Here is a 72089-nt window from a genome sequence, read left to right as displayed (position 1 = left end):
GAATTCCCCACGTTCCAGACGTTGATGTATCCCCCTATGCCTAAAAATGTATGAGTCATGGGTACTGCCTGGAAACTTAGCTACAATGTCAGTGATGACATAATGGGCGTCACAAACAACCTGAATATTGAGTGAGTGGGTACACTTTCTGTTGCGGAAAATGTGTTCTAGATTAGCAGGGGGGCATATTTGAATGTGTGTCCCATCTACACACCCTATGACATGGGGAAAGTGGGCAATGCGGTAAAAGTCCAGCTTGGTGCTGTTCATTTCTGCCTCATTCCTTGGTAAGTATATGAAGTGGGACATGTGCGTGACTAAGGCATCTAGGAAGGCCCTGAGGAACCTTGACACTGCACTTTGGGATACCCCACCTGCCACAGCAATGACCCCCTGATAGCTCCCTGAGGCCAAGAGGTGCAGTGAGCATAGCACTTGCACATGCGTAGGGATGGCGCAGCCACGCAGAGTTTGGTGCTCTAGCTGTGGTTTGAGTAAATCTATTAATTCTAGTATGGCTGCGCTGCTAAGGCGGTATTTGTCATAGATCTCATCCTCAGTTTGCTAAAAAAGAGTCTGCCTTGTTCTATATATCTTCTCCTGTCTGTGGCCCCTCCTCCTCCTCTGCTGGGCTGCGTGGACTCTCCTTCTCACTGCTATCAGGTATATCTCCGCCATCTTGTGTAACCCAGATGCCTTCTGGGTCTCCTTTTATACTTTGGTAATGGTTACCACCTGCTCTGAGTTAGTGGTAAATGGGACATGCAAAATGGCCTTTTTGCGACTAGTTGCAATTTGCGAGTTGCAATTGCATAAGGTTTGCGACTCGCAAATTGCGACTTGGTATTTGCGGGTCGCAAAATGGGGTCGCAACGGATGCGACTCACAAACGGGTCCCATCGCTTTTTGCGAGTCGGAAATGGGCTTTTTGCATCCCATTTCCGATTTTGCACTGTCGCAAATTGCGATTCTGCCCGTTTGCGAGTCGCAAACCTTTGCTACATCTGGCCCTACATTCTTTTATTGTGTTATGGAACTACAATAACAATTTACTTTGAGCACACACAGGTGGAGCACACGTCTGTGTTAGTGGGTAGAGTGGTAGTTGCTCCAAGTGGACCTGTGAATATAGCGGGCACACTTGCCCAAGCGTGCATCACTTTTGCTCTGGGCTCTATGGGCAGCAAGGACTGAGGGACATCTATCTATCTGTCTATCTATATATGTATATATATATATATATATATATATATATATATATATATATATATATATATATATATATATATATATACACACACATATATCTATATATATATATAGATATATATCTCTATATATAGATACCTATATATATAGATATATATCTATATATCTATCTATCTATATAGGTGTATATACCTAAATCTATATCTATCTATCTATCTATCTATCTATCTATCTATCTATCTATCTATCTATCTATCTATCTATCTATCTATCTATCTCTCTATCTATCTATCTATCTATCTATCTATCTATCTATCTATCTATCTATCTATATATAAATATATATATATCATGTCAAGTCCCTGCTGCCAACTGACTGCTACCACCAATCGAGGTCGGTGCTCTGTTACGGGCGCAGGACCCGTAAATATCCACAATCTATCCTCTCAATCCTTTCTTGGAAGGAAAAGCCGGCACTCCAGATTTCTTCGGTCCAATACATTTATTCCTCTCTCAACACACGCTGTATTGTTCAGGGCTGACGCATTTCAACCGTATCGGTCTTATTCATAGCCCATAATTCCATGGTGCCCTATTCACGCCCTACCGCCTCTAAATACGAGATCAGAAGATATCCAATCCATGATTGATTAATCTCTCAATGCCAAGTGGCTTTTCACTTCTTACAAACATGATTTCATAATTTCTTTTATTATGAATTAGTCTCAAATCTCCTTCAAATTTTTATCAACTGCATCCATAAACAAAAATAATAAAAAATACATAATAAATAAATGTACATTTCAATAATCCTAAATATATAGTACCAGAGCGATATGGAATATAATCAAACAACAATACTTATATACCCAATTGGTCACATAAAGAACTCGTGTTGTGAATCACCATTAATCCATCATCCATATTGCACCCTTTATGACAACAAAATAGTTCTATGAACCTTTTCGCTCTCAACCAACATCTACAAAATGCTCTTCATTCTGGTTTAATCCCCACGGTTATCTGCTGATCAATCTGATTATATATTCTGATTCCATCCTCCTGAGAATGCATTCCCCATCGCCTCCTCTTGGTGACGGCAACATCCTGTCAATTTAGACATGCCATCAATTTTTCCATCATGTACCTGTCTACAATGATGTGCTACTGGATAATTTCCATCATTATTCTTGATGTCACACCAATGTTCCAGAATACACTTTTTTACTGGAAAGATTGTGCTACCCACATACCATAGTTTACATGGACACAAAATCACATATACCGTAAAGTCTGAATTACAATTGACAAATTTGTCAATCTTAATCTCTTCCCCTGTGGGTAAATTATGGGGGTCATTCCGACCCCGGCGGTCAAGGACCGCCGGGGCCAGGGTCGGCGGGAGCACCGCCAACAGGCTGGCGGTGCCCCGCAGGGCATTCTGACCGCGGCGGTTTGGCCGCGGTCAGAACAGGAAAACCGGCGGTGTCCCGCTGGTTTTCCGCTGCCCTGGGAATCCCCCATGGCGGCGCAGCTTGCTGCGCCGCCATGGGGGATTCCGACCCCCTCACCGCCATCCTGTTCCTGGCGGTTCCGACCGCCAGGAACAGGATGGCGGTGAGGGGTGTCGTGGGGCCCCTGGGGGCCGCTGCAGTGCGCTTTGCAGACACTGAAATACGCGACGGGTGGCACTGCACCCGTCGCACATCCTCCACTCCGCCGGCTCCATTCGGAGCCGGCATCCTCATGGAGGGGTGTTTCCCACTGGGCTGGCGGGCGGCCTTTTGGCGGTCGCCCGCCAGCCCAGTGGGAAACCCAGAATACCCGCGGCGGTCTTTTGACCGCGCAGCGGTATTCTGGCGGTTCCCTCCAGGCGGGCGGCTCCCACCGCCCGCCGGGGTCAGAATGACCCCCTATATGTTTTATGATTACCACTGTGTTTACAGGCCTTACAATTCATACATCTATAGAAACCTTTCTGTTTACCAAAAACATATTCTCCTTCTTATTGGTGTAACTATGTACCTAAATACCCCGTAATGAACTACTTTTTCTTTATGTAATTCTAGGATATGAGCTCACCAAGGGCCCTATCACTTTGTCTACTTTTTATTAAATGCCAATATTTTTTCATAATCCTCATCACTTCAAATGAGTCTGAATTGAAAGTGCTAATGCATCACACTATATTATCTTCACATTCCTGTTTCTTTGGGACCAAAAGACTATCTAGTTGTACCCTAGCAACTTTGTTACAGGCTTCTTTGATGACTTTCATAGGATATCCCCTGGATCTAAATCTTGCTACCATATTTCTCTGTTCTTTTAAAAAAAGGTGGCTTGTACTACAGTTCCTTTTCACTCTAAGTAGCTTACCATAAGGGATACTCGACTTTAATTTTGGTGGATGATGACTTTTCGCATGTAAGATGCTATTACCAGCTGTACTCTTCCTAAAAGAGTCTCTAAAACATCCTACAATTCCGTAACCCATTTATCAAATTTATGTGTTAAATTTAAATTAAGATAATTTCTTGGTAACCACTCTAAAAATCTCGTAATATATTCTCAGGACCATTCCAAATAACAAATAAATCATCAATGTATCTTGTCCAAAGAATTACATATTTCATCCATCCTTCATGCTCTTCCAACATCACATATTGGGTCTCTCACCAACCCATAAAAAGACATGCAAAACTTGGAGCAAAGCAACTTCCCATCGCCGTCCCCACAGTTTGTCTAAACCATTTATCTTTATATAAGAAATAATTATTTTCCAAACAGAATTTTAACATCTTCAAAAGCATTTTAGAATGCTCATACAAACTCAGTGGATTATCTTGAAAGAAATACTCACAAGCTTTAATACCTAATTCATGTTTGATACTCGTATATAAGGACACTACATCAATAGATACCATGATATAACTAGTTTTCCAAGGGATATCCTGAATTTTTGTACTTCTATGAGTTCCTCATTCTGCAGCACACATAGAAGTGCCAAATCACTATTGTAGATTATTTATGTGCAGAAAGGGACACCTTGATGCACGTAAGCAATCTATCCCTCCATGCACACACCCTCGCACTATGGTTTAAGGATACCTGCATTGGCGCAGGAAGCTTATTTCAGTGCTGTTGTAGGAAGAAAAACACTGGAGTGTGCCGTATTCCTGCAAATATGGTGCATCCCTGCGTTTCAAAGGTGGCGCATCGCTGCTATTTTTGGTGCAGCACCACGCCGCGCCACTTTGTTGTAAATCTGGGCCTATATGTTGTGATGTCCAGACAGACTCTAGTGCTTTGCTCAAGAGCTCTTTTTCTGCAAAGAGACAGTGGATGGCCTTAGATGTGTAATCCAGTGCCCAGGTTGTACTGTAAGATTTCACTCTTAATAGCTCTGCATTGCTTTTCAAGAACCGCTGGTTGAGCATACCTTGAGCCCTCTGGACACACTCTCCTGTAATCAAGAGGGAATCAAGTGCTTCAAAGAGGTGGTTCGAAGAGGTGCTTTGTGTCTACAACCGTCTCACTCTGTTTTGAGAGGTCTATTCCCCAGTGCATGGTATCTCCTCTGCGCCACAACATCTCTCTGCCCTGCAGTATCTCATGTCTGCCCTATTGAGGCTTCTCTCCTCCCCACACAATGGTTCAATAGCATCTGCCCAACTTAAGCACTGGACAGAGCAGGCACATTTTGTCATTTCTGACACTGGCACCCCACGGCCTTAGCTTGTGGAATTTCCCATGAGCTATTGTTCTCACTATCAGCCCTTAATAGAAAACCCAGCCTGCACCCTTTTGATGTTGAGTAGAGAGCAATCCACATTGAGCAAAACAAAGGCTGCAAAGACGGCAGATTAAATAGTATTTGAAGGGCTCACAGGCTTCATTTGAATACAAGCTTACAAGCCTCTTTAAGTGCTACTGTTAATGAAAGTATCACTCCAGACTCTGGTCAGGCTGGGGAGGCATTGAGCCTGTGAGAATGCCCAGGCTATGTCAGCTAAAGATTGGGAAATACTAACAAAGCCAGTCAAAATCCAGCACTGCCCACTGTAACTTTCAATACGTACCCCTACTGTGCTACCAGGGCAATGAGGGCAGGTCTTAGCTATGCAAGGGGTTTATGCTCCTGCGACAGAAATCCGCACATTTCATTAATTCTTCATACAGACTGTCTTTACTCTTTACAAGTTCAAAATTGCCCTGGTGTGCAAATATGAGCCACTTAGTTTTTTTTTTATCTATGTGTTTCGCTAATGGAGGCCTCTTTTATTATGTTAACCAGGAATATTTTCTGTCTCAATATGACCCTGCCACAGACCAGGGTCATGAAAGAGGGACAAGTTTAAAGTCAGATGTGTTCATTACTAGGAAACTACTGGTGCAATAAGTCCAGTTTTCTGCTGAAATATAGGGCAGATTTAAGAAAAGTTACACTGTACCTAGTGCAGCACCACTTTTCTTGTGCCTCTTAGCACCCCCAAACACCACCATGTGTGTGTCGTATTTAGAATAGGGTGCACTATGGCGCTAGTCAAGGGCACTAGTGTCATAAATTTGTTACACTAGTCTGGCGGTTTGCCGGATTAGCTTAATTGTTTTTTATGCTAATCCTGCAAAGTACCCAGAGGCCCATTGAAAACAATGGGAGCCTCTCTTTGACACCTGCTCTTAGCAGGCATTACCAATGCTGATAAAAATGACACAAAGAAATCTGTTAGATTTCTTTGCGCCATTTTTTCACCTCCCCCCAGCGCTGGAACGCCCCCCCCCTGCATACATTATGCCTAGTTCAGGCATAATGTGGCACAATGGGTTACAAAGTGCTTGCGTTGTGCCACTTTGTAAATATAGCATGGTATTTCTTGGACTTCCAACACCCCATTAGCGTAAAAAAAGCAGCTAACAGCTCCCGCCAAGCAAAAGCAAGCATAACTCCGCTTTTACCAAACAGAGCTGCCAAAATGCTCCAGCTTGCTGGAAGGGGAGTTTTCATTTCTTTCCCTGCCGACAGACATGCAAGTGAGTGCAGGGGGGGGGGTGCCAGCTGGGACCACGGGGTCCTTGAGGCTCTCCCAGTGGTCCTGTCACTTTCTTTCCCATAATGGGATGGAAGAGAAAGAGAGAGATCATTGTTATTACAATGATCTCTCTACACAATGACTTCAAAGCATCATATTGGCATAATGTTTGGTAGGAATGTTATAATTATGTGTTTATGCACAGCAGAAGAGAGTCACCTCTGGCCTACTAGTAAAGCTTATGGACCGCCACTCAGTATGTTGAAGGTTCAAATCCTGGTATCTCATAGCAGTGTGTCTGTTAATTTACTCTTGTTTTCAATGTTAAACACTCCTAGTGATGGAATACGTATTTCTTGTCCCCATTACCATCTTTGGAATGAATGTCATAGAGAAGTATGGGCCCTGCTTAGTAATGAGTCACCTGTGGCCTAGAGGTTAAGTTCTGAGCCCATCACACTAAATATTGAAGGTTCCAGTCTAGCTGTGTCATTTGTCATTTCCCAGCTTTAAATTCTTTTCAATTTCAAATATTTCAGGTGCAAACAGAAATGTGACCTCACTCTTTGTGCATGTCATATACATTTTTTTTCAATTTCTCAGAACATTTCTCATTCTAAGTGGCATGAGGTTGGGTGGTTATAGGGGCCAAACATTCGGGGGGTGCACCACTCCAAGGCACCGAATAGGACACATAGGCAGAAAGAGTCCAATACTGTTATATTAATAATGGTACAAAACTTCTGTCGGTTTCTTTCCGAAGACTTTTATTGACGTAGAGAACCTGTTACGACATGAAGTACATGAAAAAGACACAGCCAACGCGTTTTGCCCTTCACCATAGGGCTTCTTCAGGGCTGCAAAGTAACATACAACCATAAAAAGAATAATATGGTAACACAAAAAAACACAAAAAAACAACATATTAACATACAAAATGTTTCTTTGCATACATGTAACAAATTAAAACAATATAGCTTAACGGAAAATAGTATGAAAATACATCAATAATACAGTAAGAAGTGCGTGAATAATATGTTCTTCTAAACCAATATAAAGTCATGTGTGGTCAAGATAACCGGCAAGGAGAAAAAGTCAATTTGAAAGGTCAGAAAAAGATAGAGAATCCAAAAGTGCAACATGGAAGAAGCATGAAAAAGATGACGTGAAAAGAACGTGAGGGAGCAAATTCCTCATAAAGGAGACGTGCACATGAAATATTAAAATGTCGACAGAGAATCCCTCTACCAAAGTTTCGAAAATCCCATTCGTGATCAAAGAATAGTGTAGGCAGGTAAAATTAAGTCAACAAACGTACCAGAGTAGTGTCCGGTTGGAACAAAAGCTATTTACAGTGTTCAAATGCACAAAAGTGTATAATGAGCCTGATAAGAAACGGAAATTTATTAAACACCAATGTGTGTAGCCAACGACACTAGCTACCAATCCTATTTAAGGAAACAAAAATACTGGGAATATTGAAAAATATCCTCCCATATAGCAAATTAAATTATAAAAAAGGAAAGGGGTTCAGAAACAAATCCTAATAATGAGTATTCGAATGGTTAATCAAGGGACTAACATAAAATATGTGCCCCGCAGTACTGATTGATCAAGATGCACCACAAAGAGAACAGGGGCCTTTGGCAAGGCCCTGGTTCAACCTCCACTGCTCACAGCCAAAGGCCGTGCCATGGTGATGGTTGTATTAACGCATAGGGATTAAAATTACTTTACGTTAAAAAAAAATGGAAATTCACCGAAAAAACTAAGGGTTAGCGGGTCCTTACAGTTAGGTTCAGAATTTACTTGCACAAAACCATAGAATTTCAGCAGTTATAGTTAGATTTATTTCAAGTAACTATGACTCGCGACCTACGCTAATTAACGCATGCCTCGCCATGCACTGCTAATTACCCCAGATATTACAGCACTCATGAAAGTGTTTATGACATCATCAAAAATATCAGTGAAACATTAGCAGTCAAATATTGAAGCTAAAACAGTGAATGGCAGGAGCACGAGTTATAGTTACCTTAGGGCGCAACTTATATTTACTTGAAATAGCTCTAACTACAAGTGCAGAATTTCTATGGTTTTGTGTGAGTAAATTCAGAACCTAACTATAATGTCCCTGCAACCTTTGGTTTTTATATATATATATATATATATATATATATATAGAAAGTAGAGAAAGAGTTGGACTTCGTAGGGGTAAGGTATGTACTATTCCAATTCCAGTCAGAGCAACAGTAAAGAAAATGTGGGACTTCAGAAGAATTACATTTACTATCCCCACTCCAGTCCTTGCAACAGTCTGGAAAGCATTGCATTTTGGAGGGGTTGAAGTTAATATTTCCACACCCGTCTGTGCAACAATATGTAAGCATTGGACTTCAGAGGGGTTAAATTTGCTATTCCCACTTCAGTCTGTGCAACAGTAGGGACAGTGTTGGACTTCGGAGGGGTTACAATTACTCTTCTCTCTCCAGTATATGCAGTGAAAGCATTGGACTTCAGAGGGATAACATGTACCATTCCTACTTTAGTTTGTCCAACATTAGTGAAAGCGTTGGACTTCAGAGGGGTAAAATGTACTCTTTCCTCTTTAGTCTGTGCAACAGTAGGGAAAGTTTTGAACTTTGGAGGTGGAAAACTTACTATTCCCACTCCACTGTGTGCAACAGTAGGTAAAGTGTTGGACTTCGGAAGAGTCAAATTTACTATTCCTGCTTCAGTCTGTAAAACAGTAGGGAAAGTGTTGAACTTCAGGGGATTAAATTTACTACTCCCACTCCAGTCTGTGCAGCAGTAGGGGAAGTAGTTTACTTCAAACGCATAACTTATTTGAATAACCCAAGAAATATAACACTGTTAATAGGAATATTATTAATTAACCCAAAAAATATATACTTTTTTTTTTTTTACAATTTACATGATTATTAAACAATGTAATAATTAATTATGAAATACATATAATATAATTTAGTTACTATTTAATTACCTTTTCACACCAGACCCACATAAATCTGGCAACCCACACTTCAAATATAACTAAAATAAATAAGTATAACATAACCAATATTCAAGTAATTAATTATTAATAAATGTATAATTCACTGTTAATTAATTATTGCTTTAAAAACTTCCTATGCCCCTACAAAGCCAGTATCCCACACCTAATATATATCTTAAAAATATATTTATTGCTCAATTTTTATAATTGATAATCAATTACATAAATATTAATACATTAATAATTACTTGGAAATTAATTATTGCTTACTTAAATTCCCACTCTATACCTCTAACTAAACAGCCTACACCTGATATATAACTAAAAATATAATTACTACACAATTTTCATAATTAATAGGCAATTAAATAATTATTAATAGATTAATAATTAATTATGTATACTTAATTTACTACCAACTCTAGACCACTACAAATCTAGCAACCCACTACAACACTATAAATTATTATAAAAAATAAATTAAAATATATAAAGCACATAAAATTACAAACCATATGTAAAATATTATTAACAATTATACAAACAATGATAACACATGCAATTAATACATGAACTAAAACACATAAAGACAATTAAAAAAAATATGTTTTTGCAACTCTATTTTTAAAACAATTTTAACAACAAAATGACTTACCTAAAACATTGATATTCTTGACAATAATATTTCTGCATCACAATATTTTTGTATCACAACAATTTTTTTCTGATATGTATGCAACTCGTTTTAGAAAACTGGATATTTTGTCCAAATACCTCCACTGTTTCACAGACTATTCAACAAGTGTGAGTAGATGATGTAGTATCCCCTGAAAGAGTCCTCTTTCACTATCACAGGATTGAAATTGGATATGGTGTTGGTAAGTACAAACACTTTTTGGGCATTTTGCCCATATTAAACCTTCTTTTTCATAAGTAATATGTATGCTTCTAATGATTAGAAATATGTTTTAAAATGATACATGTGACATTGTAGACCACATATTCATTAAACTTAGAATGGGTTTTCAAGAAATATGTGTGCATATGTGTAAAACAAATTTGTAATATATATTAAAGGTGGTCCTGTTCTTTAATGACTCAGAGATCACCAGTTTTAGTGGTTCATGCAGTCTTGGTAAGTGTCATATCATCAAATATGAAAATGCTTTAAAACTACTTTGATCACATTTATATAGTGGAATTTAATCACATGTGGCATTTACTTAATACATTTTAAATTTGTGCATAACCATAGCTGTTGAAACTCAACACATGTTTCCAGTTTCAATTAAAATGAGGCCCACATTTTTCTAAGCTTTCCACAGGCTGTGCTTCAAAAGCATGATGCCAATGCAAAATACAAAACAATAGTGTCATTTAAATGTGATGCCAGTTCTTGTTTTTCCTTAGAATTTTCCTCAAAGATAATAACATTAGCACAATCTGATAATTTGCGCTGATTTATGTCACAGGAGTGTTTCATTGTTGGTACAGGGGTGCTGTTCACTTGCAACCACATATGAGTTTTAGTTTCAAGAGCTATCAACTAAGGAGTAGAAAGTGTTATTTTTAAAAAGACATTGCCTATGTGAGTCTAGGTGAGGAAAGGATAAATGATTGCCGTGAAAAATTTGGGGGCATATTTAAGAAAAGTAGCACTGCATATAGTGCAGCGCCATTTTTCTTGCCCCCCTTAGCACTCTCCTAATGCCACCATGAGTGCTCTGTAGTTAAAATAAGGCTCACCATGGTGGTAGTTAGGGCTTAGTGTCTGAAATTTTGATGCCAGTCTGGCGCCTTGCAGGATTAGCGTACAAAATTCTGACGCTAATCCTGCAAAGCACCCAGAGGCCCATAGTAAGCAATGGAAGCCTCCTTTTAATGCCTGCTCTGAGCAGGCATTAAAAGTGTTAAAATAAATGGGGCAAGGAAATCTACTAGATTTCCTTGCCCCATTTATTTGGCCCCCTTAGTAGGAGGAACACCCCCTTTCCATGCCTGGCGCAGGCTTAATATAGCACAAAGGGTTACAAAGTGGCACAATGCATGCATTGTGCCACTTTGTAAATATGGCACAGTGTTTATGGCCTTCTAACACCACATTAAATGACACTAATGTGGCATTGGAATGGTGCTAAGGACTCTTAAATATGCCCCTTAGAGTGTTGCATATTTTACAACTTTTATTGCACATACAAACATTATGAAAACCAAGAGCATATTTGTGGTACAGGAAGTGTCCCATTAGTCTAATTTTACATAGCATATACAAACAAGTGTCATTGTGTTATGTAAATGATTCGTTTTCTACTTGAAGTGGACTGTTCATGTTCCCAAAATATGCTTGAAAGTAAGTAAAACTTGGTATATGCTGTCCAAGTAAGGACAAAAGCAAATACATTTATAATAATATAAACCTTACACATATTAATTGATATGGATTTAGTTCATAATTCCTTGGGTGCATGAGAAAACCAATTTGTGAAACAGCGAATGCACCCTTGAATCACTGTAACTTTCCTTTATTTTGATTGTCATTCAGATATCCTGATTTGGCTGGAATAATTGATACCACTGCAACAGTTTGTGGTAGTTTACCTTTGATTAATTTGCAAAGCACACCATACACCAATATCAAACATGGGCCTTGATGTAAATAAAATATAAGAATTGATAAGGAAGTGTTAACTATGTGCATCAATACTGAAGAAATAAAATCATGATCCCACAGATCAATCCTCATGTTCTAAACACACAACCTGTGATTTGCCAATTGGCAATTTTGGCAATCAGATATTTTGTCATATTAAATAAAGTTTTATCTAAATGAGGAAAGTGGTTACCAAAATTGGTCATTTTGTTGAAAACCCATTGTATCTAAATTAGGAAAGTGGTTACCAAAATTGGTCATTTTGTTGAAAACACTGATGTATTTAAGGTCAGAGTCGCAGGCGTCACTTCCAAATATTGATTTGGTATGTTATGTATACTCACAGAAATCCACACACTAAACAAGGTAGTTGGACCTACACCTCAAAGGCCAATGCCTACACCATTGGCAAGTGCCCATCTTTGGAACCACTTTCTCTTTAAGAATGCAAACATAAGATTTGAGGTGAGTAGGCAGTACTCTGGGGAACACTGTATATGTAGCAACAGGTTTTAACAAGTGGAGATATTGACTCATATTTGCACTGTAGTACAGTTTTTCTCCAAATGAAAAAGAGAGTGTTAAAACAAACTCTGACATGAATGGTGACCTGATCACAACAGCAGGCCAGCATCCCTGTGATTGCCAACAATCATAGTGTGTTACTATTTTGAACATACCCTATGAATGTACATTCCATGCCCTCAAAAGGAGAGTGCAGATGTTATCAAAACCTTACAATTATGCCCTTAGTTCATCTGCCACATGTTACCATCACTTTTCAAAACTCACATTCAGATGCCACTGACTCATTCAAACTGTAGAGCATCTGTTTACAGTTGTGTGTAACCAAATATGAAATTAATTGGGTGATTTTCTGATTTTAAAGAGTTTGACAATGCAATGCGGTAAGAGCTAGAATGTATAACATGTCTATAGGACACCTTAAAGGCATTGATGTGTTCCTTTTCCAATACACTGAAGCAGACATTTAACAGTTGAATTTAAAGGATATTAGGTACTAAAGTGCATAACTCCTGCTGACTTATTATGCAAGTCATGAACAATGGTCTAGTTGCGCTTATGAGAGAAGACAGACTCATCTTTCCACAATTAAATGAACATATACAGTATAAAGACATTATTTTTCTTTTTAGTAGAATCTAGTTTCTAGTTTAGGGAAAGGTCACAGTTCAAAGAGACACCATGGTTACATACAGAGGCTGTAGAGGACATGCCAGTACCCCATTGATTTCCGGAAAAGATAAATATATTTGAAAGTTTCAATGCACTCTCAACTTAAACTTTTAGGTTGTCTGTGCCTTACAAAAATACTGAACATGAATTAAATTTGTGGCAGCCTAGAATATTTAAGTTTATTAATTGCAACATGATTGCCCTTATCCACATGGAGGAGGATAATATAGGCAAACCCAACATCATATTATATTGGAAAAAAGCGGTGCAAACATACACTCACATAAATGTTTAAAATTATGAGTAATTGCTTAAGTCTGTGTAACCCCAATATGCTGTTTTATGGGACTCTCAGATGTACGATATGATAGATACTTTGTTCGGTATGAAAATTATCTACCATACAAATAAATTAGCAACACAATACAATACACTCTCAAAAATCATTATCAAAATCCCATCTTTAACATTATTAAATCGCTAACTGATTTTTTTCTTAGTTCATCCGCCTCCCTCTTAGCCCCCAAAATTTTTGAGAATTTCTTCTTAGCCCAGCGTTTATCAGAGTTGGTTAGACTCTCTGGAGCCTCATACATATCCGGCCACCCCAGTCCAGAAGATACTTTTCTAATATACATTAGCCAGGGAATATCCTTTGCACGCTCACTTGCCATGCAATCCTTCAAAATCTCTGTATTGAAGGCGGCACACTCGTTAGACCAGATAGAGATCCATTACATAAGGGGAGAAATCTTAATGGTATCTTCTATGAAGTGTAGGGCTAACTCGGCATGCAAACAGAAGCTGGAAACATTTTGACCAACTCCTAACAACCTCCTGCAGAAGTGATTTTACTCTATGATAGGGGCTCTGTTTTCGGTATGCCCCCACAGTGACGCCCCATACAGCAAGACTGGGAGACACTTTCGCCTATATATTTCAAGCAGGGCCTTAGCAGGTGTATTACCCACCCTGGCAGCAAACTCGAAAGTGGCACCTACTGTTGCATTAAAAAGTGCCCCTCTCCTGGAAATACAAGATTTCCAGGAACCCTTGTCATCGAAATTAACCCCTAAGTAGGGGAATTCCTGAACCTTACTGATTGTTTTCTCATTGATCTTCAGCCCCCACACCCTACTGAGTGGTTTCCCATACACCATATAGTGCGATTTATTGCAATTTATCTCTAAATCAGGGGCTGACATAAAAATTTCCTAAGCTCTGACCGCCTCTAGAAGGCCATTCATAGAGCGAGCCATAAGTACTGCATCATCTGCATAAATCAATACTGGGACGTTCTTACCATTAATTTTAGGAGCATCCTTACAGCGTTCCACCAAAAACTCAAACAGCCCATTTGTGTACAGAAGAAAAAGGGTAGGAGCAAAGACACATCCCTGGCACACACCCCTACCGAGCTCAAATGCATCCGAGCATTCCCCATTTATCCCCACCCTCACATTTGCATATGTTCCTAGGTAGAGGTACCGAAGAAACTCCACAATTGAAGGGTCCATTCCCAGCTGGGTAAGCTTCTCCCACAGGTTAGACCGATTGACCTTATGAAAGGCACATCTAAGATCCATAAATGCTAGACATGGACTGCCTTTTCTAGCTTGAGTATATTTCTCAAACACCATCAGCAAATTTAGGCACTGTTCCTGGGTACCAAGCTCTTCCCTAAAACCATATTGTGCCCGGCTCAGAATTGTATTTTTAGCCATCCAAGCCTCAATACGCCTTAAAATAATCCAGCCTAAAAGTTTGGCCAAAGAATCAAGAAGGAAAAATTGGACGATACGACTTGGGATCATTCCGATCCCCCTTTTTATACACGAGAATGATACACGCCGATCTCCAGGTATCTGGTATGCACACACTCACTGTGGCATTAAGGACATTTAGCAAAATGGGCACCCATATCTGGGGCAAGATGTAATAAGATCCATTGGCATTGTGTCTGGGCCAGGAGCTTTATTACTAGCACTATCATCGAACGCCTCCTTAACCTCATGGAGTGAGAACCTGATAGCTAAATTAGGGTGACCTTCATATTTTCTCCCCTCCATTACCTCCTACAGAACTCCCCTGAAAAATACTACAAAAACAGCTGACCCAAGCCTCAGGGGCGATTTTGCAGCCCAGGCCCTCAGATGTTTCTAATTCAATAAAACCCATACTAACAACCTTCCAAAACAGGCCAGGGTTTTTACACTCTACTGCACATTCCAGTCTCTCCCAGGCTAGCTCCTTAAGCTTTAGCTTCCTTACCCTCAGGTCAGATTTATACTGAGCCCTTGCTTCTCTAACATGGGCCTTATCTCTAGGGTGCTCTTTTAAGGCCTTCTTTAGAAATTTCTTAGCCTCATAACAGGGCTACTTAATGCAACCACCCTTATACTTACTGGGAGACTGAGCGGCTACATTAAGACAATCTTTAAAAGCTGTATTCACTCTGAGCATAGCATCCATAACTTCCCATGGACTGGGGGTTTCTGCCAGAAGTGTACCCGTGATCAGATTTAGGTTATCACCCACCACCCTTCACTAAAATACTTCCCACCCACCTCCCCATACCTAACAAAATTCTTTAGAGATGGAGAAACAAAAATATAGTCAATTGTTGTACCTAACCTTCTACCTACAAAAGTTGGAACCTGATAAGTACCCATAGCTTCGATATTGCAGAAGTTCATAAGGCCCAGACTACGTTAGCCCTTAATCAAATTTCTGCACCTAGGGTCCTGTGATCCATTGGCTATATATACCTCCTGATCCACCTCAAAAGGATTCACCACTGTACTATACCGCCCTATCTTCGCATTAAAATCTCCTGCCACAACAGCACAGAATTCCACACCAACATCCTCCATTCTGCACCTCAGTGTCTAGAGAACTGAAAAAAGGACACTAATTTGACACCCAGAGTCCCAAACAGAGTTGTAAAAGTTTACCAAAAGGACCTTACATTTGTTAGGAAAAACTACCCACACAATCAATATACCCTAATGGTTACAATTGATTTGAAATGCTCTTGCTGTTTTAGAAAATCAGATCAAAGTAACTAAACACCCTTTTGGGTGGCCTCCTTGAGGCCGAATAGCCGGGATTGCAAACCTATGATAACTATCCCAGGCAGCTTGCCCAACCGACCAGGTTTCTTTCAGTAGAATAAAATCATACTAAGCCAGGCACCTAGTCCTTTCATGGTCTAATAACTTAGCATTGTACAAGCTACATTCCAAGAAATAAGACCACATTCTGTAGACTTTCCACCCTCGACCTCCATGGTCATAGTAGCATTTGAGGGATCTGCTATAACCTCAGTGTATTTCTATACATAGGGCCAATCCACCCCCTCCAAATCCAGGGTGCCAGTGATATCATTCCTCATACTGAATCTCTGTGAAGCACCTTGTCCTTGATGTAGATTCCTAATATTCCCAAACAAGATCTCACCAGACTCAGCAGGCTATCACTATGATCATAGTAAAAACTCAAATGGACCATGCCAATTTTGCCCTTTCTCTGGGAAGCAAAACTTTGTGTAGAAAGGAGTCACTGGGCCAGACCAGGATACCTACAACTTTTAATAATACAATCCCCATTTCCCCCTTTTGCTCGTGGCCCAGACAAATCAATTCTTCTAACAAAGAGGATATCACTAAGGTCCTTACAAGCAAAGTAACAATTTTTACTCAGCCAATGGCCAGTTGTATTTTTTAGTTGTTCCGTAGATTCACTAAAACCCGGAGCAAGAACCAGGACATAAGTCACAATTTTTACTCAGCCAATGGCCAGTTGTATTTTTTAGTTATTCCGTAGATTCACTATTACCCGGAGCAAGAGCCAGGACATCTATCAGCACAACCACATGGGGGGCACACGCCAGAGGGAGCTCCAAACAAACAAGTGGGGGACTTTTTTCCAAAAGCAAATCTTATTCTCCACCACTTTGTAACCGCTCCCTCCCAAATACCACAGGCCCACATCCTGATGACTTTCCACCTCGTAGCCTATTTTTTCCTCATGCACCTCTTGGCAAATCGGCTGAGGCAATCGAATGTGGGACAGCCTCCACAGAGATACAATGAGCCCCTGAATTTACAAAATTTGCATCTTGTCATATGGCTCCATCCGGTTTCTTGGGGTAGCCCTAGCAAGGAAACACCCCCTCAGGTAGTTGAATTTGGTGTCTAGCGTCCGGACCACCCTCAACCATAACTGAGCTAGGCCTCTCCTGCCCACATATCTGGGAATCTGCTTTCTCAAGCACCAGCAGTGTCTCCAAGACTGGGGCCAGACTAGCCTCGACCATCTCCTTAAACTTAAACAGTAAGCTATTTGCATCCCAACCCGGGGACTGTTTGAGATCAGTACCATCCATCAAGCCCATAGGATTCAAAATTGCTGACGTAGACAGTTTAATTCTGCTCCCAGCTTTCCTCAGTGCCTTTTTCTTTTTCAGGAGTGGACTGCTACTCTCCAAGGGGGAAGCTGGGGGGGACCTCATCAAAAACCTCTTGCTTATCCTTAAGTTCCCAGTAAACCATTTGCCACCCTCTCCACAGGGAGCACATTTTCAGACACAACTTCTTGCACTTTCCAAGAGGGTCCCGTCTGATCGTCCAGCAGCCCCAGAGCCTCATTTTCAATGGGGATTTGGCGCCAGTCACTCATCTCCAGAGAAAGCCTCCTTTCCGCCAAATCAATCTCTTTAGTGACCACCCCAACAGCTCGGGCAAGAAAAGAGTCCAGAGTTGCATTTGTGTTTCCTTCCCTCCTCCAGTCTGGTCCATACTTTGAAGGGTCCCTCTCCTGCCCTTCCTCACAGTATATCAAGAGAGACTTATCTGAGAGGCAGCCAGTCGGCTACAGCCACAGTTAAACAGTTGGATACTAAATAAGATACTGATGATTTACTGGAGAGGCAGGCATCAAACAGTTAAACTTTGGGGCAGATGTCTATTGGAGGGCAAGATTTTGTTAGAGACACTCACCCGCCGAGTATGATTAAAGATGGGTGGCCCAGCCTCTTTTGTTCGATGACGAGCGAAGGATGGGCCTGCGCCCGTCCCTCGCTGCGATGCAGCACACAGCGCTTAATAGTGCTCTTAAAATGAGACTTCTTCCTCGCCTCTCTGCTCCTTTCTGGGACTCGGAGTCCCTATTCCCAGATCTCTGGCGTCTCTGGCATCCCATGAGGTGATGCAGCACACATCGCTTAATAGCGCTTGTCAAATGAGGCTCCTCCCCTGCCACGCCGCTCCTTTCTGGAACTCGGAGTCCCTATTCCCAGATCTCTGGCGTCTCTGGCGTCCCGCGTGGTGATGCAGCGCATATCGCTTAATAGCGCTCGTCAAATGAGGCTCCTCCCCCTGCCTCTCTTCTCCTTTCTGGGACTCAGAGTCCCTATTCCCAGATCTCTGGTGTCTCTAGCATCTCTGGCGTCCCGCATGACGATGCAGCACACATCGCTTAATAGTGCTCGTCAAATGAGGCTCCTCCCCTGCTTCTCTGCTCCTTTCTGGGACTCGGAGTCCCTATTCCCAGATCTCTGGCGTCTCTGGCATTTATGGTGAATTTGTGATGTGATGTGGAATATATATGACTATAAATATTTTTGTGACATGTAATCAGAAACCCAATATTTATTTCTATTTATATATTTCTGGAACTTTCACACGTGTTCATGGAAAACTGCATCAGAGTGCCCTAACAGGTGAAGCAAAATGAATGCCAGAGAAGCAGTTTGATTGGTCATATATATCTAACACAATGAATTTGTATGCCCATCTAACTATAATATACATATTGCATATGGTGATCTTGCCACAACTAGAGTTGTTTTTACCTGCAACAATGTTAAATAAGTATCATTAAATCAGATTAATTAAAATGTGTGCCTTCGTAGCACTTCCTGTCTACCTTTAGAAATAGCACAATTTGAAGGTAACCCCAACAATCTGAAATGTACATGCTTCTTAAATTATGTAACATACTTACAGACTTTGAAGCATGTATACATTTTTTAAATAAAAAATGTATTTGTTGTAGGATTTTGTATCGTATGTGAAGAAAGAATTGTCACCCTTTCGGCATGTCATCTTATAGTTCAGCAGCTGTGGAGAATATGAAAAGTAAAATATGTATTTCTTTATTATTTATACCTATTATTATTATTATTATTACTAATATTATTGTTATTTTTTAATATTTATATTATTATACATATGCTCCTATTCTGCCATTTCATTCTGAAGGCTCACAGGTGCACATGTTTGTTTGCTGAACTACTTGAGTGTAATGTTTACAAAACAAAAGATCTTTCATTTAAAAAATAATACAATCTTCACTTTAACCTACAACATACATTTATTTCCACTATAAATACATTTGTTTGGATAACGTAAATGCAGACGAAATAGGTCAGGGTCTAATCCGCTAGGCTTGATAATCTTGAATCAAAACAGTGGCTACAGTACAAAGCCTCTCTGTATGGGAAACAGCAGAGCAAATAACTACTTATTCTGCAAGAACTCCAAAGACCATACCATTACCACCATCATCGGTTCCAGCAGCGAGCTCAGCACCACCCCAAAGGAGACAAGCACCTATTAGGAAATTAGACCAATTATTGGCACACAATTAGTGGTGGATTAGTAGATTTGAACACTACAGTTGGAGCAAACTAAGACAAATTATACAAGTTAGCATTATTTTAAGGGGATGTCTAGAAGCATTATACACCATCGCAGAAAATCAATAATTGACAGCATTTTGAGTTTGTACTTTCATTTTTGTTGATATTTTGATTCATTACTGGTACTGTAATGATACATTGTGTTTGTAGTTAATAGGTTAGGTTAAGGATTAGGTTAGTGTAAGTGAGTATAGATTAGATACTGTATAGTCACTATTTAATTAGATGCCTGTATTAGAGGGGGGTGAGGAATGTTTTACTATGTAGATATGTGTATCGGTACATAGTTAGATCATTATATTACATGTTTAGATTGGTTTAAATGAGTTTTAGATAAGATTAGTAGAGTTTTTGATAGGGGATTTTTTTTTTATATAAAACTGTTTTGAAAAATGCAAAGTAGTTCAAGAATTATTAAATTAGTTTAGTTGTTAGGCTTTTAAATTACCATGAAGATAACTAAATTCAAATGATGCAGTTACTGTTTTATATAAGTATTAAAGATATAAAAATGTTGTTTAAAATAACTTAAAGCTGCTCATTAAGATTACATTTTACATGCTGACCATATTTATTTGTTACGTGATATGACTGAGTTGAACCGCCTGAACTCCAGCATGACGATTGGGAGGCAGCCGTCAAGCCGGCGGCCTCACCACCGTCATATTGCATTGCTTCCACTGTGCTGATTGACAGAAACAGTGCAGCGGCATTGGCAACGCTGCTGTTCAGACGGTACCCCCAGCACCCTCAAAATGTGCAGTGTCTGCCATAGCATAGCAAAGAGGGTGCTTACAGGGCGGCCCCTGCACTGCCCACAGCATGATCGTGGGCAGTGCCGGGGCCCAGATGTTGCCCCAACTCTGCCTTTCTGCCAACCTTTTCATGGCGGGGACACTGCCATGGAAAGGCTGTCGGAAAGGAAAGTTGTGATCAGCATGGAGATGCTAAACTTGCCACTGCTGTGGCTGACCACAACTTTCACCGCTGCCATCTAGATCTGTGATCCTGGCAATGGCGGCAGTCTCCTGGCGTTCCGACTACCAGGATTGTAATCTGACGGTTGGACCTCCAGGGATGGGGTGGTCAGACTGCCACAGCCAGTACAGAGGACTTAAGGTCTGCCATACTCGTAATCAGGCCCTAAATCTTGTTTTCCCTTAAACATTTAAGTTGCACCATTTAAGAGGTATGCTTATTATGACCAAAATACTTTTCTAAATTAGACAGCGTAAGTGTCAACTGCAATTCAGCAAACTATGTTTATGACATTGGACACAACACTGAAGTATACATATATAATTTAGAATATACTCAAGTATAGCAGATCTCACACATAGCCATATGAAAATGTTCTTTATTTCAGACATTCAGTTTAAACCCTAAAGTAAGCAACAGGTGTAAAGATGTCTAACTTTTTCTTGTTTAAACTGGGTGTCAAAAGGGCCCTTAAGGAGGTATGCAAATTCTTCTAGTGGATGAATGCTAAGTAGTATTTTAATAAAGTCAAAAACCTCTTTCCAAAATGTTGTAAATGGGGGACAATAGAACCCATATTAAGCAGACTACCAGTTATGGTCTCATAGTTCAAACATGAGGGGTTTGTCTAAGATTTAATTTGTGTGATCAGGAAGGGGTCCAAAATGTTCTATGGAGGAGCATATATTTAGGCCCCGATTACGAGTTTGGCAGTGCTCGGACAAAACCGCCATGTGAAATGGCACCACTATTCCGGCAGTGGTAGCAGTATAGCGACCACCGGATTACGAGTCTCAAAACAGAAACCGCTCTAATACAGATACAAAACCAATACCGCCAGATCAACTCACGGCAAAAGAGTGACTGAACATCCTCCGGCCCGCCACGCTGACACCATTCCAACCATCATATTATGAGGCAACCTCCAGCACAGCGGGTCATGCACAGCGGAAAATGTTGCACCACGGCTGAACAAAGAGACACCGCAGAAAGTAGCCAACACCACATTGGCTAGTTCAAATATTCCACACCTGACCGTGCCACCATATAACCCCCACACCAACAATCCCTTGCGACTGATACGAGCAGCCACAGCCACACTCGAGACGAAGCATACCCCAAACACAGCAAACAAATACTGCACAGCACACATTGTACAAATCAAAACTACAGCTCACCAGCATACACAGCCAAACACCACCACATCACCACACACGCCGCACTGCACCCACCACACACAACACATACCTACCCCACAACATGTCACGCCAGGAGCACCCACAGTTCACCGACAGTGAGTTGCAGGTCATGGTGGACGAGCTCATCAGAGTCGAGGTATATCTCATAGGGGTCCAGGTACAGCAAACATCCATAGCCGAAAAAAGACAGAGTTGTGGCAGAAGATCGTCGACAGGGCCAGTGCAGTCAGCACATACCCACGCACAAGGGAGGACATCAGAAAGAGGTGGAACGCCCTAAAGGGGAAGGTCCGATCCATGGCGTCCATGCAGAGGATAGCCAGAAACAAGGCTGGCGGTGGGCCCCCACCTCCTCCCCTTCAGTTGACATCCTGAGAGGAGAAGGTCCTGGACATCTTGCATCCTGAGGGCCTGACTGGCATCAGCGGAGGGCTTGACTCTGGTAAGTCAGCACTACCCTCCACACACCAACCACCTATGCTTGGCATAGCTCCTCACCACTCTCCAACCCACTGCAACCCACCCCACTGCCCCGTTCCCAAACACCCCATGCCCCTTCTCTGCATGTCACCCCACCCCACTCTCACCATCCCTACATACACACACCCCTAATGCATGGACGTCAACCACAATGTGAAGAACCACAGCACCCTCAGTCCTTACCAAATCAATGTCTGTAGTGCAGCAGCTGTCAATGCCAGCACTGGGAAGCTAATCGAGCCACTGCATGCATCACAACAGGGACATAACAACTACAGTCACACGACTTACATCTACCATATCCATCCACTGGTACCCTTGCCATTGACACCCTGCAGGTAATGCCAGGCTCAGACAGCCCTCCCTGATGAAGGCCCCACTGGGTGTCTGGATGAGGACGACTTGCCTGGGCTATCTGGGGCCACTGGACAGTCCAATAACGGCACACCCACCATGGACACCCCAGTGCCCCTACCCATGTGGCAACAACACTGCATTCAGACCCTTAAACCCAAACTGTGCCCCAGGGGCCCATCAATCAGAGGTGTGCCCCATAGTATAGAAGCTAGAGTCAAGGGCACCCACCCTAGACAATGAAGGCCCTGCTGCTACTGGGAGTGGGCACACTGTGCCATGGCACAGGGGGCCAGGGGTAGTGGGAGGGGAACCGTGGCCCAAGGGTCAAGACAGCCACACCAACTGACAGCCCAGGAGGGCCTCAACCAAGTCCTGCGTATATACCAGCACACCCCGGACACAGTGGCCCAAATCCTCACTACTGTGCAGGAGACCTAGCAGCTGCAGGGGAAATACCATCAGTAGGCCATGCAGCAGTGGCAGGCCCACAATACCACAATGGCTTCTATAGTAGAGGTGCTCAGGGACCTGACCACTGTCATTCATGAGTCTATCACCCACCAGCAGGCCCTACCACTGGACAAATCTCACCACAGCCCTCCACATCAGCACAGCCAGGGGCATAGAGGCTCCACTACAGGACTCACAGGACACTAGCACCCCAACCCCTGCAGCTGAGGAACCCCCACGCAAGCGAGGACGTCCAAGTAGACATCCAGCCGGACATGATGGCCAGACCAGGACCACTGCTAGGAAGTGACCCTCTCCTGAAAATTCTCCCTTGTGTATGACTGTGACACCCTGTCGACTGTCAACTCCCGTTTCTCTGTCTACCCATTGCCAGCACACTGGACCCGGACTACCTACAGCTGAACTCACCACTCTGATGATCTTCGCTGCCTTGACCCCACTCCCCCCCACTCATCACCCCTCTCACTTGTACATACCAAATAAACAACAATTGAGCAAAGTTCATATATACTTATTTTTTGTTGTGAGTATGCATGCTACTGGCAATACTTGTACAACTGCCAACCCATCGCCAAGCACATTCATGGGATGGTGACAGAGGGGGAGCAATATCCCAGGAGGAGGGATGTGTAGCAGGCAGTGGCTGGACAAATGTGTTAATGGAGGCAACAGGCCAAGCAGGGACCTCAGAACACCACAACATTGTCCTGAAAGTAGAGAAAGACAAGGACAACATTCACTGTAGGAGTCACAGATGCCAACTTCACGCAAATGCACTGTTGGAAAAGGAATCCGTTGCAGATATGCCAGTCAGGACCACAGCCATATGGGCAGTACCTACACACATTAACAACACATATCAACCCAATGGTCCAACCCGCACAGCACCCAGTGCCAGACCTGAAGCCATACCCACTGCCACCAACAACAATGTAGCACTGACATCCAATGTTGGATCCCAGGATCTCTGTGTGGCACATACATAACACCTGCACTGGCAGCTCAGGGACTATACAACATTCACATTGATGGCACCAGTGCACCAGCACAACAGCTGCCTGACTATGGGCCTAACCTGTACAATGTTATTACCTAAATTATGGGAACATGTGACACCCCCCGAACCCACCCAGAGTCAGAGCTGCAACCAAAAGCGTCAGTGGTCACAGACAACATGGGGCATCAGGGACAAGGCAGACAGTTGTACAGGACACATACCACACAGTTAACACACACCTGCATCTCAGCCGAAGTAATGTCGAATCAGCTCCGCCCTGGAGTCAGCAGCATCCTCATCATCATCCTCTACATCACTCCCCATGTCCCCTTCATCAGCCACTGGCACAGCTACCCCCCTCCTCTGAATCCAGCAATGGGATGTGTTGCCTCAGGGCCAGACTGTGCAGCATGCAGCAGGCCACAATGTAATGCACACCTTCTGTGGCTTGTAGAGCAGGGCACCCCCGGAGCCATGCAAACAGTGGAACTTGGCTTTCCGCCAACCGAAGCATCTCTCAATGATCCATCTGGTACGACCATGGGCCTCATTGTAACACACCTGTGCAGCTGAGGTTGGATGCCTCACGGGTGTCATGAGCCAGGGCTGGTTGGGATAGCCAGAGTCACATATGTGTATAGAGGGAAGAGGCATGTGAAGGCCGGGAGGGCAATAGGGTAGGGACTCTAGGGTTCAGAGAGCTGAGGGCCACACTTATGCTGGAGTACATACAGATGAGCGAGGCCTGGTCCCTCTGGAGTAGTGCCATCATGTGTGGGACGCTGCTGTTCCGCAGGATGTAGGAATCATGCACAGGGCCTGGTTAGCTGGCCGTCACCTAGGAGATGTCCTGGTCCGCGAGACACACCACCTGCACATTGACCGAATGAAAGTTTTGCGGTTTCTGTACACCTGTTCATTCCTCCTGGGTGGCACCAGGGCAATGTGAGTGCCATCAATGGCCCCAATCACATGTGGGACGTGTGCCACTTGGTAGAACGCAGTTTTGACAGTGGACAATTCTGCACTTCGGGGGAACCGGATGTAGCTGGACATATGTTTAATCAGGGCACACATTACATCCCTCAGGACGTTGCTGAACATGGGCTGTGATATCCCAGCTGTGAGGCCCACTGTGACCTGGAAGGGCCCTGAGGCAAGGTAGTGGAGGACTGACAACACCTGCATTGTGGGAGGGATGGCATTGGGATGGCCAGTGGCAGGCAACAGATCTGGCTCCAACTGGGCCACCAGTTGGATTATGGTCACACGGTTCAGGCGATAGGTCTGGATGATGTGACGCTCCTCCAGGGTGGCAAGGTCAACTAGAGGCCTGTACACAGGGCATTCCACATCCTCAACCATGCATAGTACCTGGGAACAGGAGAGAGTTGGTAAAATGTTGTGCACCACAGACGCATGACACACTAACATTCACACACATCACATATTGGAAATGTAAAATGGTAGCTGCTGTCTGCATGCATGGGACAGGTGGAAGTGAGATCATCCTGCCGGCGTAACACGTCATGGCTATAGGCGGTCATGACCGCCGTGCAACACACCATTGGTCCACACTGTTGCCAATGGGAGGCAGGAGCCAATGGTGATTGCCGCCGGTGGTGACGTTGATGTCTACGGCGGAAGTGTCTGCCATTCCATGTGCTCATGCCCAATTGACTCCTGAACCTCATTCACTGAAGACCTCCACTGCATGTGCTTCTGTGTACTGACTCTGGTAGCCAAGATGCCACATCCTGCAGGAGACAGGGCCCTAGCCTTCATCCAGGAGGAGCTGGAGAGAGTAGTGAACCGGGTCCTGCCCCTGTATGGACAGTTGTATGGGGCACCAGAGCAGCAGGTGAGCCCATTGACATTGTAGTGTATGTGAGTTGTTCGCATGGGGATGGGGGCCTTGGTAGGTGGCAGTGTGAATGGAGCATGGACATGGGTGAGGGGCCTAAGGCTATGTTGGCTGACGACATGTGGGTGTGAATGTGTGATGTGTGCTGTCCACTTCTGTCCCAGGGATGCCACTCTACATGACTGTGTCCTTCTGTCAGTGTCACCCATGCAGGTCAGCACCCATCAGAAAAAAGGGATTTGGCATGCCATCACCAAGCAAATGTGGACCCTGGGGGGGTCCATGCCCAGCGGAGCACCCACTGCAGAAAGCGGTGGGAGGACCTGAGGCGCTGGTCCCGGAGACCCAGCTGGGGATGTCCTCCCAACGAGGGAAGGCTGCCTGTTGGACCCTGACCCCCTAATGGCCCGCATATTGGCGGTGGGCTAACCTGAGGTGGATGGGCATTTGAGGGCAGCACAGCAGCCACTTGGGGGTAAGTACTCACTCTCACTTGCAACATTTGTTGGCATGGTGGCTCTGGGTGGGCACCATTGGGTAGCTGTGGCATGGATGGTAGGTACAATGATGTCCACTATTGTTTGGGTCCATCTGGGCAGGATTGACATCACAGGTGGAAGTAACGCCATGCAGTCAGTGATAGCGGGGCAGACTCCTTCAATGTAGGAAATATGTGGCCACCTACTTGCTAGATGTGTTGGTCAGCACATGGCAACAAGATCTTTAGACCTGGGGTGTCATGGCATTGTGATTGGTCCTGGCCAACCACTGTGCCAGAGGTGTATCCATGACCTCATTCAGCTGGCAGGCACTGCATGTATAGTGGGGTGGGTGCACCAAGTGGTGACAGTGCTACTTGACAATAGCCAATGAGACCAACCAACTAGCCATGCAGGATCCTGTTGGGTGTGCAGTCCTTTGCATGCCTGTCTCAAAGGCCATGGGTTGTGGGCAGGTACTGGACAGGTGTGGAGGGTATGACACTCCTAATGTAGATATACGCATCAGTCAGACCATCAGCGGTTGACATGTGCATTGTTGTGGTTTCCCCCATGGTGTTCACAAGTTGTATGATGTTCAGAGGTTGGCATAATGTATCATTGCATGGCATCAAATGCTGATGCTCTACCCTGTGTGACCTTTGTGCTGGCATTGACTGATTGCACCCTGTCCCTCTCTCCCTCCCTTTCCTCCTCTGTCTTTGTGTGCATCAGCATCATCTGGTGAAGGAGAAGGGGCACCGGCAAGTGGGGAAGCTGTAGCCCACGCGACCCAAGAGGCTGACACCAGCGGAGCCAAGGGGACCAGTGGGACGGAGGGCAAGGGGAATACCATGGGAGAGACTGGATCGACCACTGGATCTTCAGATTCCTCCTCCAATGGTGGTTCCCTGGCGGTGGTGGACCCATCTTGGACCACCCCAGCCCCATCCTTGTCCGCCACCCTCCTGATCAGCACCACCCTCCCTGTAGCTCCCCACCCAGTTGCCTGTGCCCACTCACCCAAAAGGGTGGGCATCTCCTTCACTGCAAGCACATATTCCCTGCCCCAGTCAGCTCTGCTGTCCTCAATGAGGAGGCTATTGACCTCCTGAGGTCCATCTCTGTGGAGCAGACAACTATTGTGAATGTCGTCTAGGGACAGGCATCCCAGATGCAGCAGTGCAATGCATTCCTGGAAGGCATTCATGGTGCCTTGTCTGGCCTACAGACATCATTTCAGGCTCTGACCTCTTCCTTGATGGCAGCCAGTGTCCCTTCTTCTTCTGTACTCCCTCCAGCTACATGCTCCCAATCCCACATCCCTCTCCCCTCATACATCCAAGGCACACCTACTAACCCATATGCATCCACATCAACAAACAAAGTACGCAAGGACAGACATAAGCACCACAGACGCCACCACTGCCATGCTCACACTGAACAGGCACATGCAGACATGACAACATCCACACCCTGCACTGACTTCCCAACCACCTCCCCCTCATAGTCGACACACCACTCACACCTGCAGTCAGCATCACATCAGTCACTGATCCTGCCACATGGGCCCTCACAGCAACCATCACCACATCTTCTGACCTCCATTCATGCACCCCATACACCAATGGTGCAGACGTCATGACTGTCAACACACCCACATGCAGCACATTTACACAACCTACATAAACCACCCCTACATACATTCACACTTCTGCCATGCCGTCTCCCTGCATCGCCGCCCCACCTCCTCTCAGTACATCTCAAGGCACACACTCACCCACCAACAGTCCCCCAGCACACACATTTCATCCATCCATGCACCTGCACCCAAGGCACATCCACATACACACCTCATTACCATACCCACTCCCTCCACTCCCAAACGTCTTTCCATTGACCTTCCATGTGTCCCCAAAAACATTTCTTCCACAAATTTTCCCTGTTCACCACCACTGTCCCAGTCCCTCAAGTGTCCTGCTACCCTTCCTATGCGCCTGCTTTCTGCATCCCCGCCTGACACTGCCCCTCCACCACCTGCCACTTCCGCCCCTGTCACGTCCACTGCTCCTACTGCCAACCCCAAGCCCACTTCCTCCACTTCCCAGGCCAAGCCCACTCCCTCCACTTCCAAGGCCAAGCCCAAACCCCACCTTTTGTAAGCCCCCCCTCCAAGGGCAAGCCCAAGGACCCCCATGAAAGTACACCCCTAAGGTTACCCCCTACAGGACCAGATGGAAGGACCCCCCACTCGAAGCCCTAGGCCCTCCAACCCCACCCCCTCACCCCTGAGGTGAATGCATTCCCCATTGATGCCCCGCCATGTGGAGACCTGAACTTTGCAGTCAGGAGTCAAGTTGGGGCGTCAGATTGTGCCCAGTGTGCTCGGGCACTATGGATTTTGGACTGGACATTGGGCCTTTATGTTAACTGTTTATTGAACACTTTTGCAAATTATTATATTTATGTGGCACTACACCGTTGGTGTTGATCTTACCTACCTAGTCCTGGCTTTCCTTCAACATGTATGTGTGGTGGTTGTGGGTATTGGCGTGTACGGGTGTGTGTATGTGTGTACTGACGTCATTCCCTCCTGTGTGCTAGGCTGGTGTACTTACGGTTGGTGTTGTGGTCGCCGTCGCTGGTCCGGGAGCTACAGGGCCAGGTAGAGGACTGGGAAGAGTTGCAATTCGCGTGCCATTGTGCCTATGGATGTGCCTGTGTTACTGAAGGTTGGTGTTCCCTTTTATATTGTTCGTTTCTGCCAGGCTTTTGGTGGTGGTGGTTCCGCCCCAGAAATCCTGGCGGTGTGCAACCTCATAATATGGTCGTGGGATACTGTCTGACCACCAGGCTGGAGATGGCTTCTGCCTGGCACCCCAGACCCTCTGCTGTGGCAGGCTGTACGGTGACTTGGCTATGTTCTACAAGTACCTTCCTGGGACTTGTCATATGGCGGTCTTCACCGCCGGACCTGCGGCATTGCAGCTGCCAACTCCACTGCGGCGGTACGCTGACCGCCACACTGATAATGAGGGCCTAAGTCTTTGATAGGAATGGGGTGATTTTGTTAGTGAAAGAGGATTTCCATATCTGGGTCCAATTAAAAAGTTTGCTTTTGTTGGGTTTATCTCCCATTAACCTGGAATTTCTTCAGTAATTTTGTTGATTTAGTTTGTAAAAGCTTATAGATGTAGGACACCTCATGATTAATATTAGCAAGGGGTTGGGTGAATTGGGGTAAAGAAGGATCTCTTGCTGTAAACATCAACTTACTTAAACAACTTTTAGTTTTAAACATTTATAAATACAATATTATTGAAAGCTTAAATGTTTTGTAAGTTAGTAGACGGCAAAGGGCTTTTGCGTGTACCCCGTTGTGTATCATTACAATCCCTTAAAAAGCCCAGTCAAGCCAGTGAAGACCATCCAATTTAATTTTCTGATTTTTCCAGATAGAGGCCAGGTTAGCGGTACCTATTTTGTTTTTCAGAAGAAAGTCAAATTTTAAGATGGCCATTTTAGTATTATTCAGAATATATTTAAAATGTAAGGGGAGAGAATTGAATTTCCAGTTGTGAGCGTTGAATCTTCTATTTCTAACCATAAAGGGCAGTGGCCAGCTTTTTTGGGTTAGCCACTTAGGCCCTCATTGCAACTTTGGTGGTGCTAAAGGTGGACCGGCAAAGCCTTGGGGAGGACGCCACCGTCATACCGGTGGGGTCAACCCCAAGTGTATTACAATGTTCCCGCCCGGCTGGCTGGTTGGAACTGTGCTAGGATATTGGCCTTGGCTCCTTTAAGGGAGCTGAGGCCAATATCCTACCACTTCAACACCCTCAGAAAGCAGACAGTGCACATTCTGAGGGTGCTGGGCAGGGGGGACCTGCACTGCCCATGCCATGGGTATGGATAGTGCTGGGGTCCCCTGTGGCCCCCACCACTGGCTTTCCTCCACCCTTTTAGTAGCTGGGTTCCCGCCACGAAAAGGCTGGCAGAAAGTGGGGTTGCAATCAGCTGGTGGTGCTGACTTTGGCGCCGCCATGGCTGGTTACACCTCCGACCGCCATCACACCATCGGGAACAATGTTCCTGGCGGGAATGGTGGTCTCCTGGTGACTCCACCCATAAGGGTTGTAATGTGGTGGTTGGACCACCACAGTTGTAGTGGACCCACTGCCACCGCAAGATTGGCAGTCCTAGGACCGCCAGCCTCATAATATAGCCCTTAATGCCCTGTTTGAAAAGAAAGGCTGTTTAGTAGGTTCTAAAATTGGCCAAATTAATGCCATCTATTTCCTTTCGCAGCCTTAGGGCCAGATTAAAAAAAATGATGCACAATTGCGCTATCACATTTGTGCATCAAAAAAATGAATGCCACCTAATGTAATTTCCTTGCACCAGCCATGCGCCTTATTTAGAAAACGACACACCATGGCGCTAAGGAAAGGTTAGCATTAAAAAAATTATGCTAACCTTTGAGACACGACATAAGGAAAACAACGCTAATCCTGCAAAAGTGGCGTTAGCATGATTTGCGGCGTGTTTTATGAAGCTAATTGTAATTGTGCCATATTTTGCGGTATTAGCATAAAAAAAGCCTACAAGAAAGAAAGAAAGAAACACTCAAGGACCCAGGAATGAGAATGCAGGACAATGGAGACCCCAGAGAGACCCCAGTCAGCCCAGTACAAGCTAGGATAGACCAGCAAAATCCCAGGAAAAGAAGCAAAGGCAGCGGAAGTGTTGTTTCATCGAGCGAAAATGACATCTTGGTCAGAGAGGTGGCGAAGCACCAACACCAGCGCTTTGCCACCTCCACATTGCCAATAGGTAGGAAGGAGGCCATATGGCAGTCAATCGTCAATAAAGTCAACAGTGTTGCAGAGGTGAAGAGGACTGTCATTGATTGTAAGGAATGCTGGCACACTTGCAGAACTAAAGAGAAAATGGCCAGGAACCAAAAGGCAGCACTGCAGACTGGAGGTGGAAGTCCTGACCCAAGGAGGACCTGGATGAGCTGGAGGAGATAGTGGCAGCTTTCATCCTGGAGGAGCTGGTACTAGAGTCGCAGGACAGCCAAGATTTCTATGACCTACCAGAAATGCAGGGTAAGTTGCAGTGGGGAACAATCTTGAAACTAACAAATGGCAGAAGGGGGAGGCATATAGGACACACTGAGTGCATGCAAAATGGTCGTATTGGGACACAATATTGCCCAAACACTTCTAATGCACTCACACCTTACCCCCTATTGTGCACATACCACTGCCCAACCCTCACATCAATCCCTACACTGTTGCAACTGAGCCACCTGCCCAGTGGTTACACTCATTGGTCAACATGTACAACACTTGTTGCACAGGGTGGGCCAACAAGAACTGCAAGACGCCTCCATACACGATTGGGAATGGCCACAACAGTGATCATACACAACATATGGGGCATGTCCGTGATCATTATCTATACTGCTTTCCAAGTAGCTTCCATGACACCAGGTAGCAAGGTTACTGTGTTCTGGGAATAGTTTGTGTTGTCCACAAAGGCACACCTTCATGCATAACATCAGCTACAAGTGGTCTCTCTGTCTCACTAGGGGCACATATTTACAAGCCCTTACTGCAACATTAGCATCAAATTGAATGACGCCATTGTGGACTCAAGTCTCCCATTCCTTTTGTGCTACCTTAACAAAGTCACACAATTCATGCATAGATCCACTTTGTACATCCTTGCACCACAATATGCCTATGCCATACATGATGCATGCAAGGAAATATTTCTTACGCATGGACAGAAGAACAAATGGGACAGACATTCCTTAAAGATTGTACTGTGCTATCTGTAAACCTACTTTGTGAGGCCTGCTAAAGGCGTATGTGAAAGTGATGCAAGCATTCTAAGCAATGGACCTCTGCGTAATTTCCTGCACTAGTGAAATCATATATAGTGCCAATCCAGTAAAGCACCACAATAGTGACAAAAATCATGAGGCTACTGGGGAAATGTCCACCATGGTGACCAGTAATCTAAATATGGTGGTTCCAATGTGTTGTTAGCGTGGGCAAGGGTGCTGCTAGGAAAATGGTGGTCTGGGATCAATGAACCAAATGCACAGAAAGTTTGCCATAGGTGAGATGCACAATGCAACACACAATAAACAACTACAATCTTTGGAAATACAAACTTGTCACACACCCACTTGTCACTCACACACCACCCTTGACTTCCTGGAGTATACTGAACCAAATACAGATGTGCAATGTTTATAAAGGCATCAGAAGCTGGGTGGGTCACACAAGTATTGCAAGGGAAGATCCCAAATATGCACATGGAATGCTTAATATATGCAGTGCCAGGTGTGAGAGGGGGACATGAGATTTAGGGAAGGATGAGGAATGCAAGGTGCCTTAACTTGGCATGGTACTTAAGAGCTACTACTTTCTACCACTGGAGTGTACGGTAACAAAAAGATGCATTGGTAGAGCACCATGATGTCTCTATCCAGATTTTCTGTCACATATGTACCCATTTATGAAGAAAGACGCAGTGCAGCATCTCAGCTTGCTGTAGTGTGCTGCATCATGTCAAACGTGCAGTGATGTGTAGTTATCACAGATAGTCAATGCATCCCTTTATTAACCTTCCGTATGTCAAAACATATGATGAACAATACAATCTTTACCACACAAACTGCATGGAGTAGGGGTGTCCCTCTTGCCGATCCTAATGCACATGTGCAGGAAGGTACACATCCTGCAAATTCAACTAACAAGAATGCTGTCTGCCACTTGCAATGATTGATGATGATTTCAATACACATGGAAAGTAGTCCACAATAAAATTACAACAATGTCAGTCACCAGTACTGTGAAAACAATGCCACCTCTGATGTGATGTCCAAATATGATGCATCCACACATCAACAACCCTCAAAATGTGTAACGCCCTCATGCCATCTCATGTGTGTTGTCTGAGTGATGGAAGTGGGTGGGCTTTCAACATGCATCCCCCTAGCCACTTTAAATCATGTATTCTGGATCCTTTACCTCACAACGTAACAATGGACACTATGTGTATATGTGTGCAAACAGGAAGGTCTACCTTTGTGCAAAACAACACTCATTTCAGAGATGCAGGCATCCTTGCAGCTCTCCAACAAGGAAATCTGCGAGCATGGATAAGTGTTGTTCTACAAGAAGGGAGAAATTCCTGTTTACACACATACACATGAGGTGGCTGAATCTCCCATTGGATGTTACAGGATGCCGGCCACATGACTCAAAGTGGCTAGGAGGATGCATGTTGACAGCTAAGACCCTTCCATCATTTTAACAACACATGTAGGGTGGCGGAGGAGTCAGTTACTCACTCAAATATCTCTAAAATCAAATGCAAAATATTCTGTACATCTATATTTGTGGTGTGTGCACAAATCCCTAAAAACACCCTGGCATGCATATGTAACACAGTCAAATCATTGAAAGTGGAACATATACAGAAGACCATGATAAGGCAATCAAGGTGGGGGGTAACGCACTAGGGAATGTGAACTGGCAGATTGTGCTAATGGTGACTCCATTGAAATGATGCTCAGGTGGCACACTGTGCCACTAGGAGTTTGTATTTGTGTGCCTTGATGTGTGGGGCTCTACCATGTCACAAAGCCACCAATAGCAAGTAAATGATGACTAAGGCCCTCATTACAACTTTGACGATAACTGCCGCCTACCGCTACGCCGACGGCCGCCAACATACCGTCGCCGTGGCTACCAGCCGCCCACCCGCATTATGACCGTAGATGGAATTCCGCCAGAATGCTGGCAGAATACCGTCGACGTTCATGGCGGCGGACTGTGGTAAGGTGGCACTGCTGCCAGCAGCAGCACCACGCCAGCAATACACTGCTGACCGTATCATGAGCAATGATACGGCCTGGCGGTGTTTTGCGGCAGACGCTGCTTCTGGCAGCAGCGCCGCATCCTGTCTCCTGTCTGAGGACCCCCTGCAAGCAGGTAAGTCGGGTTCTCCGACAGGAGACGGGGTGGGGGGTGGTATGTGCGTGTGTGGGGTGTTGTGTGTGTGGGGAGTGTGTCTGTTTTTGTATACGTGCATTCAGGGGTGAGTCGTGTTGAATGCGTGCGTGAATGACTGAATGTGAATGTACGTGTATGTTATGTGTTGTGAATTTGTGTGTGCGACAATGTATGTTGGTTTGTGTTGAGGTGTGTGGGTGTGTATGAGTGCATGCGTGGGTGGATGTGGTATGCGTGTGTGTATGATTGTGTATGTGTGCGTGTGTGTAAATGTGCGGGGGCAGGAGAGGGAGGGGAGGGTGGGGGGATGAGGGGGAGGAGGGTGGAAGAGACCCCTATAAGTGCCAGGGAACAAATTCCCTGACACTGATAGCGCCTTCCGCCATGGTTTTCGTGGCGGTATGCTTGCCACAAAAACCATGGCGGTAGGTGGGGTCAGAATCCTGAAGGTGAGATTGTGACAGCCGCCTGGCTGGAGACCGAAGTCTCCAGCCCAGCGGCCATTACCACCCTGGCTTGAGCCAAACCGCCAATGTCATAATTTCGAAAAAGGTACAACTAGCCTGGTGGCAGTACCTTTCCCCAAATTACCGCTGATTGACAAGGTCATAGTGAGGGCCTAAATGTCAACAGAAATTTCATTATCCCATTGCAGAAGATGAACCCTTTCCGCCTGCGAAGCTGTCTGTCCTGGATTTTTCTGCTGATCTGGATAACCAGCTGCCAACCATCAATGCTGACATTGTCCAGGAAGTCCTGGGCTCATTCCAGACACCATTTCCAGTCACAGGGAGGACACACAGCGTTGTGGCGTCTCCACATGAAAAACCAACACACTGCACTGACCAGTCCAGCCACAGCCCTGGAGTCTGGGGACCCAGACATTACCTTTCAGAGGATACAGTAGAAATCCAGCAGGAGCTGGCACAGCAGGTGTGGGTGGGGTTGGAGACCATGGTGGGCAGCCTATAGAGTTTGCAGAGGTGTCTCATTCCAGATAAAGACAACTCTGCTGCCATCAGAGGTACTCACTGTCCACTATGTGGACTCCAGCAGTCCATGGCCAACATAGCTGCCGTTCTGAGGCAGAAGCTGAAATAATTGCCCTCTCAAAGTGGCAGCAGCATGATTGACAACAGGCTGGGGGCCATCAAAAAAGTCCAGGAGTCCATGCAGTGGGATCTGGCCTCCCTCATTGAAAACATGGCTGCTGCCACTGTGGTGTAGCTGCTCTGTTGTGAAACCAGTAGTTCTTCCTTGCTGCAATGATGCCTTCCGCTTTCCACAAATGGCAGCTGCTGGGACCTTCGCTTCCACATCTCAACCCCCTGATGTGTGTTTGCCCGCCTCAACTGCAACAACACCACCTATGGCACAGGTGACACCACGCACATCAGAGGATGGAGATGTGGAAGGAACAACATTCATTAGAAACAACCAGGTAGCTATAGTCTGTGCCACATTGACAGTGTCTCTTGAGCTCTGTGCTTAAGATCGTGCCAGTGTAATGACAGCTGCCAACGTGCCCTCTTCACTCTCCCACTTTTGACTCATCATGCCTGGACTGCCATAGTCTCAATTCCTACCTATTGTCAAATTGGACCCCTCCTCACTGATGCTCACCTCTCTTACACAGGTCTCATGACATGTTCCTCACCCCTGGACTCTGACTGGACATTCAATGGCTTGGGATTTCTCATGGGGTCAGTGAATTGTACACTGTACATCATCTGGTACAGAACTTGCACATATAAATAAATTAGCATAATCACATATGTACTGTTTTTTGATGTGATCCATCAACTGTTTTAAATGTAGGCATTGTGTAAAGCTAGGACAATAACCACAGAACAAAAGGACATGTATGGCTTTCTTTCTGACACAAGCCACACACATAGACCCAAACATGATTAAGGTGACTAATAGCGTTGTGGACTATGAGAAAGTGTCTGAGTCTTCCAAGCATGTGAGAAACAGGTACCATGCAAGTTCACATATGGCATGTGTGGTTAAGAAAACATGTGTCTGGAAGTATCCCTTACGATTGTGCCAGTACTACATTGATGTGGCCAAAAATAGGCATATGCAAGACTGGGAGGGGCAGCCATTTGTGTGCCTGTGTCCATTCCCCAAATGAGGTGGAGTGCAATGTGCCAAACCTTTCAAGAATGCATGTTACAGAACTTAGCACAAAGAATAGATGTTGCATGATTACCTTTATATCTATACACAATCTGAGTGCCAGGAACTGTGCTAAAAAGTGTATTGAGTAGCTGATGTCAAACTGTTGCCAATCAGACAGGTCCTTGCTTATAGGGGATACACATAGTCACACATGTAAATCAATACAAAATGCATACCCAAAGGCATTTGTCTAACGTGGCCAGTGCAGGCATGATAACACCAAGACAATCAATCATCATGGACACCAAATTGTAGAAACCTAACAAGATTTATTATTACTAAGAAACACTACCTATAAAACAACCTAAACTACACACTAACCTCCTCTAACCTAACCTATACTAACTTATCTTAACTTATCCCTACAGCTATAAGTCCTAATGTAAACTTACCTTATACATGTAATGCCACACAATAAAAATTGGCCCTTCACTCCCTTTAAGAGAGAATAGACAAGTAGGACAACATGACCTAAAGCTAAACATAAACAATCTAAACCTACTGCCGAAACAAATATATCTTTTTTTTTAAACATACCTCTATACATTACCCCCAAAACCCCAAAACAAAAAAGATTCCTAAAACCCACCCCTAACTATACTAACTATGTCCTACAACTAACCTACTCTATGCTACCTAAACTATGCCTACCCACCTAAAACCCACTAAAACTATTTACAATGGACACTAGGGGAAGGGAAGTTACTGGGAAGAGGACACTGTTCACACTTAAGCCCATATTTATACTTTTACACGCAAAACTGCGTTAGCGCAGTTTTGTGTGTAAACGTATAGCGCTGGCTAGCGCCATTCCTGGATGCCATATTTATGGAATGTCGCTAGCCCGCGGTAATGCCCGGTTAGCGTCATTGTAAATGACGCTAACCGGCTGGGGGAGGCTTAGTGGGAACTGGAGGTTGTGCGTCGATTTATGGTGCTACACTGTTTAGAGGCAAAAAAATGACTCCAAGCAGAGTAATGCCATTACCTGGCGCAGAACCCGCATGGACATTGCTCCTGTCTTAGTCAAGACAGGAGTCATGCCCACCACCCCAATGGCCAGTGCCATACAGGGGGCCTGAGGTTAGGGCCCCTGAGAAAGAAAACAAAAAAAGAAAAATACTTACAGAGACCTACGTGGGTCCCCCATCCTGTGGTGTCCGTCTGGTGTGGGTGAGTGGGGGTGGGTGGGTGTTGATGGCCCTGGGGCCAGGGAAGTGCACCTGTAGGTTATTTCCATGGTCTCTGACCATGGAAACATGCCCACAGGTCCCCTAAAGCCTGCCCATACCCAGGCGTTAAAAATGGCGCTGGGCAAGCTCAGTGCCATTATTTAAGGTCTCCATCCCCCCTGCTTGAATTTAGCATGTTGGATAAATATGGCGTTAAGGCCATATCGTAATTTTCTGCATGGGAATGCCTACCCTGTATCTCATTGACGCAAGGTAGGTTTCCAAGTCCAGAAAATGACGTTAACTCAATTACTTTGGCGCTAGACTGGTCTAGCGCCAAAGTGTAAATATGGAGTTAGGTGTGTGCTGAATTAGCGCAAACCAGGTATAAATATGCCCCATAGAACTTCTTCAGCTTCTTCTTAATGTATTTCAACAATCTGTAGTTCAGTGTATTGTCCTCCTCCAGTTTGGCCAACACCGCTTTCACCTCTGCTGTGTCGTTGCGCATTTCTGCTTCAAAGGCTGAGCCAGTGGCAGCTGGTAGTGCATGTTACTGGGATGCAGGTGTTGTATGGGACATGAATGTGGAGGGGGCAGAACCTGCTGAGGCACCCCTGACTCTCTGCTTTGAGGTCACACTCATCTTGGCAATTGTTGCAAGCTGTTTTGCTAGTCCCCATGTGGAAACGCCTGCCACGACCCCAATGCCTTCTCCCTTCTGTACCTTTTGGCCATCTTGCGGTACCCTGTCTGGACCTCACAGATGTGCCTGTATCGCCCTGCCTTCTTTTCAAAAGTACGTTTCTGTGCTATGCTCATTATGGGCACTAAAACATGAGGAGAAAATGTAATCAAAAACTGCATTGGCTAGAGGAAGAACAATCATGCAATGGAAACAGCATCTTCAGATGATACATGTTGTCCACCAGACATCCTAAAACAATGTCAAGACCCAAGCCTATACCAATCTGCCTCCCAAGCATCTGCGATTTATTGTTCATGTTGCAGGGATAACGGCTATCCAATCCTGCACACTAACTGTGCACAAGCTTGATACATCTCCTATGTACCTGGTAAACACTCACCATGCACATCTCATACACATGTGATGTGACCATGCTTGCTTACAATCATCATAATGGGTAAATCATATAGGTCCTTCTGTACACATCTTGTTTGCTACAATCCATAGACATGTCCCACATCCATCTAGAGAAGAGCTGTGATCTCTATGTTTGCTCAACTGACTGTTGGCCTTCTCAAAAAGCTCCTTGCATGGCCGGTGCCTCACTTCATTTCTCAAGAGGAGTGAAGCACTAGTGGTGCAAGTGTCTCATTGATGAAGTGCAAGTGTCTCATTAATAAACCTCTTGGAGACCTCAACAAATGTACATTAATTGTACCATATCCAGAGTAAATGTTTGCAACATGTGGCACACAGTGCCGTAACATGTGCTGTGACTAATAGGTTGGCAGCATCCGTACATTTCTGAAAGCCAGCACCTCTGACACATATCTTGACTTACATCACTGTGTTTGTTGGCATAATTACCTTTTCCAAAGAATCACAAATATATTGCATCACAGATTGGCACCTCTGGATCATTCAACTTATTCCACATCCTCAAAATACCATTAGACATGATGTCGATACCCAAGGATAGATGATGGTGTCTTATTTAACACACATGCAATTTGAACATTGCATTTCACACGTCATACTCTCTCACACACAACCCTTGATCTACACATGTGACATACAAGGTAACACTTACTGACTGCATCGGGTCTTCAAATCGGGAAACCTCACCAATAGTGTAGGGTGGAGGTCCACCTTTAAGACATTACAGGAAGACATAGCTGTGTGATTGTGCCATCACAAAAAAGAAACAAAATAGGCATGGACAACTGTTACACATTCCACTTGTTTAGCTGAGTGACCTAGTCAACTTAGTTTTAGGAATGATCAACTGGCATTTATAACAAGTCAGTTAGACAGACATAGTTAGCCCACAAAAACATTTACAGATATGGGATTCACCCATCCATGCAAGGCTCATATATATATATGTTACAATTTCTTGGAAACAGTATACTGTCAATTGACAGAAGGTTTGCTACTTTGAAGTATATCTATGCGAAAATGGAGCAAACACTCAGATGCTTGACTTCTTCAACCCTCTACTACCACCACGTAACTCCATCATGTGTGTACTATATTTGACATATGGGACACCATGGCACATGTTTGGACACTGACGTTGTAAACTCTGACATCATGTTGGTACTTAGAATGCTTTGCACCATACATAAAGGTACCAAACCTGCTAAGTGAAACATGTGTGTTCCATTCTCAGCACTTCAATATGTATATCTGATACACAAGGTACAAAGGGCAAAATGTGCATATTGTCTGCAACCGATGCATTGCTGACCTCTCATGAATACAGAATGACTGAGAAGCTAAACTTGCTATCCTCACCCTTGTCATGACATGCTACAGTAATCCTTGTGTCCTACTGTCATGCACATGCAAATAAGGATGTTGCTATGTATAAGGGGTACTTACCAACAGTTCTGCCGACCTAAATCACCAGGTGATCCAGGAGATCCCTTTTACTGGCAATAAGGTCTGCCCGCCGGCGCTGCAACTGATAGTCTGTGCGCTCTACAGAGAAAATGCATCGAAGCTAGTGGAGCACCTTGCCCCAGCACAGCTTACTTGTCTCAGTTGGGTAGCCCATGATCACACGACCACCCATAGCCACCATGTTGGGGCAGTATTGGCACCTCAACCATATGAACCCTCCCAGTTCATCCCCAGTCATCCTCTGTGCCCTTTCCTTTCCTTTCCTGACATCTTGCAGTTTCCCTGCACTGCAACCTAATTACCCCAAAAATAAGAAACCTTTTCCCCAACTAACCCCAACTAACCAAACAAAATTAACTTCCCCAAGACAAACACCCCAAAATACTTACACAATAACAGGACAAAAATGTTCAGTAAAATTATAAAATTTACAAGATGGACAAGGCACAGACAGAACACAGCACAAAACAATCTAAATCCAACACTCCTCAACACCTCACCACACAGCCTCTCTCAAGCACAGACTACAAGACTGTAAAGTAACAGTGAAAATAAATTCACTTTTCCATGTGTGCAGCAAGGAAGACCTATTACATCACTTCCTGTGCGTATGCGTCACATTTTCTGATATGCGTCATTTTGTTTATGCTTGAGGGCCTTGCATGGATTTTTCCATGAGGGCTAACATGGAATGACGACTTAGATTAGACACGCAGGTGCAAGGCGTTTTTTTGTGATTTGCGATGTATAGAGGGCTACCGTATGTGTTCATATTTTTGACGCAGGACGGGCATGCATGGATTTTGGAGGGAAGGCTGACAGGGCACCTAGATTCACATTCCTAGTTTCTGGGTCTATGCATCTTTGTTGTTTGTATGGTAGGGCATTGTGTGTATGCATGTGTATTTCACAGTGTACTGATAACATAGGAATGTGTTACCATATGTTTGTAGGTGTGTGTGATGCATGGGAAGACTGATACTGTTTGCAAATGTGCATGTGTATGAAGACTCTTTTTCCACATACAGGTCTCCACATGTGTACTGTGAGTGTACCTATGTGATGGAACTCATAATGTGGGTCTATCACATTGTCATGTCAGAATTCGCACTGTATGTTTCACAACCCAGCATAAGATAGGATGGGCCATGTGCAAAACATGCTCATGCAGATGATACCCTTGACAAGCTTTAGCAAAGGATGGGGTTAACTAAGGCTGGGTTAAGATTTGGTAACCCATGACAATGTGAGTGCAAGCAGTCTGGTGAGTTCTAAAGGCCAGACTTCATGATACAAAGCAACACCTGTAATGTATAGTTCCCGATGCATACAAATTGTTGGAGATGGTGTGCTGACGTGTCATTGTTGGTATGTATGTGACATGTTTGTGTATGAAAAGATATGTTTCATATATGATAAGTGATGCGTACTACAGTGGTGTGTTTAGGGATATCATACATACTAATTCTCTCGTCCAGCATTGATATTTCTAGGCCTTTGTCTCAAGGCTCTGTACTCATATCTGTGTTAACTATGTTTCCCTATGTGGGAACATTTGTACCGTTCATATGTTTGTAAGTAATTATGTGAAACATACGCATTTTCACATGTGAAATTTTCCCTTTTGTCCACATGTAAATAGACGGCACCAAGCCCAGTCCCCCTAGGTGGGACATGTGTGCTAAGATTTAGGAAGTATATGTTTAGCACATACACTTGGAATGCACAATTACTCAAACTTTTACTTTATTGCTAGATTTACATAATTGCATACAATCTGTATGGTAGTGCTGCTGTCAGTCAGTGATGGCAGCATAATCATCAGTGCTGCAGTGGCATTTCGTATGTCCACACAGGGCCATTGTTGCATGTATTGACACAGGTTGACAGTGGGTCACCTTAGCTCAGTTCACTGTGCACAGACAGCAGGCACCTGACTGTGGTGTCAAGAGTCAATGTAGCCTCCTCTGGGGATTGCAGGGTGTTGGGGTGGATCTGCCATCCTCATGATCAATCATCAGCACTGCAATGCACAGTCACCTTCAGACATACACCTGCACATTTGTGGTCCCATGGCCAAGTATGTTTTGTTACCTTTGGGGTTGTTGATGTCAGGCTTGCCCAGTTATATACTGGGGACTGACAGCTTGTTTGTGTTGGACATGTCTCATCATTTGCTATGGTTTGACATGACTTGGCCTACATAGGTGAGATTATTGCTTTGAGGCTTGGTTAGGCCATTTATAGATTGTGGGATTGGGTCATGTCTTTAGACCCAGGTTACCTGTATTGTCATTTGTCACTAGCTTCTGTCACACTTGTTTGTGCTGACCAAGCACATAGTTGTAGTTGTTGCCAATGTGACTTGAATATGTACTGACCTACACATTCTCTGTGAACATATGTCTGGTCTTACATGGAAACGTTGTTTTGTACAGTGAGTATTAGTTTATGTGTGTTCCCTGACACACATTGATGGCATATGTTGTCATGTGAGTGCAAATGAGGAGTATGTTTTCAGTTATCGTGTGTGATGGTGTCATTCATAGTTCGCTTAGTTACCTAGCAGACACAAACCTGCCAATTTAGCTAATTTCCTCCCTCTTCCTTCCTAGGCCATACATCTGTACAGCAGTTTTCACATGTATTTCCAGGATTGCTGTAAGCATATGTCAAGCCAACACACTTGTGTGATATGTGGGTGACAATGTCAAATGTAATTGCTACAGATTATGCCTACATTCCACCTGCACATACATTTGGTAGTGCAATCTTCAGATTTTAGTTTAGTTCCAGACTATGGGGCAGATTTAGGAAACGTGGTGCTGCACCCAGTACATCCCTTAGTGCCCCCCTACTGCCACCATGTGTGCTCTGTTTTGAAAATAAGGTGCACCATGGGGCAGGGTAGGGTGCAATAGCGTAATATTTAGTTTGACACTTTTTATGTACTGTTCAGATTTAGCAGCCAAAATGTTGGCCCAAATCATGAACAGTGCATAGGGGCCCATTGTAACCAATGGTGTGACCCCTTTTAATGCCTGCTCCGAGTATGTTGAGAAAATGAACATATATATTTTTTACATTGGGATGATGGGGGTGAAATGGCTGACACATATATCGGGTAGTGTTACTATTTAGTAACTGCTGAAGGTAAATGGGCATAATTGTATTCTGCATGGAGGATTATGGGTGTTACGTGGCCACTGAAAACAATTTGGGAATTCATTAGATATGTTCAAGTGGAAAATAGGGATTTTCTACATGGGGGATTGTTAGAAATGGGTTTTTTGGTTGGCAGTCAGGTTACCCCTGTTCCCACCCTCTTGTAGCGTGGCACGGAGCAGTCAGGCTTAACTTAGAAGGCAATGTGTAAAGTATCTGTGCAATAAATCATACAAAAACACCATATAGCACCACAAAAATACACCACACAGTGTTTAGAAAAATATATAATATTTATCTGGATATTTGCAGGTCAAAACAATCAAAGATGCAATAAGTAAATGTAGAGATATCACTGAAAAGTGATATCAAGTGTCTTAAGTCTTTTAAAAGCAAACAAAGTCTCTTTCAAGCACAAAGTACCTGGTTCGTGTGAAAAATCCCTGCAAAGGGTGCAGAGGAGGAGAAACGTGGAAACAAAGGGGTGTGCGTCGATTTCTCGGGCCACACACGGGCGATGCGTCCTTTAGTTTCCACGCAGGGACGGCTGGTCGTCGTTTTCTGGTGCCTGTCGTGGGTCCTCTTCAGGGTGCGGGGTATTCTGACGCCCCGTGGCCTGTGCGTGGAATCCTGGGCTTGTGACAAGCTCTGAGTCGTTCCAGTGGGCGTTGCTGGGAAATTTCTCCCACACGGCAGGCGCTACATCGATTTCCCCACTGGAAGTCGGGCTGCGTCTACCCAGGTCGGTTGTGTGTCGATCCGGTGGGCCGTGCGTCGAATTTCTGGTCACACCGCAGGCGCTGCGTCGATCTTTTCCTTGCGAAGTCGAGCGGTATCGTTCCGGTGCGGCGTGCGGTGAATTCCTCACCGCGGGACAGTCTGTGCGTCGTTTTTAGCAAGCTGTGCGTCAAATTTCCGCGGTGTCCAGTTGCAAGAGAGAAGTCTTTTTGGCCCTGAGACTTCAGGAAGCAGGAGGCAAGCTCTATATAAACCCTTGGAGAGCACTTCTTCACCACAGCCAGGGAGCAGCAAGAAAGCAGGGCAACAGCAAGGCAGCAGTCCTTCACAGAAAGCAGTCAGGTGAGTCCTTTGGGCAGCCAGGCAGTTCTTCTTGGCAGGATGCAGGTTCTGGTTAAAAGTTTCTTCTCCAGGAAGTAATGAGGTGGTAGGGTAGAGGCTCTGATTTTATACCCAAATGTGCCTTTGAAGTATGGGAGACTTAATGGCTCATACAAACATTTGTTACTGTTATTTTGTAATTATTGAAGGTAAATGGGCATAGCTATGTTCTGTATACGAGATTAAGTGGGGTACATGGCTATTGAATATATTTAGGACCATGGGCCCGATTTAGATCTCAGCAGATGGAATACTTCATCGAAAAACGTGACGCCTATACCTCCACCGTATTACAAACTCCATAGGCTATAATGGGATCCTTATACAGTGAACTGGATATCCTTCAAGTTTGTGACACAGTTTTCCCCTCTGCCGAGATCTAAACCAGGCCCTAAATTAGGATTGTTCCAGGTAGAAAGTAGGGATAGGAATTTTCTATATCTGGGATGTGGATGTTAAATGGTTTTTACATCTACTTGCCACTGTATTTAATGATTTCTACATGGGGAACGATGGGTGTTAAATTACTGGTATATACACCTGCCATTGTAGTGTAATGATGTGTTGAGGAAATTGGCATACATATTTTTACATGCGGATGATGGGGGTTAAATGGTAGGTACATTTACCTGGTACTGTTATTTAGTAAATGTTGAATGTAAATGGGCATAGCTGTGTTCTGCATGAGGGATTATGAGGGTTACATGGTTATTTAATATATTTGGGAGCATTTTTGGATTGTTCCAGGTAGAAAATTGGGATAGGGATAGTATACATCAGGGTTGATAGGTCTTAAATGGCTTTTACATATACCTACCACTGTATTTTCAGGAATACTGTAAGAAACTGGCAAAAGCTACTTTACTCTCAGGAGATTGGGTGTTAAATGGATGTTACATACCCCTGCCATTGTAGGATAGTGACATTTGTCGAGGAAATGCGCATACCTATTTTTTACATGGGGGTTAAATGACTGGCACATATACCTGATACTGTTATTTAGTAAATGTTGAAGGTGAATGGGCATAGGTAGGAAATAAGAATTTTCAACATCAGGGATGATGGGTGGTAAATGATTTCTACGTATACCTGCCACTGTAGAGTTGTGACGTCTGAGGAAATGGCATACATATTTTTTACATGAGAATGAGGAACATATACCTGTTGCTATTATTTAGTAAATGTTGAAGGTAAATGGACATACCTTTGTTCTGCAAAGGGGATTAATGGGGTCACATGACCACTGAATATATTGGGGACTATATTAGGATTGTTCCAGGCAGAAAATAGGGATAGGGATTTTCTACATTAGAGATGATAGGCGTTAAATGGCTTTTACATATACTTGCCACTGTATTTAACATTTTCTACACATGGGATGATGTGTGTTAAATGGCTGTTATATACACCTGTCATTGTAGTGTAATGCCATATCTTGAGGAAATGGGGATACATTTTTTTTTTGCATTGGAATGATGAGGTGTGTGAGTTCTTCTTCAAGACAATTCAGAACATCTACAAGCAATTCAGTATGCATGTCCCTCAGGAGCTTGAGGATTTAGTTCCTACTCAACCTGGCTCAATTGACACCATCTCCCTGGAAGACTCATTGGCGGAACGTGCACTATGCAAATCTGGCTTTTCTCTGGCTCTGCCCTCCTGTGATTTTAAATCTTGCCATTGCTGTGATCAACTCCATCCTTAATAAATTGATGAATACTTCTCTGGAATCAGCAGTGCTTCCTAAAAATTGGAAACAAGTGCTATTGTTCCCTCTGTTAAAAAAGCTATCTGCCGACCCAGAAGTCTTACGCAACTTTAGGCTGATTTCTCTTCACCCCATAATTGCTAAAAGTTTCGAGAAAAGGGTTAACAAGCAGATATCTCACTTTCTACAGTCTAACATCCTTCTGCAAGAGGAAACAGTTGGCAGCACACTGCCTCACACTCTAGCATGCAGTTTGCCCCATTACATTATGGTAAATGCAGTACAAATTTGTGCTTACTTCATTTGTAGTCTGTAGAGTTTCACTTTAGCGGGTGCAGCTAGTGCTGTATACCTCTAGACATGTGTTGCTGGGTTTAGCCCTTCATCCTTAGAGAGCAGCAGGCTTTTTTTCTGGGGTTGCTTGAAATGCTGGTAAAATCCACTCAGGTGTTGGTACCACTTACTGGCACACAGGTGCATCAACCAAAGCTTGTGGGTGTGCTTGTGGTGTGTGTGGGTGTTGTTGTTGTAGTGGTGGGTGTTATATTTGTGGGTATGGTGGTGTTGGGGGTGTGTGGTTGTGTTGAGGTGGGTGCCCTGGTTGGGGGTGTGCTTGTGGTGTGTGTGGGTGTTACTGTTGTGGTAGGTGTTGTGCCTGTGGGTGTAATGGTGGTGGAGTCTCATGGTGGGTGCACTGACTGGGGGGGTGTTTGTAGTGGTGATGGTGTGTGTGGTGTCGGCGCTTTAGTTCTTTACCGTGTTGGTGTTGCTTGTGGTTGTTGTTGTGGGTGTCAGGCCAGACCCTGGAACGACCGCTGTAGGCCAGACAGGGCACAGTGAATGCAATCCATCCAGGTAAGCCAACATCTGGGTGTTCTTGCCATCCAGCCTCTGGATGGCATTCAATAGTGTGGTCTGGCCTACAGTGATCATTCTTAAAACATCAACAACCTCCTCAGTGAGTGCAGCCTGGGACATCGGGGCAGGAGCAGAGGGGCCTGCAGCAAAGGGAACATCGCCTCTTCCAGGGGTGCAGCTATGGTCAACCGGGGGGAGCAAGAAAGAGGGTCGAGATTGGAATGGGGGTGGATGTAGACACAGATGTCACAGTCTCTCCAGTGTCTGCCCCCTCTAGGGACTGATCTTCATTGGAGGCATCCAAGGAATATATAGAGTCACTAGTGGCTCCATGCCAGTCCCCTCACCCTTCATGCCACTGAGCCCCTCAGTGTGTATGGCATCCACACCCTAAACCCAGTGGCCAGTTTCATCCCCGCTGATGTTGCCGCTGTCACCTTGGCCTTGCCCAGTTGATGATGAAAACACATATACAACTTTTGAACATCAATGTACATCACACAACGTTTGCAACAAGTTCAGTAATCCCCCATCTCAGCTTCCATATCATGAATGCCTTTGTCCCTTATACATGTGTAGTTTACTTCATAACAAATGGTTTCAACAGCATGAGTAAACACAGACTTGGCTACATCTATGAACCACTGCAGAACAGAGCTAAAATTGATTCACTTCTCTCAAAGGATAAGATTTTTGTATGAAAATTGACTGCTGAAGATGCAACACTACAACAACTTTGTGATGTTACCTTCCATATGCAAATTTCTCTTACAGTATAACATTGCTCTCCATCATCAATTTCTTCTCCGGGCAGGGCTAAGGACACCAAAATGTTGTCTGTGGGATGCACAACTCTCTCACCAATGTGGACTGTTGAAAAGCAGGTTATTGGTAAGGGCAGGTAGCTACCTGGACTTAGCAATAGGCCACAATCCTCCACTAGGCCCAGTTAAGGTCTCAATAAATTAATCCTTGGTCAACCCTTGGAAGCTTAGTCCAGGAGTAGTTAGGCTTAATTTGGGAGACAGATGTGTAAAGCATTTAATACCAACAAAACAGTAAATAAGTAAAACACAACACACAATAAAAATTCAACACCAATTTATAAAAATATGAAATATTTTTACCTTTAAAATGACAACATAATGACAAATATCTAACGTAGGGAACCGAAGATATGAATTTTTAAAGATGAAAGTAAAGCTAGCGCTTAGAAGCAAATATCGCTCAAAGGGTTAAAAAAGGTCGCACTGTACAGGGACAAATCGCAGATTTCAGGCCACCCACAATGTAACACTGTTATACTTTCAGAAGTGTTTCTTGATTCAGGAAAGTGGTCCACAGCATAAGCCAAGGGTTCAGAGGCCCTGGTTTTCCTCATGGGGTCTGGGATTACCACTTCGCCAATGCACCTCTTCAAATTATGGATCTTTTTACAACAGTTGCTCCAAACATCTTCAAACTTCTGAATCTTCTTCCAAATGTCCTTTTTGGGTCCTTGAGGTGTCTGCACACTTGATCCAAGGTTCCAGAAGCTCTGAGTTGCTCCTTGAAAGAAGGTACTTCAGTTCCCAGAATGCACCTGGTCAGAATCCTCAAATGGCCACTGGATGCTGGTCAGCTGGGCTCTTCTTGCAGGACTTGATGCAGGGGACTCTCGTCAGCTCCTTTGTACTTGTTGCTTACAGGGAGTTCACTACTAGAGTTGCAGAAGCAGGGCAAAGTCTGATTCTTGGAAAGCCCAAAGTGTACAGCTGGTGCAGTCCTTGTTGGAAACATCACTTACAACGCAGCAACTAGAACGCAATACACGTACCACAATGCCTTTAACACGCATATGTGATTCCCATGCATGGCTTTACCACGTCAAACTTTACCATTAATATACCTTTACCACGCATTCCATTACACAGAATTTCATTGTAAAAGCATGAATGGTAAAGGTATGTGCGTGGCAAAGGTTTTAAAGGTAAGTATTTATTTTTTTATTTTGTAAAGGCACAAATGGTAAAGCTGTATGCTTGATAAACATTTCAAAGGTAAGTGCAGGTGAGTATTAAGTGGTCTGAGTGTTTATATATATATTTCAGAGATTGGGTGGGTAATGGTTATTGGTTGGTAAGGGCATTTTTAGGCTTCAGGGTGGGTATGGGTTTTGGGGTGGTAAGGGGTGTTTAGCGTTTAGGGTTGGTATGGGATTTTGGGTGGTAAGTGGTGTTTAGAGTTTAGGGTGACTATGGGTTTTGGAGTGGTAAGGGCACATTTAGGTTTTAGGATGGGAATGGGTTTTGGGGTGGTAATGGAATTTTTAGGTCAGGGATGCATTTGTGGGTAGTATGGGGTTTTTAGATTTAGGGTGGGTATATGATTTTGGGTGTGAAGGGCATTTTTAGGGTTTAGGGTTGGTATGTGTTTTGGGGTGGTAGAGGGTGTTTAGGGTTTAGGGTGGGTATATGTTTTGGGGTGGTATGGGATTTTTAGGTTTTAGGGTGGATATGGGTTTTGGGGTGGTAAAGGCATTTTTAGGTTTTAGGGTGGTATGGGATTTGGGGTGGTGAGGGCATTTTTATGGTTTATGGTGGGTATGGATTTTGGGGTGGTAAGAGCATTTCTAGGATTTAGAGTGGATATGGGTTTTGGGGTGGGAAAGTGATTTTATGTTTTGCGGTGGGTATGGGATTTGAGGTGGTAAGGGCATTTTTAGGTTTTAGGGACAGTATGGGTTTTAAGGGTGATAAGGGCATTTTTAGGGTTTAGGATGGGTGTGGGTTTTATGCATTTTTAGGTTTTAGGGTGGGTATGGGTTTGAGGTGGTAAGGAAACTTTTAGGATTTAGGGTGGGTTTGGGTTTTTGGGTGGTAAGGAGTGTTTAGGATTTAGGCTGGTTATGGGATTGTGGGTGGTAAGGGCATTTGTAGGGTTTAGGGTAGGTATGGGTTTTGGGGTGGTAAGGGTATTTTGTGGTTTTAGGGTGGGTATGGGTTTTGGGATGGTAAGGAGTGTCTAGGCTAAAGGGTGGTTATGGGATTTTGGGTGGAAGGGCATTTTTAGATTGTAGGATGGGTATTGTTTTTGGGGTGGCAAGGGCATTTTTAGGTTGTAGGGTGGGTATGAGTTTTGGGGTGGTAATGGCATTTTTAGGTTTTAGGGTAGGTATGGGTTTTAGGGTGGTGAGGGGTGTTTAGGGTTGGTATTGTATTTTTGGTGGTAAGGGCATTTTTAGGGTTTATGGTGGGTATGGGTTTTGGGGTGTTAAGGTGTGTTTAGGGTAGGTATGGGTTTTTGGATGATGAGGGAATTTCTAGGATTTAGAGTGGGTAGGGTTTTTGGGTGGAAAGGTGTGTGTGTTTATATATATATGTAGGGGTTATACTTACCTCTTCTCTTTTTACCTCACATATGCCTTTACGAACCGTGCTTTCACAACATAATTTTCGTGGTAAAGGCATATGTGTGGTAAAACTAAATGTTGTAAGTGCATGCGTTTTAATGTTGCATACGTAGTACTTATCACATTGTAAAGACATGCGCGGTAAGTGCATGCATTGTTCTGTCTTACAACCATCCTTGTGAGTGCAGTTCCTCAGGTGCAAGCTAGGGGTCCAAGAGGGCAGTCCTTCTTCTCCAGTTTCTTCTTCCCGGCAGGGATCTGAATTGTGGGGCAGCTCTTCCATATTTATCCTTGTACCTGGGGGTGGAAGCAGGTGGGGTGCTCCTGTCCAATGGGGTGCAGATTACCACCCTCTGAGGTGACCACTTCCTGTGAATTGTGGCAAAAATCAGTTCAGAAAGCAACTAGGCCTGGGAGTGGAACTCTGCTCCACCGGTGGAGTATTTTGAATTCGGTCACTTCATGCTACGCAGAGTTTCTGAATTCCACACTCCAGCATGGTGTGGAGTTCTTTTGTGCTCATGAGATTTGGTTATGATGCTCTCTCACGAGTGCCACAATAGTCCTAGGCCACTAGTGAGTGCACACAAGACTTCTCGTTTGCTCACACTGCTTCCGGCCACGCCAGTGGCCGCAATAGTGCTGATTGCAAGTTCAAACTCATTTCTGGAGTGGATTTTCTATTCCAGATGTCACTAAATCTAGTCAAAGAGAGGTTTTTGACTAGATTTTCATCTCCAATCGACCCTGCAATTTGTTTTTCAGATTGAGAAGCCCCTTTTTTTCAGACAGGAAGGGAGTGCGTCAGAGAATCTGAGTTCCTGTTCCTGCCCAGCAGGCTCCGCCCAGTCAATCTCCTGGTCAGTTTTCACTTGGGTTTTGAGGTAGAAGGATCACTCTCTTCGTCTCCTGGATATACCTTTGGATTTAAGGGCATTGTTTATGTTGCATCACAAAAGCAAGTTAAAAAACTATTGTATGAGGTTGTTGTTTGTTTGCTTGGGCATGAACCAGTATTTGTTTGTACTTTAATTAGATTTGTAAATTTTATATTGGTGGGTGGCCTGGAGTTTTAGTATAGACCTAGTTATTATTTATTTTGCAGTTCATTGATTTTTTTTCACCTTTTGTAAAGAAAAATTATTGCACATCTCAGTACCTTTTCTACATGTTTATAACATTTGCAATATTTGTTTAGTATGTGACTTAGAATTCCAAAGGGCCATTTAGCCAGTAGGAGTCAGCACTAGTAGTCATCATTTTATGGAATAAATGTTTCAGTGGTGTAGGTTTTTAAAACTTTATTGAGGACAGGGATGGCATTAGATTACTTAGAAATGTTGGCTACTGTTTCCATTTCATTTTTCTTTTGCAAAAAGTGCATATGTTATGGGGTAATATCTGATGGTATAGGAGGATGTGTGCTGCTGTGAAATTGCTATAGCTCAGTTAAGTTTCTAAAATTTTGCATTGCTGAATTAATGTTGGTTACTTCAGTGTTACCACCACCATGCCTCTTTATGGCTAATGTGTGTTTGTTTGTTATTATCCAACATTTCTCTTTGTTCTCCATGCAGTGTTGCCAGGGGCCATTTTCTGTCCATAGGCTTACATGTGTTTTTTGTTCTCCATGTCTCCTTGCTGCTTGCTGTTGTTTGACCATGTGGCTGCCTGGCAGCCATTTTGTGGATGCAGCCAGTGTTGCTTGCCATAAGTTTGCGTGTATCCTTTGTTTGCCCTGCTTCCTTGCTCCATCTTGTTGTTGTTAGACAATGTGGCTGGCAGCCATTTTCTGCATGTAGCCAGTGCCCCTTTGCCATAGGATTGCATGTGTTCTTTATTTGCCATGCTTCCATGATGTTGTTGTTTGACCACATGGCTGCCTGCCATCAATTTGTCCAGCCAGTGTCCCTTGCCATAGGCTTGCATGTGTCCTTTGTTTACCATGCCTCATTTGGTCCTTGTTGTTGTTTGACCATGTGGCTGGCTGGCAGCTATTTTGTCCATCCAGCCAGTGGCCCTTGCCATAAACTTGCATGTGTCCTTTGTTTGCCATGCCTCCTTGCTCCTTGTTGTTATTGTTTGACCATGTGGGTGGCTGGCAGCCATTTTTTTATGCAACCAGTGTTTCTTTGACACAGGCTTACAAACAAACATTATTAATTATTGATCATTTGTTTTTCAATTTTCAATTTTTATTTTTTATTGTTTTCTATTGCAACTTGAAAATTTTATTTTCTCAGTTTTTTATTTTAAAGTTGTATTGCATATTATATTTCATTTTTTTATTTTTTGCTTTTAATTTTTAATTTTGTTATTACATTTTTTATATTTTAGTTTTATTTTAATATTTTTTATTTTTGTTACTTTTCATTTTTTTTTAAAATTTCAGTTTTATCTTAATTTATATATATATTTAATTTCCATTTAATTCTTCCTTTTGCCTTCATCCTTCCATCCATATCCATCCATTCCTCTATCCATACAACCACCAAAGAGGCACACCTGCACTACAGCATTCGGTTTCTTTAGGTATAATTCCATTTCCTCCAGGACACCCTGGCTGCGGAGCACTGCAGACAAATCAACAGCATACTTCATTTTGTTAATGATTATTGCATTTCCCCTAGACTACCTTGCTACCATTGTTGTTTAAAGGATTATTCCATTTATCCACGCACCTCTCTCTGACTACCCCAGGTGTCTCCTATAAAACAGATGGAGGTATAGCAAATAGTTAGATTTGCCTTCTGGGGTGGTGTGGTTTGCCTTTACAATGTTTTATTAAACTGGTATTTATTACATAAGTACCCAAGCACCCAAGCAAGATTGTATTTTTCTGTACTATTTCAATCTGCAACAGTGCCACTTTTTACTAATTACATGTTTTTTGTTGCTTTTTTGTTTTTAGGTGCAACAAAAGAAGCAACCCTACGTCACCTGCCAAAGAGAAGGCTTTACGGTTACTGCAGTCCATCAAACACTTTTGCTTGTGCATCTTAGTGCCACTGCCAACAGGAGCTTAAGATGGCCCTAAGGAAAGTGGCTCCCAAGAAAGTGGGAAGTGAGAAGAAGTAGCTTTCCGCCAGTGGTGTGCCAACCGTAACCTTTTTTGGGAGATGTATGCCTGATACCCCGGCCTCATGGGAGGAACCTGGGAGCAGCACTCCTGCATGAACGACACCAGCCCAACCTAAGCTCCAGACCATGTCTGTCAGTGAGACAGCCACAGCAATCATGACAACGCCAACAAGCCGTGATTTTGAATTAGATTTGTCCCTTTGGCAAAGTGGTATACAATTGTTTCAGGAAACAGAGCAAAGTAGACAGCAGCTGCAGCCAGATCTTCCTTAAGTTGGAACACAACAGGAGGTCGAGCTTCCTGACGAGCAAGAACCTCTTCTATTGTAATAATTGGCTCCCAGATTGCTAGCAAGAAAAAGAAAGGGTACTACTCCAACCAATTCTCTAAGAACCACTTCTGATGATGATGATAGGGACATGGAGTAGACCCCGGCAGAGTCTGGGAGATGCCAAGAGAGGCAAGGGAAAAGAAAAGTTCCAGAAAGCCTTAGACTCATGGATGGGGATGACAACGAGCCAGTCATTGTGGAAGCTGGCACAGAGGAGTCCAACATTACTATACAAACCTGCTCTGAGGTATGTGGCACAGGCAGCACCACCAGCTCCCATATTGGTAAAGCCCCAGCAGAGGCCTACACCAACCTGTACCTTAGCAGAAGTAAGCACTGCAGAGAGACAATCAACACACCCAACTATCTCCAGTTTTTCTTCAGGCATTAGCAGTGGCCCGATAAGAAAGTACTCCTCCCCGTTAGGGACTATTTTATGATTAGCAAACAGGAGTAGAACATTGCCAAATACTGCATTTGACATGCAAGACTTCATTGAGGTAAGCCAGGTTCACATTATAGTACTGGGGGCCAGACGACCCATACTAAAAAACATCACACAATCTGGTGTGAGGAACACCTTATACAAATGGCTGAACATTGTCGCAGTGGTGAAGGTGAGCAAAACTAGCAAACATCAGCAAAAAGTGGTCAAATCACAGTGTGCCAGAATTACCCACCTCAGTGACCGGGAAGACTCAGAGTCAGATGGAGACATCACGGCATACAGTGACTGCAGCATGACGCACAGTGAGTCTACTACCACATACATCTCAAAAGTTGCCTGCGTCAGTGGTCTCACAAAAGAAGAAAATCCAGGCTACAATTATGGGCATGTTTAAGCAGGAGGGGCCCTACGATCACAACCATCCAATGGCACATTTGTTCAATGGGAAGCTGGCAAAAATGTTAGCCCTGGACCCCGTCCCTGTTTCTTTAGTGGAAGGAATGGGATTCTTAGAGTTTGTGACAGCCCTCTGCCTGAAATGGAAGGTTCCAAGTCTGACCTATTTCACCAGAGTTACTGTTCCAGCCCTGCATCTCAATGTGCTGCAATTGGTTGGACAAGCTTTGCAGGAAAGTTGGACAAGATTTGCAACAAAGCGTTGTCCGCACTAGCCACCTGACAACCAACATGTGCACCAGTTGTCAGGTGACTGATTACATGTGCATCACTGCACACTGGATCTTTTTTGTAGGGGTGAAGAAAAAGCTATCTACAGGTCTTGGTCCTGAAGAGATTTTTAAGAGCGTTCGGCGGCATGCAAAGGTAGCCATGTTTGCCATAGAGAAATCACACAGCTGCAAACATCTTGGGCAAATTTAATAGCAAGGTGTCTGAATAGTTGTGAGCCAGAGATCTTTGTATTGGATTGTTGCCACTGTCAATGGCAGTAACATAGTCAAGGCCATGGCAGATTGTGGCTATCTTAGGGTCCTGTGTTTGGCACACTGCATCAACCTGGTTGTGCAAGATTTTCTTCAAAAAGAAGACAGTCAGCCACATACTGACTACCTGCAGATGCATCTGCACTAATTTCATCCATTCTCTTAAAGCTTGGAAACAGTTGCAGGTTATTCAGTGTGGTAACAGAGTACCAGTTAAAGCCCTCATACAGGAAGTGCCAACATGATGGAACTCAACCTATTATATGTTGCAACGTCTATTTGAGCAGTAAAAACAGATTAATGACTATGTCATTCAAAGAGGAGCTGATGCAATTGGGAAAGCTATGACCATAGAAGCAGACAGATGGGGCCTAGTCAAATGCCTCACATGGATGCTGCTCCCTTTTGAGTTTTCACGCTGGAAGTTAGCAAGGAGTACAGTACAATGGGCCGAACTATCCCGTTATTGCATCTGTGCAAGGAACAGCTCAAGAAGGCATTTGAAAGGTTTGCATTCGAGGGTGCGCAAGAAAACCCAGAAGCGCATGCCTTGGTTGAGAGCCTTATCCATCACTTGACATGTAATGCAAGGCTGCAAAGATGGTACTATCTTCTCCAAAGAGTACATCTGTACCACCCTACTTGATCCATGCTATAAAAAAAAATCCTTCAACTTTCATTCTTTTTACTGAAGGGGATGTTTCACAATACAAGAGGTGGATTATGGAAGAAGATCTGGAAGAAGAACTGCTTGAGCATAGAATCCCACTCTGCAGTTCTGGGGTACCGCCTTCAGCTTTCAGAGAGGGAAATCTTGTCTCACATCCTCCAACCCCACAAACAAGAAAACCAGCGACAACAGCAACAGAAGAATCAGACCCAACCTCTGCATTAAGTCCAGTGCAGAGGCGAAGGAAAAAGTGGTCAAGCAAGTGCCAGCACCAATGACCATTCAGAGGATAATCCAGGAGTGTCTGGATGACCCAAAAGAGGTGTATGTGGATCAAAACCCATTGGTGTATTGGTATGGAAAGATATGCCAATGGCCAGAGCTCACCAGGCTGGCAATAAAGTTTCTGGCTAATCCTCTAGCCAGTGCGTCTACTGCACGTATGTTCAGTGCAGCTGGTGCAGTTGTTACAGTGAAAGGGACCAATCTCTGACCTCAAAACGTGGAGAGATTGATCACGGTCAAAATGAACTATCATTTTATACCACCTGATTACACTGTTCCCGAAACCCCACAGGAGGGGCAAGAGGATGATTGGTCAGAATCAAGAATGTTAGCTGACCAACTTCTGGGAGAACCACCAGAGTTTGAGGACAAACTCTATTTCCCGGACTGATTATTCCAGTGCCACCATAAAACTATTTAAATTATTTCTCGTTGAACTTCTTTTTTTCTTTCTTTCTATGCTCAAAAAAGAAAAGAAATGCTAGTGGAACATTATGTTTGTGTTGGATTTGTAGTGACCCACCATTTTATAGTCATATGTAAGCCAGGATTGCAGTTGGACTTGTATGCAGTGAAGAAGCCCCCACATACCCTTCAGAACATTGGAAACAATGCCTGCGTCCCTCACATGCCATTGCCTATCCTATTTGTATACATAACTGAGGAGGGCTGCCCTAGAATATCATTGATTAAAAGACTGCCAATGCCAAACTCTAATGTGTTGATACCATCAACAAGGAGATATTTTGTTCAACCACCGTGCTTGGATTGGAAGAGGTAACTACTAAGTAACTACTGCACTAATTAATGGTGATATATTGAGTGATTGTGAATTTGGGAGTGATGACTGATGTATGTGGTGGCTGACAGTGAGGGAGGGAGTTCAACAACTTGTTTCTGATGATTTGCAATGTTTGGGAGCTAATGGATGATCATTTTTTCCTAAAAGTGATTGGCCTTTCAAACTGAACACACTTCTCCTGACTCCATGATTTCATTTCCTAAGTTTAGTTTTATAGGTCTCCACCATTGCTCAGAAAAAAATGATATTGTAAGATCTTATTATCCAATGGTCTTCTTTATTGCTTTATTGCTGTCATTGTTGTAGTCTGGTCTTAATCTTCATAAAGTTATGGTATATGACCCACTAACTTGCTGTTTCTTTCTATCTAGTTGACAGTGATGGCTAACCCTTTAATTAATCCTGCAGTTGGAGATATCATAGGTGGGAATGGCACCTTCTGTCTTCCCTGTTAGCTCACTAGCCTGCTACTACTACTACCCCTACCGCCCCCTAAGATGCCACCTTAGGAAAAACCCTGCAGTAAGAAGACTCCCTTTCTTCAACTACTCAGGTAAGAAAAGAACAATGTATTGAAGTGAACTTGTTTAGTTAATAATTAACTCCTAGTGAGGAAGGTGTTGTCTGTGTGTACTAGGTTTTTGTAGGCAAAATAGACAAGGGCAAGCATTCCCTAGTGGTCAATATATAGTTGCAGAGGGCAATAGAGCAAGGGTATAAGCAAATGACGTGCACGTTTTTTTGCAGAATAAAAATACAGGCACACTTAAAGACAGCTGTGCAAACTAAGAGTCTAAAACATAAAAATAAAGATTTGAGGTGCAAATGAAGTAAAAAAAAAGTTACCTGCTTAATTATTTACAGATAGAAACACCCCCCTCTCTCCACCCACAATGGTCTCACCCCTCTCCCTGAACAAATAACCATGTCCCCAAAAGGTCCAATGAAAAGTCCAAAGTCCATCCCAAATCCCTCTCCACCCTCCAACCAGCACAAGTCCCTCCCACCAAAACAAAAAAAATTAAAAGAAGGGCTTAAAAGAGGATGCTGTCAATATGGGTCTGGAGCTGGTCCAGGCTCTGCTCAATGCAGGTGAACAGGTTCTCCATGTGGTCCATCTGCTGCGGGATGCGGTTGAGCAATACCCTGTTGGAACAGGAGGGTGCAGAAACAGATGCAGTCAGGAACACTGACTGCTGCCGGCGGCTTAGGTGATGTACTGGCCAGGAGGCTGGGGGCTGGTATGCTGCTCTGCTGGGTCCTAAGTCCGAGGCAGCTGTTTTGGCCTCTTCCTCCTCCAGGGTCACCAGCTGCCAATATTCGGCCTGGATGTTCCCCACCTTGTACTGCCACAGATGAGCTGCTATCTGCTGCCTGGTTGGTGGTAGTCATTGAGCAGGAGTAGCTACATAAAGAAAAAGAAGAATAAAAAAGGCAAATTGTAACCAATGCACTGAACAAACACTTCTTCAAATGATAGTTAGTTGGTCGCACAATAGAACTACATTGCTGGCCTCCCAGGGACATAAAGACTTTGATGTGATTATGATTAGGAGAGTCACAGGGTCAATTTGATTTGTTTACCTACACATGCCTCACATAAAAAGCAATGACTGCCTGGTAGAAAAGAATTAAGGCACAATAGGACCAGATTAAAAAAACAGTGATATCAGTTATTTTCTTTTAAAGGCTTTTCTAGTAACTAAACAGACACATCTAGTGGAAAAATAAAAATGAATTACCTCCCATTTTTGATAAGTAAGGCATTATGCACTATGGAGTATAAGTTGTTGTTTAAAAAAAAATGGAAGCATGCTAGCCAGCGCTTCAAGTATTTTGCTACTGTCTGCAGCTCGGGCAACTGTAGCTGACAATTATCTATCTTTAATTCCAATGGCCGTGCTCTTCCCCAAATGCATTTCACTTAGTTTCTACCCTGATTCCAAAGAAGAGGATGAATAAATAAGATACATAACACAAGTCATGTAGAAAATGTGGATATATTTATCCTGTCTGCAGTAAGCAGATTTCGGGAAATCAATGCACGGCACTACACAGAAAGGAATGGGCTATATAGATTGTATTTGGTACATTTATCACAGAGTATCCCCTATGCCAAACTTGAATTCAAATTGGGCACTTACTAGTCTCACTTTACTCACTGACTTCACTCTCCATCACAAATTCTTTCCAACAAATTAATTCGCTGGGCAGAAGTGAAAGGAAAGAAACTTGTCTTACTCTATTGCAGTTAGGCAGAAGGATTAGGTAGTTAGCTACAGCTTTTGTTATAGGAGAACAGATGGGTGTCACTGATCATGCAGTTATCACGGCCTATGCTTTCGCTTATTCAGTCACTGTATAGTGAAAGTCTAAAGAGATTGAACAGGTGTAAAATAAATCAGTCATGGGTGGCGAACTGCCATGAGCACGGAGGGGGTTGATGAATGATGATGAGATACATATCTGCCTCATTTAACAAATACAGTGAGTCAAGGGAGTAGACCAATGGTTCCCAACCTGTGGTCCGGGGATGCCTGGGAGTCCGCAAAGCTCCTCAGGGGGTCTGCGACTGCTTAGACAATTAACTATTATTAACAGATTAGGTCCACAGTTTTTAGTATCTACTCAGCAGGGGGTCCTCAGATTCCAATAACGATTCAGTGGGGGTTACTGCGTTCCAATAATAATAAAGTGGGGGTCCACAGAATTCAGAAGGTTGGGAACCACTGGATTGGAGCACAAATTAAAATACCCCTCACTTTTAACCAAAGCTTTGATAACCTTAAATGATAAAAACACAAAAGTAAGCAAGGGAGGTGAGAACTAAGCATACCTCTCTATAAAAGATCCCCCTTCTTTATTCATCCAAGCAAGTACACAATCATCCTTTCACTCTTCCTACTATCTTTCACCCACAGTCACCATGATTTAAGTTTTAATTTCTCTCATCTAGCCTTTCACCCTAATTCACAATCCTTTATCTATCCATTCAGTGCCCACTATCACCATTTCTTTCAATCATCCTTTCACCTATCCATCCATTTACCCAATACTCATCCATGCATCCTTTTTCATCCACCCACACATCCTTTCCTTTCACTCTTTTCACCCATTCTTTCTTTTTACTTTTCATTATTTCACATTTTGATCAAGCCATCATTTTAGCGTACAGTGTGTGCTTTTGCTGAGCTGCAGATAGAGGAGGCCATAAGTAACCCAACCACAGCTGCAGCTATAATGCGGGGGTTCATGAATCCAATCATGACAACACCCTTGTAGCTAGTGAGCAATAGTAATTGTCAAAAAGCAATCATTGGGACTTACCATCGCCCATCCCTGCCCTTGCATTACCCCCGGCCCCATCTGCTCCTGTAGTGGTAGAACTTGAGCTGGCTCCACTGGTCGCACTGGTTGGTGTGGCTAGAAAAAAATAGTATATAGTTTTTAGATGCCAGGTACACGTCCCCTTCTTATTTTTTTAAATCAAACAAATGCAATCCTAATACATCTTTGTGCTTCAGTTAGAACAGCAGTATATTCTATCAAAAATATCACTCTGGGCATTTTGTTGGAATGTTAGAAAATCCAGGTAGTCAAGCCAACCAAAAGCTTTGCTTATAGAGAGGCAGAGCTATAGCCTATGACTGACAATGACTCAGAATCACTGAAGAGCAATGAAGATGTGGAATACAAAATGGTCAATGAAAGACAGATAACAAGATAATGCAGGGATAACAGGAATTAAACAAAACTTGGCATGGGGAGTTAGAATAAAAGGGAGACAGAATAAAAAAAAAAGGCAAAATTAAGAGTGGTATAAAAGTGGGGAGAGGTAAAAGTTAGGGAAATAATAATAATAATAATAATAATAATAATAATAATAATAATAATAATAATAGTAAATAATAGGACTTACTGGGATGAGCAGAACCATCAGCTTCTGCATCAGCGCTGGTGGTCAGACCTCCCCAGCTTCTGCTGGATCCGCTGGTGTAGTGCCCATCTTCTTACCCATGGGTGCTGATGTAAGAAATAAAGATGATAAAAAAGATACATCAGTGGTACCATTAATCTCCCCCAAATTACTATATGACAGGGAAATGATATAACAGTCTACTTAAATCAGATCACCTATGGTACTAGTATAATCAACTATCCAAACTACATTTGGAACTAATGCATTGCAATGAATGATCTTTCATTCTATTCTCATTTCTCAAGCCACTTGATGGACCAACTCAGTCTCCCTTTTTTGCAATGCATGCATACTTGCATCACTGTGAAATTGTTTGGGACTGTACGAGCTACATAAAGCCACAGAGAATGTAACTCACTGATATCACTAATTCACTATGGAGAAAGGAAGGCAGAGGAGTCTGCATTGCAATGGCTTCTTAAATAATCAGCCAAAGCGAGTGCCTATAAGTACGATGACGCACCTGCAGAGCTCTAACTGGATCACATGATGAATAATATTCTTAACGTAAACTAAATGTAACTTAGCTCCAAGTGGAAGCCGCATGCTATTCAGAAAAAAAAGTTTGCACTGTACAACACAAACACAAAATAATATTGTCATTTAACTTTATTTCGGTGAGTAAAAACAAACCATTAAAGTACAATACACATCAAAGAACGAGAGGAATTCTAAAAACACGGAGGTAAAAAAAGTAAGGTAAAAATACGGTTAAAAGGGGCAAGACAGGTTTATGAGAAACAAACAAGAAATGAACAGTCAGATAAGCATCACTTAATGTAATGGAAGGCAACACACAAATATTGAAAATAATTCCATGAATCAGCACTAGTTAAAAATATAATACACCAATATCTGAATACTGTGGAGCAATCACACATCCAATTTGATAAATATAAATAGATAAGTCTAAAAATTAGTTCCCCACTCTTGCTCCTTGGAATTGCTGAACTCGGATATCATAATAATGCAAAAATGTTCCCCTTTCCCCGCCCCCCCAAAAAAAAAAAAAAAAAAAAAAAACTTTCTGGGTGGGTGGTTTTCGCTTTAAAATTCTCACGACATAAAATAAGGGAACAGATCCATAGATCTATAAATAATCCATAAGGAACCAAGCCAAGATCCATGTCCTGTACAAAAAAAAGCTACAATCATACATCCAAGTCGGATAAATATACATAAATAGAACTAAACAATAACTACACCATTTTATCCCTTAAACTTGCTAATCTCAACCTCCAGATAGACTCGAGGAAACTCGCCACTGATAGAGCTATCTTGACGGACGGGTCGCTTTTTAAAATTCTCTCAGCATGGAGACAGGATCTAACTCCTAATTGTTTAAAAAGCGGGATGAGCCAAAGTGCTCTTTGTTTGTGATATGCTTGACAGTGGAAGAAAACGTGTGAAACAGTTTCTGCACTTTTACAACCCATCGGGCAATCTTTAGATCTATTAGTTGAACTGGACCATTTGTACGTAAGGCAGCACAGGGGGAGGGACCCAATCCTAAACCTGATAAAGAGGGCACGAGCAAATGGAGATAACTTTGCATCCAAAAAGGGCTCAAATTCGTAATGGCATTTAACAAGTAAAAAATTGTCAGACATGGACAATGGAATAGAACCAGCAAATTGTCCAACGTGAGCATTATGCCAATAAGCATCCTTTAACAACTGTGCTGCATTTTTAGGAATAGAGATAGGATCATGCCAATAGGAACCTAACCCCAGACGGGAAAAAGATTGCTCAACGAATACACACCATTTAGATTTAATACTAAAATCACGGCCCACCACATTTAGGAGGCCACACCGAAAAGGGGTTAGGGCATCAGTTGTCCACAGCCGAATCCAAAACAGCAGGGGCCTTAAGGCAGCAATCTGTGAGATTGAGAAAAGATTTAGATCCAGGTGAATGGGCAAGGATGGGGTACTCGATGGAACCTTTAGCATCATTTTTAAAAACTGGTTTTCCGCGCTAGCCAGATTCGCCAGATTACAATGGCCCCAAAGTTCGGCTCCATATAGGGCGGCCCCCCTGGCTTGAGCTTTGTAAATTTCCAGTGCAGGTGATATTGCAAATTTCGGGGAGCTAGAGGCAAATCTGACAATTCCACCCGCCCTCTGCTTCAGGCATAATAAAGATTTATGGCGCTGGGCATGCCAAAGATGTGAATCTTCCACTTTGATACCTAGATAATCAAAGGTACCCACCCTTTCCAAAGGAACATCATCTAAGTATACAGGCCTCTTCATTTTTTTCCTACTATCTCCGAAAACCATGTATTTTGTTTTTGCTGAGTTAATTGATAACCCATGATCAGTGCAAAACTCCAGAAATCTAGAGAGCAGCCTAGAAAGGCCCATAGCAGTACGTGATAGCAATAGGGTATCATCTGCAAACAGATGACAGGGGATCTTCTGCCCGCCCAGGTTAGGGGCGTCACTTTGACAGTCTAAGAGATATGGCAAACAGGCATTAATAAACAAGAGAAATAAGGTGGGTGCCAAAACACAGCCTTGTCTCACGCCCCGTGTAGTTGGGAAAGCAGGGGTCAAATCGCCAATGGTACCCCAGCGGACTTTAGCACAATTATCAGAATAAAGATCCTTGATAATATTAATCATGGAACCCGGAACACCGGTGGTACTAAGGACCTCCCAAAGCTTGGCACGCGGGACCAGGTCAAATGCAGACTTCAGGTCAACAAAGGCCACAAATAAGTGGCCTTTGTCTACATCTACAGCCTTCCACTTGATGGTGGTGAATCGGAAGATCTGATCGATAGTGCTGATCTTGTCCCTAAATCCTGCCTGGAGATGACTTAAGACCTGTTTTTTCATTATCCATTGTTTTAATCTAGTTAGCAACTGGTACGAAAAGATTTTCTGTAAGTTGTCTAATAGACTGATAGGCCTATAGTTTCCAGGGGAGCTCTTGTCTCCTTTTTTATGAACGGGGACAATAATCGCCATCTTACACGAGAGCGGATAGGATCGGGATGCCATGGCAGTGTTTGATACCCTGTTTATATAACGAGTCCACACAGATAGGTCTGATTTATACAGATCAGAGGGAATACCATCTTGGCCAGGGGCCCTACCAGATCTTTGAGCACAAATTGCCATCTCTGTTTCTTTTAGGGTGAAGGGCGGCATTTCAGGCTGGCACAGTGCGTAATCTATGGGAATATCATAAAGCTCTGTCCGAGAGCCATACAGTTCACGAAAATAAGAGAGCCAGGTTCCTGGGTCGATATGACATTCAGTAGTGGATGACAGGCCTGGGTCGCTGCGCGCAACCAAAGTCCAAAAGAGCTTGGCGTCGTGAGAGCTAGCAGCCTCCGCCAGACACTCCCATAAATGCTCCTCATATTTGAGTTTTGATAGAGTGAGAGTAGACACATAATTCTTTCTCGCATGTGCAATGTCGTCCTGATTCTTTGCCTTTAAGGCTTCAGATAGAAGATACTTAGCCACCCGACACTCATTGTCAAACCATTTGCACCTAGGAGCAGAAGACTTTGTTTGGGATTTGGAAGGTTTAGTGAAAAGCTCCTTGAGTTCCGCAAAAAACCCCACATGGGCGGACAAAATTTCTGAAGGAGATAATGCAATAGAGTCCTCAAAAAGTTGGTGATGGGTCATCATAATGCCAAGCTTATGGTTCAGTAAGTCAGATTTAAAAAATGAGGGCCACTTTACCGCAAGCTTGTTAGTGGGAAGTTTTGACAGAACACTTCTGCCAGCCAAACCAGCGGGTAGATCAAACAGGGCTACGTTATATGCAATTTGCAGGGGGGCGTGGTCATTAGTGCGTGGAAGACCCACCTCTACATTAGTTATGAAATGCCAAACTCGTAAATCCAAGATGACATAATCCAAGCAGCTGCTATAATTACCTCTGAAAAAAGTGGGCCTAGCAGGGTTATCATTTGGAAATCGGCCATTTCCAAAACGGAGGCCGTAGGTAAGTGCAAGGTCTATTATCTGAGACACCCTAGGGGAAGGAGTGAGTGGCGTAGGATGAAGTTGGAGTGGGGGAATGTTCCACACTATGTCCTCATCCTGAGTGGACTCAGCAAAGGCTGAGCCAAACTCAATTTGGGCGTTAAGATCACCAGCAATAATGACTCGATATTTGGAATGGAATTCTAAAAGAACATTATGCAAGCGATAAATGGTATCAGACTGTTGGTTAAGGGAGCCTGGACGGTTATAGATATTAATACACAGCACAGGGGTACTAGACCTAGGCTGTATTACTATGGCTAAAATGTCACAAGAATCAACAGCAATTTCCTTGACGCTAACCATCTCAGACATCTTGACCCAGATACAAAGACCCCCAACCGCCCTTCCCCTGGGGGATTGAGTTGCCTTTTTTATAAAAGAACGATAACCTTGCCTATACATACCACCCATTGCCCAAGATTCCTGGAACATGCAGATAGAGTAAGATCCCACAAAAGCCCCCACTCCGGATCAGGCAGTTTGCTCCTAATACCCGCCACATTCCAGGACAGCAAATGCCCTTCAGAAGTTGGAGTGTTACAAGTGAGCGCACCAAAATCAGTATCCGTAATTAGTTTAGGATTGACTATAGGAGTACAGAAAGAAGCACTTGGGTTAGGACCACCTGGACTGATTAAAGGTCTTTGAGACAGTACAAGTGGACCACAAGGTGTGCAATGATTAGGGAAGAGTAGTCAGTCAACATCAGATGTATCCCCTATAGTAACGGGGTCTTGAGTACCACTATGTTTAGGATTATGAACCAAAGCAGCCCCATCAACCGGGAAAGGCAACGAGCCAGACTTAGGAGCAGGAACTGGAACACTGCAGGGGCTTCCCTTGGGCCTAAAAGAATGTGCAGGCAAGATCTTGTGGCCAATAACAGGCAAGCGTTCGCGGAAATGAATATCAAGATCAGTTCTTGGCATAGTGCGGCCTTCCATCTGCAAAGTCCCCTAACTAATTCAGGGTTAGTGAGGTTAATTTTGATGGTATCACGGCCACCGGTACAACCACGTACTCGAGAAGCAAAAACAATGTCAGAATGAATGATAGAAGCACAGCCCCTGGTATGACGAATCCAATATGCCACTTTGTTGACAAGGGAGGAGGTATCTTCTCTGATATGGGATGTAAGAGGAGGAACATTGCACAAATAAATACAATTTGAATTAGCCACGTGAGTAGAAGGGGCCACAACTTGACCAAAGTCAAAAGAGGAGGGTGCTGGACGTACTGAGCGTAATGCTGAAGTGGCCGGTTGGATCCTATGGCCTGGCTTATTAGCGGGGCCCTTGTTGTGGTCCTCACTTGTTGAAGAAGTAGCAGGCAGTGCAGCCGGGCCCAAAGGCCAAGAAGATTGTACCGGCACAGGAATCAAAGTACGGTGAGGAGGTGAATCAATTTTTTTAAAGAGATTGAGAACCTCAAACAATATGCCCTTTAGCTCCCCGACTTCATGTTTTAAGCTAGAGACTATTGTTAGTACATCTTCTCCTGGAGGGTCACAGGGAGTGATAACGTGTGAAGATGTCGGAGGATGGTTGGCCCCCACCGAGTCAACCAGGTCTAAAATAGAAAAGCGGTTAGCGCAAGGGATGCCCCTGAGAATAAGATCGTGAGAAGTGGTATCTAAGTTGTCCAATAAACCTAGGGGAGTCAAAGGTTTAGGCAAACCCAACTGACTAGGCGATACAGAAACTTGCACAGGGGAATTCAAGGGCTGGGGATCAATAGAAAGGTTAGGGCCTGCTGTAAGGAACGGGAATAGAGTCCCAGATTTAAGTCTCTTGCTGGCCTTGCTCTCCTTTTCCTTAAGAATAGATTCCACCTCCTCAATTAAGTTATCAATTTCTCTTGAGACGCAGTTTGAGTGGACTTGCGCTACTCGATTAAGTTTTAGGTTTTTAGATTGAGCACCTGCAGCATCAGGAATGGTACGCGCCTTACGCTTCCCCATGCTTGGCAGACGAAGCACTCACTACGCTCTTGTGAGGTACATAAGCAAAGAGATTGGAAGAGAAAACCAAGGGGGGTGGCCCAGCCCAGCCTCTTCCAGGCACTGACGGGCAGAGGATGGGCCCGCCCTTGGCCCGGGCTTTGCCGGGCGCGTCTGCGAAGCGGGTGCGCTTAGTTCAAATTTAAAGGGCTCACAGCCCCGCCCCCAGGCACCAGGGACTCCGCAGGCTTCCTCTCTCCACGAAACGCGCGACCCGCGAAGCGGACGCGCTTAGTTCAAATTTAAAGGGCTCACAGCCCCGCCCCCAGGCACCAGGGACTCCGCAGGCTTCCTCTCTCCACGAAACGCGCGACCCGACACAAAGTCCTGGAATCTCAAGACCTAGCAGGTCGAGCAGGTCTTGCTCATGGTTGATTTTATATACCCAGTGGTGTGCCAGCTGCTGGGTGGTTTGCTGGACCTGGGTGGTGGCCCTGACACACCTGTGCACCCTAGCCCAACACAACCGACACTTCTGCAGAGCGTAACTGCTCCCAAGCCTTCTGCCTGCTGTCAGCATGGAGGGAAGGGGGTGCTGCACATAAAAAAAACAGTACTGCCACCACCTCCTTACTAAAGAGCGGCCAAGGCTGCACCCCTTGACAGCGCTGCTGCCCACAAGGTAGGTGGCCACTGCTCCCCTGCTCTGCTATGGTGCTGGGTGGGGTAGTGTGAAGAAGAGAAAAAAAGAACCAGAAGGAGAAGGAAGGAAGGAAGAAATAAGGGAAAAATAAACAAAAATACAAAAGTCATAAAAAAATATTTTTTTGTTAAACGTGAAAATAATCATACACAAAAAGACACACTAATACAAAAAATAAAAACAGGGTTAGTATAAGGGTGGAGGATTCCAAAGATTGAAGTGGTATGAAAAAAACAGTCCAAGCACCATTTTTAGTGAAAAAGAAGACGGCGCGTTCATGCGAACTAAGTGGTGCCGTTCCCGTGCAGTTTGGAACTTGAGTACATACTTCACATTGTGTTTGACATCAAACGCAATGCGAATGGGTGCAACAGAGAACTCTACCCGCCAGCAGAACTCTGAGTAGCACAGCAGAGTTTTTTTCCGTCTTCGTGGAGTTCCGCACAAAGCGACTCCATGCACTCTGCCCAGGCCTAAAAGCAACATTCTCAAAAAATCCAAGATGACAAAAATTCAGTGTTGGAGTTTAGATCTAGCTAAATCCACCCACTGGTGTGGCTAAGTCTCCCTTAACACACACCTTTCAGTCCCTCTCCTAATCTAATCAGTGGGACTCCAATCTGTCTGGGGGAGAGGAAATGGGGAAAGTCCAATTTCTGTCCCAAGTGACTTTCCCTCTTTTAAAGACCAGTTTGGCTGCTCTTCCCTTATCCATCCTGCTCTGCCATCTGCCGTAGCATTTCCCTACCCACCAGATGCTTCCTTTGTCTCAGCCCAGGCAACTTCACACTTCATTAGGGTAGCTTGGTTCAGGCTGCCAGATGCTGACCAATCAGGAAAGGGCACTACAGGGCTGAATTTGGTAATTCAGTTGGATTTATTATAACATTCAGTTCAGTACCAAACTTGCTATATTTAGCTCAACTCTAATGGAAAGAAGACTTTATTATTTTAAAATAAAGTCTCTCAGTCTTAGCCTATGAAGACCATTTTTACAATGGGGAATATTGAATTTGGCTGTTTCCCCTAACCAGGGCTTATAAAATATATTTTATATTTTATAAAGTGCCTGCTTATATTTACACTGCACCCAACCCTAGGGGTACATAGGGCAGGCCTTTCGGGTGATCTACATGCAAAAATAAGGTAGTTTGAGACTTTGGAAGTTCTTTTAATTCCAAAGTTGAATATGGGGTTAATTTTAGCTTAAAAGTAGCCAGCAAGGCAGGCCTGGCTTTACAATGTCCCTGGACACCACAGCAGTGCACCTATGGGTGAATTAACTATATTAGGGTCCCTAAATCGACATGCCCTACTATATTCCAGGGACTTATCGGTAGGTTGTCAGAGCCAATTATATGTATGCCTAATTTGAATATTACCATTTTCCACAGAGCACTGGCACTGGGACAGGTTAATAGTGTCTAGGGCACAGTCAGAGTCAGAAAACACCAGTATCAGCAACAAATGGGAGCAAAAAGTGAAGCAACAGTTTTCCCATACACACACATTCCTGTCTGTTGCATACAATAGAGTTTGGCTTAGAAGGTCACATTGGCGATCACAGACTGGTTTACAGAACATTTGTGAAGGACTAAGGACTCATGTCCACCTGCTTCTGTCCACATTAACTTACTCGACGTTTGCAGGACTCACTGCTTTCAAACGCGTCAGATCAGGTATGATGCTAATGAACACAGAATACAAATACTTTTGGTGCAGATGCACATTCTCATATTGTCATAGCATAAACTTACTGAGGTAAAGTCTGATATATCAGCTGCATCATAATTGTGCAGTTTTCCACAGTTACCAATAATGAAGCATACATTCACTACACACAGTTGTGACGTACCATCACACCTGACCCAGTCATGACATGGGCCATGTTTTGTGAAACTGTCCCTCACGTCATTGTGAAAATGCTGGCAATCACTTTTTTGGCATGCAGCCATGTGTCTGCCCACAACAGTGCTTGCCTTTTGAGGAGGAATCTAGTGGCATCCCTTAGCACAAAGCTATACACCACACACAGCATCAGATAATGTCTGATCAACTTACATCTCCATAAATCCCAAATGGGCTTTGGATGTGTTTCAACCTCAATGCTGATGGCATACAACATAGCTGGAAAGTAAATAGGTTAAAGCACAATCATATCTACAGACAATGACTTACCCCCTTGTTGCTGCTGTTAAGCCCTCAACTGCCTGTCAAGCTCTGAACAAGCCACTGAAAGAATGAGGGCCATTATGGGTGTGGCGCACCCACCTGGATTGCTGGGAGTACTGCCCGTCTTGGCTCTGGGATGACTTTCTTGTTGCCTGACGCAGGTCGTTCCACACTTCCCACCAGTGCAGGCTATGCTGTTTGTGGACTCCAAGGGTCGCATCTTCTTTGAGATGGCCTTCCAGATTTCCCACTTCTGATGGGCGTTGACCTGAATAGATGACATAAAAGATAAAGAAAAGAAAATTCTGGGGCATATTTATACTCCGTTTGCGCCGGAATTGCATCGTTTTTTTTGACGCAATTTCGACGCAAAACTAACTCCATATTAATACTTTGGCGTTAGACGCGTCTAGCGCCAAAGTCCATGGAGTTTGCGTCATTTTTTAGCGTGGACACCTACTTTGTGTTAATGAGATGCAAGGTAGGCGTTCACGTCTAAAAAATCGGCTCCGAGGCATGTGCGTCGGATTTATACTCCCGGGCAAAATTCACGCCCGGGAGTGGGCGGATCAAAAAAAATGACGTATGGCCGCTTTTGCGCCGTTTTTTAGCGCCTGCAAAAGGCAGGCGTTAAGGGACCTGTGGGCTCTGAAGGAGCCCAGAGGTGCCCTCCCATGCCCCCAGGGACACCCCCTGTCACCCTTGCCCACCCCAGGAGGACACCCAAGGCTGGAGGGACCCATCCCAGGGACATTAAGGTAAGTTCAGGTAATTTTTTTTTTTTTTGTGGCATAGGGGGGCCTAATTTGTGCCCCCCTACATGCCACTATGCCCAATGACCATGCCCAGGGGACATAAGTCCCCTGGGCATGGCCATTGGGCAAGGGGGCATGACTCCTGTCTTTGCTAAGACAGGAGTCATTTCTATGGGGGTTGGGAGTCGTAAAAAATGGCGCAAATCGGGTTGAGGCGAAAAAATTGCCTCAACCTGACTTGCCCCATTTCTTGACGCCCAAGCCCCATATCCCCCTACGCCGACGCTGCCTGGTGTACGTCGTTTTTTTCCACGCACACCAGGCAGCGCCGGCGGCTAACGCCGGCTAACGTCATTGATTAAATACGGCGCCCGCATGGCGCTTCAGAATGGCGTTAGCCGGCGCTAATTTTTTTGATGCAAAACTGCGTTAGCGCAGTTTTGCGTCAAAAAGTATAAATATGGCCCTCTATGTTTCTTTTGGGCAGTACTGCAGTGGTATTAGATTTTGGACATTCACATTTAGATTCACCAAACAGTTACTAGTTTTTTTTTACCATTAAATTGTTACAGGCAGAGCAGAAATATTGATTTGCAGTGATTTCATGTGCACCATCAATACTTGCTAGCTTCTCTTGTTACCTAATCAGGCTTACAACATCATCTTGGCTAGAGCTAGGCAACCTATCCTGTTGTTAGAGCCACCTCTGATTATTCACAATCATTCTGAGCTACTAAAGGCCAAAACACCTGTACAATCATTGCGCACAATCATACTCACAACTACATTGGCATCCTGCCTAAACTCCCAAGAGTCAGCACCCATGATCTCCATCACATACAGTGATTTAGGGCAAGATAGAGTGGTTGCTATGTGTCAATGAGAGCAGGTATTTGTGGGTTATTTGAACAAGTTTTGGAATGGGACAGACTGGAATGGATGATGGTGGGCCAGTGTCATCTGAGCTTGCTGCACCTAAAATAACTTTACCTATATGTGGTTCCATGAAAGGTTTAAACCATACAGAGCAACCTAATACACATTATGTACCGGAATCCTATGTGACAGTATAGCATCAAACAACTTCAGACCCTCTATATTATTCCCTCA

The sequence above is a fragment of the Pleurodeles waltl genome, chromosome 7 (assembly GCF_031143425.1).
Source record: "Pleurodeles waltl isolate 20211129_DDA chromosome 7, aPleWal1.hap1.20221129, whole genome shotgun sequence".
Classification (NCBI taxonomy): domain Eukaryota; kingdom Metazoa; phylum Chordata; class Amphibia; order Caudata; family Salamandridae; genus Pleurodeles; species Pleurodeles waltl.
Note: the sequence above shows the minus strand (reverse complement) of the source record.